The sequence below is a fragment of the Bubalus kerabau genome, chromosome 3 (assembly GCF_029407905.1).
Source record: "Bubalus kerabau isolate K-KA32 ecotype Philippines breed swamp buffalo chromosome 3, PCC_UOA_SB_1v2, whole genome shotgun sequence".
Taxonomy (NCBI): domain Eukaryota; kingdom Metazoa; phylum Chordata; class Mammalia; order Artiodactyla; family Bovidae; genus Bubalus; species Bubalus kerabau.
In genome coordinates, this window is record NC_073626.1 from 189808437 (window position 1) to 189863738 (window position 55302).

The window sequence follows — 55302 nt, forward strand, 5'->3', positions numbered from 1 at the left end:
TGATACGCGTGTCCTTAGACGCGGTTGCTCTCAGATTCCTGAATTCTTAGAGGCGCCTGAGCAGAGAAGCTCTCTTTGACCGCCGAAGATTGGGTGCACAGTTCAGAAATACCAGGAAGGGGGGCGTCAAGCTGCTCAGTGGGCGACTACTTCTTGAGTCTTTAGGCCATTTCAGCTGAGGCCTTCGGGCCAGTGTTGAGCTCGGCCCCAGAGGGCAGAGGGTAAGAGCGGGGCTCCGCGCAGGATCCCTCAAGGCTAGCCTCTGTTGCACAGGCTCTTGGAGGCGCTCAAACCTGCGAGGACCTGGGGGCGCCAGCGAGTCCTGAGGGCCCGGAGAGCCTCCCCGCCCGCACGGGGCGCCGGCCCGGCCCCTTCGGAGACACCGGGGGCGTGGCCCGTGACGTCACCGGGCATGAATGGACAGGGGCCGGTCCGCTCTCCGCCCGCATTAAGCTCTCGGGCGGGCGGGAGGAAGCTGCGGGCGGGAGGCGGACCGGGGCCGGCGGGCGTGCGTCCGGAGCGGGGTGCGGAGCCGGGCAGAGAGCAAGGAGAGCGGCATGGGGCGTCGGGCGCCGCCCGCCTGCCTCGCGCTGCTGTGGGGCTGCGCGCTGGCCGCGGCCTCCGCGGCGCAGGGCAAGGAAGGTAAGTGCGCTCGGCCCGACCCCGGCCCCTGCTCCGTCCCGACCCCGGCGCGCCGGGACGCGCGCCACTTCGGAAACTCCAGTCCTGGCGTGCTGAGGTCCGGAGGGCTCGCGGGCTGCGAGCCTGGAGAGTCTGGGGCCCCCGCCCCAGCCCACTCGGGGCTGTAGGCGCTCCTAGTACTAAGAGGCTGGGGCCCGGGCGCGCGGGGCTCAGAGGCCGCAGAGAAACGGACTCGGCGCCGGCCACGAGGCTTCAGGAACGCGTCCCGGCGGGGGCGCGAGGTCTCTTGGAGCAGGAGTGTCCGGGGGTCTTTCCGGAGACTCAACTTCGTGGTGACCTGAATTCGCTAACCCTCTTGCCCCGATTTTGCGGAGAAGGCGTTTCTTTGGAGGCCACTCACTTTGGGGAGGGGCTCTGTGGCCGGCAGGGACACCCTTGCAGAAGCCCCAGCTCCCTGAAGTTTTCTCCACGCCCCGTGATGCCTCCAGTCGGGGAGGAGAGCTCGCGGGGAGTTTCGGGCCAGTTTGCCCACGCACAGCCCTCCTTCCCGCCCCGCACTCCAGGATTCGGGGGGCAGGTCCCCGGGCCGCGAGTGCGGACAGGAAGTTCCAAAGTCAAGAGTTCTGAGCGAGGGGTGACTCAGAGCCAGGAAATGCAGCAGGTGGGGGCGCGGCCTGCCAAGGTGTGGAGCCGGCACCCCAGGGCCACCGCGGAGTCCGGGCACCCGGGGGTGGGGGACTGACTCACCCGCCCCTGCCGCCGCGCTGGGTGAGGGGCCGCGCGGACTTCGCCCAGGGCGGGGCCGTGGGTGAGTGGGGGCGTTACCGCCTCGGCTGGGGTCGCGGAGCGGACGGGGGCTCTTGCCCTTGGCCGAGGCGCTTCCTGTCCACCCGTCCACCCAGCCGAGGCCGGCTTCAGTTTCCGACTGAGAAGGTCTGCCCGCCCGCGGGGGCAGAGGAGGTTTCCGCAGGCTCCACCAGAGGGAAGTGCAGAGGAAACCCGGGCTCCGTGAGAAGTTTCCTTCAGCCTTGCCTTCCTTTTCCGCCTCCCGACCTGGGGTTGGCAGTTTTGCTGTTCCAAGTTGGGAGTAAAAGAGGCCCGAGCCGGAACTCTTTGGGGGTGAGGGTGAGGGCGGCATCTTGTCCCCGCCCCTAATCAGTCGGGGTTCCTGGTCCCAGCTTGCAGGCTGAGTGGGTGAGCTCTTCTGTGACCCTCAGTACCCCCCACCCCCCACCTTTTTGTCCTCCTTCTGGGGGATTGTGGTTGGAGGGAAGGGGGGAGACAGCCGCATTCGCTGCAGGCCTTTCCTGAAGGCCAGGGAGGTGGGGTAGGGGGACCAGGCAGGACTAGTGCCCCGGGTGCTGCAGCCTTGCCCTTGGGCGGCTGTCGAGCCCCCCCAGCCTAGATGACTAGCGCCCACAACACCCCGACCTGCGTGGCATGGGGGAGGAAAAGGACCAGGCAAAGTTTTTGCTCAGGCTCCCAGAGTGCCTGTGAGGGCCTCCCCAGGGAGCTGTGCCTGTGTTGGGGGGTGGGGGAGAGATGCCCCCGCTGGGATTCCACGGATGTGGAGCCTCTGCCTGGAGATGGGTTGGGGGTGCAGACACAAGCCCCTTCCACCTTCACCCAGTCTGCTGTCCTCTCCCTCCTCCTTCCCCGTGAGTGCAGGACCCGGCTACCTTTGGAGGCCCCATGGAGCCTGTTAAACTCTTGGCAGCTCCTGAGTCTGTCCTTTTACAAACGGGGAACCTGAGGGGGGCCTGAGCCCTTTGTCTCCAGAGGGTTAGCTCTGAACATCTGGCTTCTTGGGCTCCACAGCCCAGGGCCCCTGCATCCAGGTCCTGGGCTGGGTTTTCCTGAGACGTGAGAGTACCTGCAGGGCTTGCTGGCCTGAGCTGGGAGGTGGGCTGGAGAGCGCTCCCGAGGCCTGGGAGCCCTTGGCGTCTTGGCTCTCTCAGGGCCCAGTGTGCCCTCTGTCCCCGTCCCCTTTTCTCTTTGTTCCTCTCCCCGTCCTGCCCCCCAGTCCCAGTCCCCTGCCTCCCCGCTTCTTTAGGAACCAGCCTGTCTCCTTTGGAGGGATGGGGAGAGCAGGGAGGTGATGTCTTTGAGTAAAGAGCTCTCAAGCGATGTGGACCCACAGGGTTGATATTCGTGATGGAACTTCAGACGAGAAGGTTTTTCTTGGGGTGGGGTGAGGGCCGGGGCCCCTGGATGAGCCCAGCTTAGCCCAGGCCTTGGTGAAGCCTTCAGGGCCCGCGGAGGGGCTCCTGGGGCCGGTACCAGCTGGGTCCCTGGAAGCGGTTCAGGGAGAAGCCGCCCGTCAGGGTGGGGCCGGGCGCCAGTTCCTGGTGATCGGCTCTAGGGAATTTCCCCCGGGAGGGAGGGGGGGGCTCCTTCCTGTGTGAAGGCTTCTTTTCTTCTCCAGTGAGCCCTGTGATATTTTTAAAAGCAGGTCTCGGGCTGGAAGGGGAGCAAGCTCTGGCAGGGGTCGTGGGGGTCCCTCTGTGCCAGGTTAACCCTTCAACATCTGGGAGCCATGAGCCCTCTCCCCCAGGAGTGTAGACTGCAGCTTCCCACCCCTCTAGGGAAGGGGGGCGTCTGGATCTGAGGACCTCTCACCTTTGTCCTCCTACTTACCCAGGGTGGAGCCAGGAACCCCCAGATTCCTTCCTGTGCAGCCAGAACATTCCATTTGCCAGTGGGCTTAGTGAACTTCCCAAGCCTGCGCCTTGGGCATGTCCGAGCAGATCCCTGCCCCTGCCCACCCCCCAGCTGCCCTCCCCTGTCCCCTCAGCCTCGGGCCGTGCCACGTCGGGTTTCCTCTCCCTAGCCGCGCTGTGGGCTTTTCCTGGAGGGCCTGGCCGGGTCAGCAGCGGTCAGCTGGCAGTGCTCTGCTCCCAGGCCCGGGGGAGTGGGGTGGTCTGCCCTCAGCAAAGGGTTTCTCAGAGTCTGCCCAGGCTCCCCTCCCCATCCTCCGCATCTGTCTAAATCAGCTCCGTCTCCACCTGCCTGGGATTCCACCCTGAGCGGCATTCAGGTCCAGGCCTTGAGGAATGCTGCTTCTTGGGGCCATGTTCCTCATGTTTCAGAGTCCAGAAGAAGTCAGCATTAGGTGCCTCCCCGACCCCTCACCTCGGGGCTTTTCCTCTGAATCTGGGGACCTTACAGAGGGTACCTACTTGTTCTCCAGGCCTCGGATCCTCTGGTGAGGGTCACTTCTGTTGGTAGCTGCCTGGACATTACTTGGAAATGGAGCAGGAGGCTGCACCAGGGGTCTTGAGTGCAGTCGATGAGGCTGGCAAAGCCAGGGGTGGGCAGTGGGAGGTGCCTGAGGGCACGGCTGGATCTGGGGAAGCCCCTGGCAACATGTCCTTCCTGCGAATTCTGATGCCTCTCTGGGGACAGTGAGGTCCTGGCAGCTGTTTGCTCTGGGCCTGGACGCTCCCTTTAAAGGTTTCCATCTCAGTCCCTGGACGCCTCTGGCAGGTCAGTGGCCAGGGTGTCAGGGACGGAGACAGTGGAAATGGCTCTCCAGGGCCGGGCCTCGCCGGCTATGTGTGTCTGTGGGTCCCTTCTGGAGGCCCCGTGGGTTCAGGGCTTTGTCCTGCCTGCTCTGTGGCTTTTGTGGTGGGAAGATCAGTTTCCAGACACCCTCCCAGCAATCCCACTCCCCTTCCTGGAGTCGTTCCCACCTGTTAACAGCTCTCTCCTCTTGGAGGGCCAGGAGACACGCATGTACACACGTGTGCTGCATCTGTATGGCCTCTGTGGGGTTGAGGGTATTTCGTGCCATGTGTGTGGGGTGGGGGATGTGGCTGGAGCAGATAAGGGTGCCCCCAAGACCTGCGTGCGTGTGAACTGCTGTGGGGGGCCCCTTCAGGAAGCAGGCAGAGAGGCCTGGCCGCTGCCCCCTGCTGGGCTGAGCTCTGCCCTCTTTGCCCAGCTGGGGCGGCGTGGCTGGAGGGAGAGGCCTCGTCCTCCCCCGTCCTGCGCTGTGACTGTGACGAGGTCCCCTCCCTCCCCGGGGGCCCTGGGTCCCCCCCATCTTCTGGAGAGATGGGTCTTCTTGGCCGTGCTGACCCTGAGTGGCGGGGTCTCTCTGGGGGCTGGGGAAGCCTTTAAGGCCACTTGGGATTCCCGGGGGCTCCTGCCTTTCCCACATGGCCTGCGCCCTGAAGATACCTCCAAGCTGACCCAGCTTCCCCTCGTCTCTTCCAGTTATCCTGTTGGATTTCGCTGCGGCTAAAGGGGAACTCGGCTGGCTCACACACCCATATGGCAAAGGGGTAAGCTGTCTGGGGTGGGTGGGGGCCTAGGGATGGGGAAGCTGAGCCCCGGGGAGGATAGGGCCTGGCCCAGAGCCGATGGCTCAGCCAGGGTTTAAATCCAGGTTTCTCACCAATTACGCAGGCTGGGGTGAGAGGGCAGGGAAGGGCCTTGAGAGGCAGGGAAAGCTGGGAGACAGCCGGAGGCCCAGCAGAGCAGGACTCCAAGATGCCCCAGAAGGCTGACGCCCAGAGGAACCCCCTCTGGCTCCCTCCATTCCCCTCTTGGCAGGGAAAGAGTTCGAGGCTCCCCCTGTGTTTGAGGTCCCGGCTCAGGAGATGAGGGATGAGCTAGAGACAGGGAACGTGTTCTCAGGTCCCCACAGCCCTGGAAGCCAGATCAGGTTCCTTCTGGCCAGGCTCCTCTCCTTGCTTCTCCAGCTGTTGCTTCCCTTTCCTGCTTGAGGCTGAGTTTGTTTTGTCTCTTTCCCACCAAGTTCACCCCTCCCCTGCCCTCCCCTCCCCTCCCCTCCCTCTCCCCTCCCCTCCCTCTCCCCTTCCCTCCCCTCCTCTCCCCTCCCCTCGCCCTTCCCTGCTGTGTCCTGGATGGGTGGGCAAGACCCCAGGGTCCTCTCCCCAGCTTTGCATGTGACTACTGTGTGGGCTTGGGGAGGATACTGATGCTCTGGGCCTCGGTTTCCCGCTTATTGAATTTGTTCTGGAGCCTGAGCTGTCTCCAGGGGGTACTCGAGACCATTTCTATTGCTGGCCAGATCTGTGAATGAGCTGGGCGCCGGCCCCTGGTCACCTTAGCTCCGTAGGCCTGGAGTTTAACATCAGCAGGTTTCTAGGATCCTGGACTGTCATCCAACCACGTCATGACACAGAGTAGGAAACTGAGGCCCAGGGGCATCTGAGGCCAAGGTCGCACAGTGCAGCCCAAGCCTGTCTCCTTGGCCCATTCTGCTTTTTTCATACTTATGTTCATTCATTCAACAAATACTTTCCAAGTACCTACTGTATTTGAGGTAGACCCTGGGGATGCAGAAATGCCCAAGGAGCTCAGGCTCTGCCGTGGCAGCAAGACGTAGCTGTCACCGCGTGGGCGCTAAGACGGCGGAGGCCACGGGAGTCCAGGGGAAGCCCTCACCCCAGCCGTGGTCCAAGCTGGGAAGCCTTCCTGGGGGAGGCTGAGCAGTCATCTGAGCAGTGATGCGGAGTTAGCTGCTGCTGCTGACCCGCCCCTCCCCTGCCACGCGCGTGCGTCTGCACAGCGCGTGATGATGGTGATGATGCCAGGGGTGCTGTGTGCCCGCCACCCACGCCAGGCAGCACGCTCAGCATTCGGTAGACGTTCTGCCCTTCATCTTCGCAGCAAGTTTGTGAAGTGGCTCTGGCCCCCATGGCAGGATGGGGACTGTGAGGCTTAGAGAGCTAAAGCCATCTGCCTGAGGTCACACGGGACCCCCAGCCTCTGCCCTCTGCTCACTGTCTAATAGAGGGGTTTAGCACCCCGGCACTGGCGTCAGGGACGACACCAAGGGGTCAGATCCAGTTCAGCCACTGGTAACGTGTGAGGGAGACCCGAGAGTGAGGGCGGGAACCGGAGAGCCTGGCGCCGGCCCGCCTCCTGGCTGACGCCGCTGGGCCCCCACCTCCCTGCCCACACTCTCCTTTCGGCCCCGCGCAGTGGGACCTCCTGCAGAACATCATGAATGACATGCCCATCTACATGTACTCCGTGTGCAACGTGGTGGCCGGCGACCAGGACAACTGGCTCCGCACCAACTGGGTCTACCGCGGGGAGGCCGAGCGCATCTTCATCGAGCTCAAGTTCACCGTGCGAGACTGCAACAGCTTCCCCGGGGGCGCCAGCTCCTGCAAGGAGACCTTCAACCTCTATTACGCCGAGTCGGACGTGGACTACGGCACCAACTTCCAGAAGCGCCAGTTCACCAAGATCGACACCATCGCGCCCGACGAGATCACGGGCAGCAGTGACTTCGAGGCGCGCCACGTGAAGCTGAACGTGGAGGAGCGGTCCGTGGGGCCGCTCACACGCAAGGGCTTCTACCTGGCCTTCCAGGACGTGGGCGCCTGCGTGGCACTGCTTTCCGTCCGTGTCTACTACAAGAAGTGCCCCGAGCTGCTCAAGGGCCTGGCCCACTTCCCCGAGACCATCGCCGGCTCCGACGCGCCCGCCCTGGCCACCGTCGCGGGCACCTGCGTGGAGCACGCTGTGGTGCCCCCTGGGGGCGAGGAGCCCCGCATGCACTGCGCCGTGGATGGCGAGTGGCTGGTGCCCATCGGCCAGTGCCTGTGCCAGGCGGGCTACGAGAAGGTGGAGGACGCCTGCCAGGGTGAGTGAGGGCGCTGCGGCAGAGGCCGTGTTCCCGGGCTCTGGTCTCCACTCCTGCAGGCAGGGACCTTGGTGAGGTGGTTCTGTTAGTGGAAATGTCTGAGGCTTCCTAGGCTGGATTCACTTGTTCATGAGAACAAATCCATTGAGAAAAGGTCAGGGTGGAGGATGTGAGTGAAGACTCTCAGACAGGAATGGAGGTGAGAGTGTTAGTCGCTCTGTTGTGTCTGACTCTTTGCGGCCCCGTGGACTGTAGCCCAGCAGGCTCCTGGGTCTGTGGGATTCTCCAGGCAAGGGTACTGGAGTGGTTTGCCCTTTCCTCCTCCAGGGGATCTTCCCAACCCAGGAATCGAACCGAGGTCTCTCGCATTGTAGGCGGACTCTTTACTGTTTGAGCCACCAGGGAAGACCCCAGACAGGAATACTGGAGTTCACGTCTCAGTTGTGCATATAGCGGTGTGACTTTCACCAAGTTCTCCACCCTCTCTGCGTCTGGGTTTCCTCATCTGCACGGTGGATGGGAACACAGCGCCCATCTCATAGGGTTGTTATGGCAGTCAGGTGACTTAATGCTCATGAAATGCTTAGGTCAGTGTCGGACACAGAAGTGTTTTTAAGTGTGATTGTTATTTTTGGTTCATCACAGAAGTTTATGTTGAGTATCTGTTATGAAACGGCACGGTGGGTACAGTGTCTTAAGTCCCAGGAGCCAGTTTCTTCTCTGTTAACTCACTGTGTGACCCTGGGCAAGTCACTGAATCTCTCTGGGGGCTCAGGCCCCTCTTTGGTTCTTGGAGGTGAGTGAAGTGGACCCACGATTTGCCTCCCCTGGCCGCCCGTGACAATCCCCCGAGGAGCTGTTTGAAAAAGGCCTGCTTGGGAGGGTGCTCCGGTCTGGCTTCACTGCCTGCCCCACCCTGGGCCATGGACCCGGATCTGCTCACTGGGGCTTCTGCTGATGACGAGGGGGCCGGCATCATCAGACTCTCTGGGGACAGGGCCTGAGCTCTCATCCAGAGGCCATGGCTTGGCACAGCCAGGCCTGTGATAGCGGAACGCGCTAAAGTGACGTGGATTCTTTCAGTGATGACTTTTCTGGAAATGGCTGTGGGGCAGGGCATTTGTGGAATGTGTGCCGACCTTTGGCAGGCTCTGGGAGCTTCTTTGCTGAGATAAGCGGGGTGTTGAGAAATCGGGGGTTCGGGGCCTGCACTTACACATACCGACCTCTGGTGAATGTCTCTTCACCTCTGGCCTCAGGCTTCCTGATCAAAGGACGAGAAGTTCAACTGTTCTAGCAGATTGTATTCTTACCTAGCAACCGTGGGTCCTGCGGGGTTTCAGGCGCTGGAGGACTCTGAAGCCCTTTCTCACGGGCTGCACTTGCCTCTCAGAGCCAGTCCTCAGAACCTTGCTTAACACAGCCCCGAATGAGAAGTCTGCTCAGAGCCGCTCTGCCTGTGGTGTGGTCTCTGCCCCGGCCCTCCCACCGCCCTCTGGCCTCCGCACTGCCCTCTGCTCCTCAGCTGGCCCTGCCTGCGGTAACCTCAGGTGCATGCCCCCGGGTCAGACAGTGACCGCCGGGGGTTGGGGGGAGGCCGCCCTGGGTGAGCAGACTCCTCCCCATGACATCCTCACACAGGAATGCAGGCGGGGGGTGGGGGGCAGCTGAAAACTTTCCACAGGCTGGTGATTCAGGCCCGGCCGCGATAAGTGGACAGTTGAAGTGGGGGGTGTCTCTGCAGGAAGGGGGGTCGGGCTTCCTTCCCCGGGAGTGGGGCATCAGGCCTCTCAGGCTTTGTTTGTGAAGAGTTGAGCTGTCCCAGGAGGGAGGCCTGGTTTCCAGGACCGGAATCTTTGACTTTGTTCGGGGGACCCTCTGCACCACCAGCCACCTGTTGCCCTGGTTTTTCCCCCTTGGAGTCCCTCTCCCTAAATCTCTTCCATGTGGCTTGGGGGCCCTCTGTGTGGTTGGGAACCCCCAGCCTGGCAACTCTGTGCCTGCAGACCTTCCCCAGCCCCCCAGGACCCTGATGGTGGGGGAGACCCAGTTACAGAGCTCGGTGCTGCCCCAGGCAGGCGTTCCATCTACCTGCTCCTGCAAGTCTGTGCCACCGCTCTGAGAGGCAGGGACTGCTGCCCGTCCCATCTCACAGACAGGGAACTGAGGCTCAGAGAGGTGAAGAAACCTGCCTGGCATCACACAGCTGAGACTAGTCACCCCAGGACTGGATCTAGCTGATGCAGTGGCATCCAGGCCAGAGGATGGCTCAGGAGGCGGGGCGGGAAGTGACCGGTTCCTCTGGAATCCCTGAGTCAGCGCCCGGCCCGGATGGACGCTCAGGGCAGCAGGGTGGCAGGTCCTGGCACAGGCGGCGAGGGGGCTGAGGGTGGGGGCTGTTCCTGAGCACGTTACGGAGGAAACAGGGATCTGTCAGGTCTGTCCCCTGCCTGCCCTCCGCAGAGCTGTGGGCCGAGAGGCCCCACTGGGGCTTTACTGGTGGCAAGCCAAGCCCGGAGCGGGGCTGGGCAGCCCCAGGTCACCAGCACCCGGCCCAGGTGATTGCCAGTTCCTCCCCAGGCCCCCTCCCCAGGAAGCTCAGGAAAGAGTTAAATGGACAGTGGAAGGGAGCCACCTCCCAGGTGCTGTGTGGACAGGTGGGCACGCAGCCGCACTCTGCTGAGCTATGTCAGGAATGAGCCCGCTTCCCTCCGGCGCCCCCGCCCCCAGCCCTGCCTAGGGGACGCTGGAGCCGCTCAGGCTGACCGCCATGTCCCTCGGGGCGGCTCTGTCTCCCTGTTTGTCTCGGCTTCCTGTCCTGGCACAGCAGCTGGTGCCTCGGCCCGGGGACTGTGGGCCAGGTGAGCAGGTGGCCAGCAGCTTGGGCAAGAGGCTCAGTCCAGCAGCTGGGGTGGGGGCTTGGGGGTCAGGAGGTCCCTCCTTGGGGGCTCCTGCTCCCTCGAGGGGCCCAGCCCCTCCCCGCTCCAGTCTCTGTCCCCCAGTTCATGGACACCTCATCCCATGCCGAGCATTTCCCAAGCGAAGTTTCCTCTGTCTTCACAAACAACCCAGAGCCCGAGCAACTTACTCCCGTTTACAGATGAGGAGACTGAGGCCCCGGGAGAGGAAGTGAGTGAGGGAGCTGGGGCCTGGCACGGGGAGGGCAATGCGCTGTCTTCAAATGCCCCTGGTGTGTAGCTTTCTACCCGCAAGCTGTGTGACCTTGGTGAATCCCTTCTGGGCTTCATTCTCCCCACCTGTAAAATGAGTGGGTTGGAGCCTTAGCACTCAGCCTACCTCCTGTGACTTTCTGCTGTGGCTCCTCCTGAGGACCTGGGTTGTTCTGGCAATCTGCAGGCGGGCTGACCTCTGCATGGGTGGCACCTGAGTGGCCCAGACCTCGCCCAGGGTCCAGAGCTGAACGGGAGGCACCCCATAGGCAGGCAGTGGCTCTGGGTGAGGGGCAGGGTGTCCCTGAGCACGGCAGGGGCTGATCGCCAGGCTGAGCGGGTGGTGGTCTGTGATCTGTGACTCGTGGGTTTGTCCCCTTCCAGGGGACTGCCCCTGGCCTTACTTTCGTGGTTTCTTCTGGCCTGAATGGGGGTTGGAGCCATGGCAGCCCCCCCTTCCCGCCCCCACCCAGCCCTCAGCTCACGCGGAGCGCAAAACCTTCATGGGGGCCCTCCCTTCCTCCCGCACTGAGGCGCACTGAGGTGAGCAGGCCCCGGAACGGAAGGAAGGAGGCAGGGAAAGCGAACAGCAGATGAAAGGCTGGTGCCGGCGAGGCGGAGTCTGGCTTATCGCAGCCTGGTGGAGGAATGTGCCCAGAGTGTCCCCGGGGTGTGTGGGAACAGGGCCGCTGAGGCTGTCAGTGCCCCGCGTTTGCAGGGTTGCCGACTGCTGCCTGTCAGGTGCGGGGCAAAGTCCAGGCTCTGTGCCTGCGGGCTGGAGTGGCCAGCTGGCCTGGGCTGGGGCAGGTGACTGACCACAGGTGGATCTCCACCGCTGGCCGGGGGAGGGGCTGGGCCTGGAGGAGGGGCTCTGCCGCTGGATCTGCGTCACGTCACGCCAGAGGGCATATGTCCCTGAGTCATCCCACGCTGCCACCTGAGGGGCGGGCATCGGGAACTGGAAAAACCAGGGTACACCCCTGGGTGCAGCCACCCTGCCCCCGTTCCCCTGCTTTGAGAGGCCTGGGCCTGCCAGGCGACAGGGCCAGGGAAGTTCTCCATGGGTGTATCAGAGCCGGGATCTGGATCTGGGCAGGTGGCATCTCAGGCACCATCCCCAGCTCTCCTGGGCACTGAGACGCTTGTTTCTGTGGCCCTGGAGCCCGTTTGTGGTGGGCACACAGGTTCTGTCTTTACTCACATTCATTCATCCGTCCAGTCGGCAGATGTTAGCCGAGCATCTGCTGTGTGCCAGACCCTCTGCCAGGCCAGGGGACACAGAGAGCGGATTCCACTCCTGCGCCCCACCAGCTGCCTGTCTCACAGAAGACCCAAAATCGTTTCAGAAGGAGTCCGAAAGCCAGGGCTGTGAATTCCCCTGGAGCAGAAGCAGTGTTTGTTTTTCTTGCCACGGTCTCCCAGCAGCTAGCATCATGCCAGACACGTAGGAAGTGCTCAGTTTCTGTTTGGTAAACACAAGATTGAGTAAGAGATGCCCTGATGGTCAGAAGGGGGCCAGAGATTGGCGAGTCCGGGAGGGCTGTGTAGAGGAGCTCAAGCTGGGTATTGAAGGATGCATAGGAGTTTGCTGATGGGTGAAGGGACAGTGGGTATTTTGTGTGAGTTATGTTTGGGAATGTGTGACCACCCAGTGTGTGACTCCTGTCCTCCCCACTTGTCTGCCCAGAATGCCCGGAAATGCAACCCTGCAAGATCAGGAAGACCCGGGGGCCTAGCAGTGGACTCTGGGGCCCCTGAGCATGGGCATGGGCACACTCTGCCGGGGCCCAGGGAAGGCCCCGTGGAGCTCTGTGGCTGGAGGAGGGGGCAGCACATTCCCTTCAGGCCAGCACATGCCCTGCTGGGGCTGCCTCTCCGCTATTCTCTGGCACATGCCCAGCGGAAATCTCTCCAAATTCCCTCTTTCCTGCCGGCAGCAGGCAGGCCACCCCCGGCTCAGAGACCAAAGAACGGAGCCCGCCTCTGCTCCCGCTTCCTCCTTTGGCCCGGCGCTGGGGGGCTGGGGGCCTGGGGGCCTGGGGAGCAGCCACTGGGGGGCGAGGGGCCCTGTGGGGTTTACAGGTGCTGAAAGCCTTGTGGGGGCTTGGGTCCCTCCCCAGCCTGTGTGCTTGAGCTGGGGGGTGTGATTATGTTCTTGAGGGCCCCTGAGCACCCCGCCTCCGTGGGCCGGGACCACCTGCAGCCAGCACTTACCCAGGGTGTAAGCCCCTCTGGCAGACAAGTCAGGGCATTCGGGGGAATTGAGAGCCCAGCTTTCTGAAGTCTCACTTTTACTTGTAGGTTTGGGGGAGGAGAGAGCTATTTTTGTATTGTAACAGATAAGTAATGAGAAAGAATGCAAAATACACAGGGATTCCTTAAATGCAACTGGAGACTTCAAAGCCCTTTGGGCCTTGAAGTAGGAGGTCACGCTGCTGGGCCCGAGCAGCCCCTCCCAAGTGGCCTGGGTGTGATGCCACTGTCTTCTCCCCAAGGACACAGAAACGCCCTGTGTTAGGAGATGTCACCCACTCCCCCTCCACTAGCTGCTCTGCAATCAGTCTTGGGATTTTCTGGCTGTTGAAGCGGTTGGGCCTCCTCTCTTCTCTCTTCGGGGTTGTTTAAGAACTTTGATTTCTCTTTGCTCCAAACTGACATGTTTGTGGGGAGAGGAGGGGGCTTTGAGGTCTGGCATCCGGGGCTTTGGTTTTGTGTCTTAGGAGCTTGTTGACCTTGAGCAGGGTGTCTCACCTCTCTGGGCAGCAGTTTCCTCACCTCCAAAGTGGAATGAAGCATAACAGCGCCTAGTATGATAACAGACTTACTGTGACGACTAAATGAATGTCAAGTGCTTGGTCCAGAAACTGCACAGAGCAGCCGCCTAATCAGTGGTCGCTGCACGTGACGGGCTCCAGGCTACGCTGTCCTGGACAAGCCCCCTCCCCTGTGGTGTGTGCCCGAGCTCTCTCAGGGCCTGTGTGGACATTCTGCCGTGGTAGGACAGGCAGGAGAAGGGGGAGAAGCTTCCAGGATAGTCCCCTCGGGCCTCGGCGAGCAAAGTCATTAACGGGAGTCACCACTGAAGACCTTAGAAACTGGGCGTCCTTTAATTCCTTTCCCCTGACTCTCCACCTCTGCTCACATAGGGAACTAGACAAGGAAGGAGACTGTCCCCAGCCTTTTTCAACAGCATAGATCTGACCGTACCATTATTCTCTACATCAAACCTTCAGTGGCTCTCACTGCCCCTAGGATAAAGTCCCAGTTCCTTGATCTGACATTAAGGGCCTTTCTCAAGCTTGTCCCCTGAGGCAGCTCAGACACACTCCCGGCTACTCTCCAGCGTTGTGTCCACAAAGCCATGCATACTTCCCGTCAGTCTTGCTCTTTCTCACCGCTAACTCCGCCTCCCAACATTTCTGCCCTGCTGAACTCCTACTCAGCTCCTAAGCCCCGGCTGAAACATCCCATATTTGACTCCACAAGCCTCTGGCCAAGGTTGTTTCTACCCCTGTAGGACTTTGCCCACGCCTTTCTGGTGGACATCGTCCTGTGCGCCTACTCCCTGAGGTCAGGGGCTTTGTCTCAGGGCTTCACTGGTGGCTCAGATGGTAAAGAATATGCCTGTAATACAGGAAGCCTGCGTTATCCTGGGTAATCCCTGGGTCTAGAAGGTCCCCTGGGGAAGGGAATGGCTACCCACTGCAGTATTCGTACCCGGAGAATCCCATAGACAGAGGAGACTGGTGGGTCACAGTCCACGGGGTTGCAAAGAGTCTGACAAGACTGAGAAGACTCACACTTTCACGGGGTCTGTGCACAGGGCTGGACGTAGAGTCAAGGATCAATGTTTGATGAATATGATACTGAAGCTGCTGCTAAGGTGCTTCAGTCGTGTCTGACTCTGTGCGACCCCATAGACGGCAGCCCACCAGGCTCCCCCGTCCCTGGGATTCTCCAGGCAAGAACACTGGAGTGGGTTGCCATTTCCTTCTCCAATGCATGAAAGTGAAAAGTGAAAGTGAAGTCGCTCAGTCGTGTCTGACTCTTAGCGACCCCATGGACTGCAGCCTACCAGGCTCCTCCATCCATGGGACTTTCCAGGCAAGAGTACTGGAGTGGGGTGCCATCGCCTTCTCCGGATACTGAAGCTAGAGGTATCTTATTCCATGTCTTCCCACCGAACAAGCTGAGGGTGGGGGACAGTAATTGTAGGCTTGGGGAAGAGGACCCTGGCGGCCCCCACCCCATTCTGGCCGCTTCAGCAGCTGCCCAGCCCCGGGGCAGCCCTGGTCAGTGTCTGGGTAGTTTCCTGCTGTGGGGCCAGGAAGGGGACTGGGGCCTGGGCAGGATAGGGCGACGGGAGGAAGAAGCCTCTGGAATGAGGTTTCTGAGGCCCTCCCCGGCCTGGCTGGGACCGTACCTGCCACCAGAGAATGAAGAGCTGCTTCCTGGCGGCCCTTGTGAGCAGAGGAAGTGACTCGGTCCCTGAAAGCAGATCCAGAGAAAATGCTGGGGGCCAGCCCTGGGACAGGAAGGCAGTCCGGCCTTGGGGTGGCGGGAGCCCCCACAGAGCTGGCACCCTGATGCTCCTGGCTGATAGGCTGGGGGGCCGGGCTGGGGGTGGTGATCAGTCAACAAACTCAGATGGGGAAGAAGACAGTCACTGCCCAGGCAGCTTGTAGTCCAGGTGGGACCTGCCAGGCTGGCCTGCACAGACTCAAGGAGGGAAAGCAGACAGGCAGCTTCTTGGGGAGCTGGAAGCTGAGATGCGGGCCTTGAATGCCCGGCACAGGGGTGGGGCGCTTCTTGCAAGAGCCCGCTGCGGGTGGGTTTGCAAAGCTTTCGAGTGGGCTGGCCAGGCGCTTCCTGGGCCCCTGCCTGAGCTGGGCGCTTACCACAGAATATGTCGTCACTCTTGCCGATGAGCAGACTGGCCCGTAGAGGCTCAGTGACTTGCCTGGGGACCCAGGGCGAGGGAGAGGAAGAGTCGCTAGGGCTGGGAGCAGGCTGAGCTGACTCTGTCCCCGCTCCCCCAGCCTGCTCGCCGGGGTTCTTCAAGCCCGAGGCGTCCGAGAGCCCGTGTCTGGAGTGCCCCGCACACACCCTGCCGTCCTCTGAGGGCGCCACCGCCTGCGAGTGTGAAGACGGCTACTTCCGGGCCCCACAGGACCCGCTGTCCCTGCCCTGCACGCGTGAGTCTCCCGGTGGTCAGGGCGGGCTGGCTCAGGGGGGTGGCTGATGCTGACCTGTCCGCACCCCGCCCCGCCCCGTGCAGGCCCCCCGTCCGCCCCGCACTACCTCACGGCCGTGGGCATGGGCGCCAAGGTGGAGCTGCGCTGGACGCCCCCCCAGGACAGCGGGGGCCGCGAGGACCTCACCTACAGTGTCTCCTGTGAGCAGTGCTGGCCCGAGTCGGGCGAGTGCGGGCCCTGCGAGGCCAGCGTGCGCTACTCGGAGCCGCCGCTGGGGCTGACCCGCACCAGCGTGACCGTCAGTGACCTGGAGCCCCACATGAACTACACCTTCACCGTGGAGGCCCGCAACGGCGTCTCGGGCCTGGTGAGCACCCGCAGCTTCCGCACCGCCAGCGTCAGCATCAACCAGACCGGTGAGGGCCCCGGGGTGGGGCCGTGCCCGTGCGACCCGCCCAGGCGGGGGCACTTCCCTAGGATGGTCACACAGAGCTCCGCCGGGCTCAGAGGGAGGCAGCACAGAGTGGTCCGAGGCGCGGCCCCTGGAACCTCTTCTGAGCTCTGTGACTGCGGGCGAGTTACTTAATCTCTCTCAGCCTCAGTGTCCTCACCTGTAAAGTGTCAGTCGCTCAGTCGTGTCCAACTCTGTGACCCCAGGGACTGTAGCCCGCCAGGCTCCTCTGTCCATGGGATTCTCCAGGCAAGAATACTGGAGTGGGTTGCCATTCCTTTTTCCAGGGGATCTTCCCAACCCAGGGATCGAACCCTGGTCTCCTGTATTGCGGGCAGATTCTTTACCATCTGAGCCACCAGGAAGCACCTGTAAAATGGGGTTATTTAAGGGCTGTTGAGAGAATTTAAGAAATCCTTATATGTAGGCTGGTCCGTAGAGAGGTTATTGCTTTCCTTTTAGTATTTATGCACTCATAAATACTCATGGGGCACCCCTGATGTGCCAGCCTGTGTTGGGGCCCCAGCCTGGGGCTTTGTGCTCTGGGGCTGGAAGTTGAGAACCCCAGGTCAGGCTGTGGATGGAACTGGGTCTGGGTGCTCCCTCAGGGCCCCCCTGCCCCTGGGTGGCTTCTCACACCCCTTCCCGCCACCATTGTCCCGCCCAGAGCCCCCCAAGGTGAAGCTGGAGAGCCGCAGCACCACCTCGCTGAGCGTCTCCTGGATCATTCCTCCGCTGCAGCAGAGCCGCGTGTGGAAGTATGAGGTCACCTACCGCAAGAAGGTAACGCGTGCAGGGCCGGGGCTGGGCACAGGGATGCTCCCCACACGACGCAGCCGTCTGGAGAAGCTCTGCTCTGCAGATGCAGAAATGGGGGTCTGGGGTATTCCTGAGAGTTGCCTCTCCGAGGCCAGCCAGCAGGGATTTATGGGAGAGAAGACGCAGTGTTCTGGAATCCCTGGAAGAGGTGGGGGTGCAGGAGAGCCCGGTCCTGGGGATCAGGCAGACCTGGGTTTGAGTCCTGGGTCCTCCACTTGCTGGCTGTGACCTAGAGCGAGTCACTTCACTTCACTGAGCCTCAGTTGCAGCCTCTGTAAGAAGGGCACTGACCCCGCTAACACAGCGACTAAGCCTGCTAAGCTGGAGTCGCTTTCCAGCAGGCTGAGCTGACAGCCCTCCCCTGTCCTCACGGTCTGTCTCTCCACTCGCTGAACACCCGCAGGGCGACTCCAACAGCTACAACGTGCGGCGCACGGAAGGCTTCTCGGTGACGCTGGACGACCTGGCCCCAGACACCGTCTACCTGGTGCAGGTGCAGGCGCTGACGCAGGAGGGCCAGGGCGCGGGCAGCAAGGTGCACGAGTTCCAGACGCTGTGTGAGTCGGGGCCCGGGGTGCGGGCCGGACCAGCGTCCGGACACTGCCGGGACATCCTGGGCGGAGGGAGTAGATCAAAGGACTTAGAAGTGCCCCCTTCCTGGTCAGCCCCAAGCCTGGGAAGGGGGCAGGACAGAGGGCAGAGGGAACCAGGGCTGTGCTGTGAGAAGAGAAGGATGTGGGCTCTGGCAGTGACAGGCCCAGTGCAAACCCTGCAGTGTGGAGAGGCTCCCCCACGCCTGCCCTGCTCCCTGGGGGGGCCTCTCACTTGCCGTCTGTGAAACGGGGATAAGGACCTCATGGACCCTCAGTAGTAGAGGCACCCAGCAAGTGTCTAAGGCTCTAAGCACAGCCGGGGGATCACCATGGTTTGAAGCGTGGGGGCTCCTTTGTCATGCTCTGGTCTCCCCCCGACAGCCACAGGAGGGTCTGGCAACATGGCAGTGGTCGGCGGTGTGGCTGTCGGCGTGGTCTTGCTCCTGGTGCTGGCAGGAATCGGCTTCTTCATCCACCGCAGGTTCGTGGGAACCCATGGCCGGGCTCCCCAAGGACTTAGGCGGGACACGGGGATGCGAACCTCGGTTTCCTGAGGGACAATGAGGTTGATAGGAATCTAGTCCCTGCCTCCCGGGGTGTGTGTGTGAAGATGCAGCGACTTGTGAAGGGCTCTGCACAGGGCCTGGGGGGCCGTTGTGTGTGTGTGTGTGTGTGTGAAGATGCAGTGATTTGTGAAGGGCTCCGCACAGGGCCTGGGGGGCTGTTGTGTGTGTGTGTGAAGATGCAGTGATTTGTGAAGGGCTCTGCACAGGGCCTGGAGAGCTGTGTGTGTGTGTGTGTGTGAGGATGGCAGCGACTTGTGAAGGGCTCCGAACGAGGCCTGGGGGGCCCCGGGGGCTCCGGGCAGAGTGGTCATCAGGATGGCGTGTCGATACTTCTTCAGGACACACGGGCAGGAAGCTCCGGGCGCTCTAATTAAGGAAGCCTGCATTACAGCCACTTAAAGGCCACGACGGGGTGTAGGTGCCAAGGAGGGAGTCGGCTTGCTCACTTCCTCTGCCTGAGGACACCAGGCCCCCACTCGGGGCCCGGGTAGGGTCAGGAGGCTCTGACACAGGGGTCACTGAGCTCCCTATGTGTCTGGTCTCCCACGGGATCTCACAGGAGGAAGAGCCTGCGGACACGCCAGTCCTCGGAGGACGTTTACTTCTCCAAGTCAGGTGAGCTGTGGCCCTTGCTGCCCGCCTGCCGTCCTCATGCCCCCTGTCTGTGATGGAGCCGGGCCTCCCCGGGGGTCCCTGGCCCGTCTCCTCCTCCTCCTCCTGCTCTAGGGGCCCCTCCCCTCCCCAAGCTGTCTGTGACCCCGCCTCTCCTTTGCCTCCCAGAACAACTGAAACCCCTGAAGACCTATGTGGACCCCCACACCTACGAGGACCCCAACCAGGCTGTGCTCAAGTTCACCACAGAGATCCATCCGTCATGCGTCACGCGGCAGAAGGTGATCGGAGCCGGTGAGGTTGCGCGCCGCGGAGGGGCCCGGGGTGGGTTGGAAGCACCCGATACCCGGGCTGACGGTGCTTCTCCAACCTCGCCTGCCTGCAGGAGAGTTTGGGGAGGTGTACAAGGGCACCCTGAAGGTGTCGGGGAAGAAGGAGGTACCTGTGGCCATCAAGACGCTGAAAGCCGGCTACACGGAGAAGCAGCGAGTGGACTTTCTCAGCGAGGCCAGCATCATGGGCCAGTTCAGCCACCACAACATTATCCGCCTGGAGGGCGTCGTCTCCAAGTGTGAGTCCTGGCTCCGGAGTGGGGGTGGGGGACCCGTACGGGACGGGAGGGAGGCCCGCTGGGGCCCCCAGTAGGGCCTCTGCTGAGAGCCGCGCCCCTGCCCTGACACCTGTGCGCACCTCCACAGACAAACCCCTGATGATCATCACCGAATACATGGAGAACGGGGCCCTGGACAAGTTCCTGCGGGTGAGGATGTGGGCCCAGGTCGGCTGGGATCCTGGCTGGAGGCTGGGGGCCCCTGGTGGGCGTGGCCTGTCTGGGGTACCCGGTGGGCGTGGCCTGGGTCACAGTGGGCGTGGCCTGGCTGGGGGCTGGGTCTCGGTGGGCGTGGCCTGGCTGGCGCGCGGGGGTGGCTGGCGGCTGAGGCCTGGTGCCTCCGCAGGAGAAGGACGGCGAGTTCAGCGTGCTGCAGCTGGTGGGCATGCTGCGGGGCGTCGCGGCCGGCATGAAGTACCTGGCCAACATGAGCTACGTCCACCGCGACCTGGCCGCCCGCAACATCCTCGTCAACAGCAACCTGGTCTGCAAGGTGTCTGACTTCGGCCTGTCCCGTGTGCTGGAGGACGACCCCGAGGCCACCTACACCACCAGCGTGAGTGCCGGGCGGCCTCGGGTGGCGCCGCCTTTGCCCTCTCACACCTGGGGTCTGGGTCTCCGGGGAGCGTGGCCCTGACTGGGATTGCCCCAGGGGTGCCCAGGGGACAGTCGTGACTGGCCTGGTCCCTGCAGGGTGGCAAGATCCCAATCCGCTGGACGGCTCCGGAGGCCATTTCCTACCGGAAGTTCACCTCGGCCAGCGATGTGTGGAGCTATGGCATCGTCATGTGGGAGGTGATGACGTATGGGGAGCGGCCCTACTGGGAGCTGTCGAACCATGAGGTAGGCCTCCTCGCCCTGCCCAGCCCGGTCTGGACCTGGGCTTAACCCTTTACTCATTCCCGACCCCCAGGGGTTGGGCAGAGAGGAGTTTGGGGGGCTGGTCTTCATGTACGGCCCTTCATTGGTTCAGTGAATGTCTGTTGAGGGCCTACTGTGTGTTAGGCTGAGTGCTAGGCTCAGGCCCAGTCCCTGCTGACACTCAGCAAAAGACCAAAGAAAGGAGTAGTGGGGTGGGGGAAGCGTGTGCCTGCGTGTGTGTATATGTGTGCGTTTGTGTGTCTGTGTGTACAAGTACCTGGCACCTTGTGCAACCAGGAGGCCTGGAAGGCTTCCCAGAGGAGGTGACATCTCGGCTTAGACTGAGGCATAGTAAGGCAGCAGCCAGGTGAAGGCGCAGAGGGGAAGAGTGTGCAGGCTAAAGGGGGCAGGGTGTAGGCACCCAGAAACTGCCAAGAGTCTGGCTACAGGGCCCATGTCATGGCTGTCGGCCCGGTGCCCTGCGAGGAGGCACGGCCAGGGGACAGCCTCCTCTGGAGACAGCCTCTTAGCACTGAAGGTGGTGTGTCAGGCTCAAGAAAGGAGGCCCATCCCCTCTGTTTCGGGCTCCCCTTCCTTCTGCCAACCACTGTGTGGGAGTCTGGGGGCTGTGAAGGCACCCTGACCAGCCCGCCCGCCCCCAGGTGATGAAGGCCATCAATGACGGCTTCCGGCTGCCCACGCCCATGGACTGCCCCTCCGCCATCTACCAGCTCATGATGCAGTGCTGGCAGCAGGAACGCACCCGCCGCCCCAAGTTCGCCGACATCGTCAGCATCCTGGACAAGCTCATCCGTGCCCCCGACTCCCTCAAGACCCTGGCTGATTTTGACCCCCGGTGAGTTCTGTACTTTCGGTCCAGGGCGGCCCCCCAGGCGTCCTCCTGAGCCGCTTCAGCGTGGCGGGCAGCAAAGGATTGGGGCGAGGGCTCAGAAGTGACACGTGGGTGTTACTTAGCCCGGACCAGGGTGGCTCAGGCGATACTAACGGAAGCAATCAGCATGTGTGGTAAATGGGCCGGCCCGGCGCTTAGCATGTTTTAACTCATTTAGACAGCTTAGGAGATGGTCCTGTAATTATCCCCCTTTTGTAGATGAGGAAACAGACACGGGGCAATTAAGTGTCTTACGTGCTGGCAAGTGGTCAGGCTGGGACCGCGGCTCTGAAGACCTGACTCTCTTACATTTGGTTCTTTTGTGGAAACTGGTGGTGCTGCTGGCAGTGGAAGCAGGAGGCGGCAGGAGCCGGAGACGCTGAGTGCCCCCGACCTGCCCGGGCGCTGTCTCCTGGAGTATCTCTTGACCTGGTTTCCCCATCGCCCAGACGAGGAAACCAAGGCGGGGCGGGTGGGGGGCTCACCCGCAGCCTGGTGTCTGCTGTTGCAGGGTGTCCATCCGGCTGCCCAGCACCAGCGGCTCAGAGGGCGTGCCCTTCCGCACGGTGTCCGAGTGGCTGGAGTCCATCAAGATGCAGCAGTACACGGAGCACTTCCTGGTGGCCGGCTACAGCACCATCGAGAAGGTGGTGCAGATGACCAACGAGTGAGTGTGCCTGGCCCTGCCCCGCCTGTCCTCGCCGCGACCCCAGGCTGCCTCTGGGCCTCCCACCCGCCGATGCGTCTCTCTAGCTGCCCTGCTCTCCCCCTCGTCTCTTTCTCTCTCCTCTCTCCGGGAGAGTGGCTTTGCAGGAAGGGCAGAACCAGGCCGGCAGCCAGCAGTCCTGGGCACTTACCCGTGGCTCCGGTGAGAAATAATAGTAATTGTAATCGTAACAGCGACATCTGCTGAAGGCTGACCATGTGCCAGCTCTGCTTGAGCACTTGGTTTGTTTTTACAAATGCTTTTTGCTATAACTTAGCTACTACGGAGGGCACGTAGCCTCACTGTGCAGATCAAAGTTGGGTTTTGTGGCTGCACCCTGGGGGATCTCAGTTGCCCGACCGGGGATTGAGTCTATTCCCTCTGTGTTGGGAGCATGAAGTCCTGACCACGGGACCACCAGGGGAGGCCCATGCGCTTGCGTACTTTGACTCAGCCCCACGGGGCAGGTGAGAAACAGTGCCACCCAGGGTTCCATGGCCCTTAGCGGTACTCCAGCCCGGGGCAGTCAGGCTCAAGAGGCCAGAAACCATGGAGGCCGTTAGTGCAGAAGTGGAGGCTAAGAGGTTACGTGGCTTACTCCAGGTCACACAGTTTGTAGCTGAGAAAAGAAAGACTGTTTGGCAGCCATCACCTGGTTGAATTCCCTATTTGACTCGTGAGTAGAGGCTATTATTACCGCCCCCCCCCCGCCACTTAACAAGTAGGGAAACTGAGGCTGAGGTGATGCAGGTGGCCCGAGGTCACACAGCCAGTGAGGTGCACCGTTCTTCTCCAGGACGCCGAGCAGACTGAGCAGAGCCCTTGCACTTTCCTGGCTGACGTGAAAAGGGGAGGGCACTGCCCACCCTCCCCTGGCACCGCTCCCTGTGTGGTTGCCTCGCAGCCCTGCGGTCCAGCGTAGCAAGTGGTGCCAGCCCCTTCGGCCCCGCCCTGGCTTCTGCCCTGCAGGAGGTCTCGTCTCCTCCCGGCTGCAGCATCAGGGACCCTTCCCGACACGGCCTTGGCGCAGACACCTCTTCCCATCCTGGGAGGGAGAGGACACTGTCCTCTTGGCCTTTTGTGCTTCTAAAAATAGTGGTAGTTCCCAGCTGTGTCAGGTCCAAGGTCGTGAAGGAAACGAGCCTTGGGGCTGAGAGGTTTTGGGAATTGCCTGGGAAGGGCTGACTCAGGCCCCCTGCAGTTCTGGGTCACAGTTCTGGGGCTAGGGCCTCTGTCTGAACATTCTCCAAGGCCTCTAAAAACTGCTCAGCTGGACTTCTGACCTGCTGGTCAAGGCCTGTCAGAGCAAGCCCTGGCCTGTCCCAGGGGACAGCCTGGATGAGAGTCAGGCAGAGACGGCTGACCGGAGGGAGGCATGGAAAAGTAGAGAAAAGAGACAGATGTCTTTCTTTTTTTACATAGAAGTTTAGTTGATGTACAACGCTGGGCCAATCTCTGCTGTACAGCAAAGTGACTCAGTAATGTACGTGTATACATTCTTTTTCTATATTCTTTTCCATTGTGGTTTTGAATACAGCGGGTATTGAATACAGTTCCTTGTGCTATACATTAGGGCCTTGTGAGATGGGTATCTTATGTTGCCAGCCAGTTGCAGGGTCCAGACCCTGGGCTCTGCAGTCACACCTGGGTTCGAGTCCCACACTGGCCACTTCCTAGCAGGTGGTTTTTGTCAGGTTAGGTTCCATCTTTGACCTTTGGTTTCCATTTCCCTGTTTGGGTGCAATGCAGATGATCCACCTGGTACACAGTAGGGGCTTAATCCATGTCATGCTCCCCTTTTCCTCCATTCTCTTGCTTCCCACCCCAGCCTGTGGGCAAGTACCAGGGTTTCTCAGCTGCTTCCTGTAACCTGGGAGCCTGGAGTGGCCGCTTGGCCCTCCCGGGGGCCCCACCGAGGACAGTAGAGCCTCTTTGCTGGGTGAGCAGAGCTGAGGTCAGGGAGACATGCTTACAGGAGACTCAGCTCCTGGAAGCTTCCTGAAATAGCCCTGGGGGCTCCTCGGCCAGTTCTTTCCCATGAGCAGGAGCAGGGCTGTCTCGGACTGATGGGGGTGTGTGTGTTGAGATCTGAGCAGGCCTGGATAAAGGCACGAAGTCCTTGCATGCTCCCCCCGCCTGCTCTCAGCCTCACTGGTGCTCCAGCCCGGGGCCTGTGTGACTCACGCTGCTGCCTCCGTCTTTATCTCCAATTAGACGAGGGAAAGGGGGACCTCAGAGTACTTTTTAACCCTGGGGGCTGTGTCTACACATGCTGTGGGTCCCAGTGGGAGGCTCTGCGCTGCTTTCAGAAGTCAGCCCTCCTGGGATGGGGTGTGGACTTCGGCTCCACTGTCTCACCCCTGCCCTGAGTCCACATCCGTCACCCATCCCAAGGGGCAGGCTTCTCAGTCACCTGGGGCCCCACTGCGTGCACAGTCAGTCGTGTCCGACTCTCTGCGATCCCAGGGACTGTAGCCCACCAGGCTCCTCCGTCCATGGGATTCTCCAGGCAAGAATACTGGAGCCAGTTGTCATTGCCTTCTCCAGGGCATCTTCCCGACCCAGGGATTGAGTCCAGGCCTTCTGCTTGGCAGGCAGACTCTACCACCAAGCCACCTGGGACGCCCCTGTGGCTGCCCCGCAGCAGCTGTCTTTTCTCAGCTTGAGCATTCACCGTGTTATTTCGGAGTCACTTGAGATTCTAGCTAGGCTAGTGAGTGCTTCTGAATGATTCTCGAGGAGCTAGTGGAGGTCATAGGAGTTGCACCCCAGAAAAATACCCAGTCCAACAAAGGGCCTCTGCAGTGTTGGGGCTGTGGCCCACCGCATCTGGGGCCTGGGGGCACTGGCTGATGGGTCTTCTGGCCTCCACGTGCCCTCAGCACAGCTTGATGCTGAGGGGACCTTTGCTGAGAGGATGAAAGGTCAGGCTGCTTTCCCTCCGCCCTCCTGTCTCCTGGCTCCCGTGGCCAGTGCCCAGCGGGTGCTCACTGGGGAGGCTGTGGCCTCTGAACTCCCTCGGCGGGGAGGGGGCTGGCATTGCCAGGGCTCAGGAAAATGGTGGCCTCAGTCGTGTGCGTCCCCACGCCTGTGATGGCAGTTGATCCCGGGGGTGCCTGCCCAAGGGTCTCCCAAGGCAGAATCGAAGGTTGGGGCGGGAACGAAGCTGGATGGTCTGCCAGAGGCCACGGGTGTCGGCCGCTCTGCGGGGACAGCAGTAATGCTGTTCCAGCGCCTCCGCCGTGCTGGTTAGCAGTGGCGCTGCCACGGTGGGTGAGGAAGTTCTCCCAGGTGTCTGACTTCGGGCCTTCCTGCTGCAGTCCCGGGGCTGCCCTCCCACACCTCCGCCTTCCCGAGCTCAGCACTTCTCCAGGGGCTCCCAGAGCCTGTGGGAAAGTCGTGTCTCCAGAGTTGCTTGCACCATATAATTAGCTCCCTTTACAGCCAGGAGAGGGCCCATAAAAACCTGGGTGTTTTCATGGGTTGGGGCTGATGGGTGAGGATGGCGGAGGGGGGAACTCCCAGCCTGAGCAGTAAGGGTCTGCTCCAGGGTTCCTGGGAGTGTAGGTGGTTTATGAGGGGATGGAGGGTCATGTGGGAGGCGGGGGGGGGGCCCTGGGCACGTCTTTCCGCCAGTGCCGATGCCGCCTTCCCCTCTGCCACCAGTTTGCAGGATCTCCCACCCTCCAGTTAGGCACAGTTGCCTCATTTTACAGGTGAGGAGATCGGGGTTCCTAGAGGGAAAGCCCCTGCCTCGGGAAGCTGGTCACCGGATCTGGTCACCGGAAGCCCCTCCTGTTAGAGACCCACAGAACTTTAACCTCTGATAGCCCCTCAGGGGGCTTCCTGCCTATGCAGGAGATGCAAGAGATGCAGGTTTGATCCCTGGGTCAGGAAGAGCCCCTGGAGCGGGGCATGGCAACCCACTCCAGTGTTCTTGCCTGGAGAATCCCAGGGACAGAGGAGTCTGGAGGGCTGTAGTCCATGGGGTCGCGAAGAGTCAGACACGACTGAAACGATTTAGCACCTAGCACCCACGGCCCCTCAGTAAGGATTTCCTGAGTCCTTCCTCTGTTATGAGACTTTGGAGGGAGTAGGGGTGAAACAAGGCGGTGGCTGTGAAGAGAGCCTTCAGAGTCCCCCCGAGGGTCCCTGGCATCCGCCGATGGCATCCGTGCTGCCTGGGGAGGAGACTTAGCTGGGCCTTTAGGACAGACCCAGCTAGGGGGGACGGCCTTCCTTCACAGCTGGCTTGTTCAGCTCCTCCACCTCTCAGCTGTGCCCCTCTGGGCAAGTCCGTTCACCTTGCTGAGCCTCAGTTTTTTAATCTGCAAAATGGGATCAAAAACAGCATCTACTATACGGATTTTGTGCCAATTTGATTAAAAAAAAAAAGCCTCTTGCACTCAGTGCTCTGTCATTTCTGAACTTGTTGATGTCCGCAGGCTTGCAGGCCCTGGGCCCTCCTTATGAATTCCCCACCCCCAGGTGCCACGCCCCCCTCTCCCCACGCTGCCCCCTTCTCCCCGCACCCCCCCCGCCATCGACCTGCACCCCTCTCCCCACCCTTGTCTGCCCGCGTCGCCCCCTCCCCCACGCCCCCTCTCCCCACCCCCGTCCCTCCCACGGCTGCCCCCACTCCCCAGAGTAGCCCCTCACTGTCTCCCCCTCTGCCTCGCCCCGCACAGCGACATCAAGAGGATTGGGGTGCGGCTGCCCGGCCACCAGAAGCGCATCGCCTACAGCCTGCTGGGCCTCAAGGACCAGGTGAACACGGTGGGGGTCCCCATCTGAGCCCCGACAGCCCTCGCGAACCATCTGCTGAGAATACTTGAAGAAACGGACTGGCTTCCTTCTGCGCTGGGCCTCCAGGGACTGTATTTATTTCCAGTTTTTCTTTGTTGACACCATCCTGAGGCCTCTGCTGCGGGGAGATCTTCGACGATACCTTGGCCTGAGCTGAGGAGATGCTCAGGGATCCTGGGCGGGACCGCCTCTTCGCTGACAAAGGACTGACCAGGCCTCCACGCATGCGGCGGCTCCGTCGTGTTCCCAGCATCCCCGCCAAGGCCGCAGACCCACACGCGGGCCATCGCCTCGCTGACCATCTCCATGCGGACCATCGCCACGCGGGCCATCGCCACGGTGACCATCGCCACAGTGACCATCACCTTGCTGACCATCTCCATGCAGACCATCGCCACGCAGGCCACTGCCACGGTGACCATCGCCTCGCTGACCCCCGCCTTCCAGAGGAGGAGCAGGGACCTCATGCCGAGACGAGGAGGAGCCACACTCGGCGGGCAAGACCCAGCGCGGTCCTCCCACCCCCAGCCTCGTCCCAGCCCCGTCCTCAGCCCCCACAGGCCAAACTCTTGCTCCCCCGGGACCCCTGCAGGATGCTTGGTTGTGTGGAGATTTTTAAAAATATATATATATTTTGTACCTTGTGGAGAGGATGTGTGTACAGCGGGGGGCCTGGCCGGGGCTCGGGTCAGACAGCGCCTGCTTCGGACATTCCCAGACCCGCTCAGACACCATTTACTACTCTGTCAGTGTTAATGATTTTGTTCTGTTGGGGTTTTTTTTTTTTTTTGGAACCTTAATTTATTATTTTTTTATATTTATTGTTAGGAAACGACTTATTTCTGCTCTGGAATAAAGTTGCAGATTGTTCAAACTGAGTTTGTTTTTCAGCCTTCAGAGGAGCAGTGGGGCTGAGAGACTGCATCTGAGGCGGGGCGGGCGCGGCCCTGGGTCCGGGGGTGAGGAGCTCTCCCCTCCGATGCGCGCTGTGGGTTGGATCCCTGGTCCAGAAACTTAAGATCCCATATGCCATGTGGTCGAAAACTGTTTTGCAGATAAATAAATAAAATAAAATTGGGTCTTTAAAAACATGAAATGGGGTGGGGAGGGCTCACCCCCACCCTGGAAAGTAAACAGAGCTTCATATGCAGTGCACACGTCATGTAGCCCTGGGAGTGCGGTGGGCGGGAGGTGGGCAGGGGACCAGGAGGCAGGCCTCCATGCCAACAGGCCTTCATCACCTTTGATCCCAAGGCTTCTGGAGGGCGGGGGCAGGGGGCGATGGGGGAGGGGGCGGGGGGGCGATAGGGGAGGGCGGGGGCAGGGGGCGATGGGGGAGGGTGGGGGCGGCAGGGGGGCATGATGCGGCAGGGCGGGGGGTGCGGCGGGGAGGGCACTTAGCCCAGCCATCAGCTTCCCTCCCACACATCTCCGCAGAGCTGTTGAAATAAGTTCTTCATCCATGTCGGGCTCTGAGGTTTACAAAAGCTTTTCACAAGTTTGGGCTTGTTGGAGCCTTAGCACTCCCGAGTTTCGAGTTTCGTGGGCAGCCCCGTTTTACAGAAGAAGAAAACTGAGGCTGGGCCCAGTGAAGGGGCTTGCCCAAGGCCACGGCGAGTTAAGAGGCAGAGGCCAGACTTGAAAGCAAGGCCTTGCATCCAATTAGGTGCTTTTCCCACAGAGGGGAGACTCAGGCTCAGAGATGTGCTGTGACTTGCCCTAAGTCACGCAGCAGGGAGGAGAAGGGGCCTTGAAGTCAGAGCCCTGGTCACACCCCAAGCCTTCTGCACTATACCAGGCCACTGCCCAGGACACCAGAGGCCATTCTTGGTGGGCCTTAGGAAGGTGTCATGCCCCGGGCATCAGAGGCAAGATCAGATGGGCAGAAGTGATCCAGGGCACAGGAGGAAGTCTTCCTGGAGGAGGTCATCCAGAGCTAAGAGCTCAGGCACAAGTAGGGATTAACCAGTGAAGCAGTGGGAAAGGGTGATGCGGGCAGGGTAAATTGTGGAGGTGTGAAACTGGGATTGTGCAAGCAGGAACCACAAGCGATTTGGAGTTATTAGGGCGTGACGCAGAGTGCCGAAGAGATCTCCAGGGAAGAGGTCCAGCAGTGGGGATTTTAAGTTGAGGGCAACGGGGAGCCAGGGAAGATGTTAAGCAGGGTGAGACGTAATTACTGTGCCCCAAACAGAAGTCAGCGCTAGAGAGGCCCAGGCCTCTTGACTCCCAGCCTAGAACTAGGGGGAGACAGGAGACATTCTGGCAAATGTGGGAGGCCACTCAGCTTGCCTTGGGGCCTCAAGCTGCCCACTCGGCCCTGCCTCCCTGCCTCCGTGGGGAGCCGGTTCTGGGCCCTGGCCCACTGAGCGCCAGTGTCTCCTGCACGGCTGGGCTGAACTGGGCGTGGGAAGGGTGAGGGAGCACAGGGGCCAGTGCCCCAGGCCTCGCACTCCTGAGCACCGGCCGCCTGGGTGTGCTGGGACAGGCGGCGGATCAAGCCTTCCGGGGAGCTGACCCTTGCCTGGCCTGCCTCGGCTTGCCCCCAGGGCTCTGTTACTGGGTTATGGCTACTGCCGCCACCACTGACAAAGCTGTTGGTCTGCAGGGAGCAGGCCTGCCGCAGTGGAGGCCGGGCTGAGTCCAATCTCCAGAGCCACTCAGCCCCCAGTGGCCCTGCCGGGGAGCAAGACTGGCTCAGCCTGGGGGGAGACTGGCTGCATGTGTTCCCTGCTCTCTCTCTCAGAGCCCCTGTGGGCATAAGGCCCTCCAAGGGCGCATGAGACTGCGCGCAGCCTGACTGTGGGCTGCAGGGTGGAGTCTGGGCTCAAAGGCCAGGGGCCAGCTGTCTGGAGCCTCCAACAGGCCCCACAATGGGCAAGAGGGGAAACTTCATTTTGTTTTGTTTTTTTTTCCACACCATGTGACACGCGACACGTGGGATCTTAGTTCTCCAACCAGGGATCAAACCCACTCCTCCTGCAGTAGAAGTCTAGAGTCTTAACCACTGGACCACCAGGGAAGCCCTGGAAACTTAATTTTTTATATTAAAGCAAATCTAGTTCTCCCCCCTAGAGAGCCTGGAAGTAGTGACACCCTGGCAGCGATAAGCACATTCGCCTTCTAGGTCTTGGTTCCTACACACCACTCTCTAATAATATGAACAAGAACTCCCTAGGGAAATGATTGATTCCGGGGCTGAGGCAGGGAAAACAATAGACGAGCCTGGAGCATCTTGGAGTGCTAGAGAGTAAGGAAATGCTAAACAAACAAACAAACAGATGGGGTATCAGTACAGGAGCCAACCTGAAAGAGATCCCAGTGGCCAAACCTAGGCCAGGATGAGCAACAGAACAAATAACAGAATTGGATTATAATCCAACACATAAAAAATATCCATGAGTCCACACTGATGTAATGATTGAAGAAATAAATAAATGGGGCAGACTAGACAAATCTTCGTTACAGAAGAATTCTGAATAATTCATGTAGGTTTCCCCCCTCTGGGAGGTGGAGCTTAATTCCCCACTGCTTTGACTGTAGACTGAATGAACCTAGTGAAATCTTCCAAAGAAAGGAAGTATAAAAAAGGTTTAAAAATAAAGAAAAAGAAAACAATTTTACAGTAGAGAAACCTGACAAATACTACCATAATCAGGTTAGAGTCACCAATGGAACCAACAAACTCAGAGCAACAGGGATGCGTTTCTTGATTCTGATCCGGTGTCAGCAAACACAGAGAAGTTACCAGGTGCCACCCTCTGCTCCAAGGCTTTTGCCCATCAGCTCAGTTCAGTTGTTCAGTCGTGTCCGACTCTTTGCGACCCCATGGACTGCAGCACGCCAGGCCTCCCTGTCCATTACCAACTCCTGGAGTTTACTCAAACTCATGTCCATTGAGTTGGTGATGCCATCCAACCATCTCATCCTCTGTCGACCTCTTCTCCATCCTTCAATCTTTCCCAGCATCAGGGTCTTTTCCAGTGAGTCGGTTCTTCACATCAGGTGGACAAAGTATTGGAGTCTCAGCTTCAGTATCAGTTCTTCCAGTGACTATTCAGGACTGATTTGCTTCAGGATGGACTAGTTTGATCTCACTGTAGCCCAAAGGACTCTCAAGAGTCTTCTCCAACACCACAGTTCAACAGCATCAATTCTTCGGCGCTCAGCTTTCTTTACAGCCCAACTCTCACATCCATACATGACCACTGGAAAAACTATAGCTTTGACTAGACAGACCTTTGTTGGCGAAGTAATGTCTCTGCTTTTTAATGTGCTGTCTAGGTTGATCATAGCTTTTCTTCCAAGGAGCAAGCATCTTTTAATATCATGGCTGCAGTCACTATCTGCAGTGATTTTGGAGCCCCCCCAAATAAAGTCTGTCACTGTTTCCATTCTTTTCCCATCTATCTGCCATGAAGTGATGGGACCAGATGCCATGATCTTAGTTTTCTGAATGTTGAATTTTAAGCCAACTTTTTCACTCCCCTCTTTCACTTTCATCAAGAGGCTCTTTAGTTCTTCTTCACTTTCTGCCAGCCATAAGGGTGGTATCATCTGTGTATCTGAGATTATTGATATTTCTCCTGGCAATCTTGATTCCAGCTTGTGCTTCTTCCAGCCCAGCGTTTCACATGATGTACTCTGCATATAAGTCAAATAAGCAGGGTGACAATATACAGCCTTGATGTACTCCTTTCCCGATTTGGAACCAGTCTGTTGTTCCATGTCCAGTTCTAACTGTTGCTTCCTGACCTGCATACACATTTCTCAGGAGGCGGGTCAGCTGGTCTGGTATTCCCATCTCTTGAAGAATTTTCCACACTTTGTTGTGATCCACACAGTCAAAGGCTTTGGCATAGTTAATAAAGCAGAAATAGATGTTTTTCTGGAACTCTCTTGCTTTTTCGATGATCCGACAGATGGTAATTTGATCTCTGGTTCTTCTGCTTTTTCTAAAACCAGCTTGAACATCTGGAAGTTCATGGTTCACGTATTGTTGAAGCCTGGCTTGGAGAATTTTGAGCATTGCTTTGCTAGCATGTGAGATGAGTGCAATTGTGCAGTAGTTTGAGCATTCTTTGGCATTGCCTTTCTTTGGGATGGGAATGAAAACTGCTCTTTTCCAGTCCTGTGGCCACTGCTGAGTTTTCCAAATTGGCTGGCCTATTGAGTGTAGCACTTTCACAGCATCATCTTTCAGGATTTGAAATAGCTCCACTGGAATTCCATCACCTTCACTAGCTTTGTTTGTAGTGATTCTTCATAAGGCCCACCTGACTTCACATTCCAGGATGTCTGGCTCTAGGTGAGTGATCACATCATCATGATTATCTGGGTCGTGAAGATCTATTTTGTACAGTTCTTCTGTGTGTTCTTGCCACCTCTTCTTAATATCTTCTGCTTCTGTTAGGTCCATACCATTTCTGTCCTTTATTGAGCCCATCTTTGCATGAAATATTCCCTTGGTATCTCTAATTTTCTTGAAGAGATCTCTAGTCCTTCCCATTCTGTTGTTTTCCTCTATTTCTTTGCATTGATCACTGAGGAAGGCTTTCTTATCTCTCCTTGCTATTCTTTGGAATTCTGCATTCGGATGCTTATATCTTTCCTTTTCTCCTTTGCTTTTCTCTTCTCTTCCTTTCACAGCTATTTGTAAGGCCTCCCCAGAGAGCCATTTTGCTTTTTGCATTTCTTTTTCTTGGGGATGGTCTTGATCACTGCCTCCTGTACAATGTCACGAACCTCCGTCCATAGTTCTTCAGGCACTGGGTCTATCAGATCTAATCCCTTGAATCTATTTCTCACTTCCACTGTATAATCATAAGGGATTTGATTTAGTTCATACCTGAATGATCTAATGGTTTTCCCTACTTTCTTCCATTTAAGTCTGAATTTGGCAATAAGGAGCTCATGATCTGAGCCACAGTCAGCTCCCGGTCTTGTTTTTGGTGACTGTATAGAGCTTCTCCATCTTTGGCTACAAAAATATAATCAGTCTGGTTTTGGTATTGACCATCTGGTGATGGCCATGTGTAGAGTCTTCTCTTGTGTTGTTGGAAGAGGATGTTTGCTATGACCAGTGTGTTCTCTTGGCAAAGCTCTATTAGCCTTTGCCCTGCTTCATTCCATATTCCAAGTCCAAATGTGCCTGTTACTCCAGGTGTCTCTTGACTTCCTACTTTTACATTCCAGTCCCCTATGATGAAAAGGACATCTTTTTTAGGTGTTAGTTCTAGAAGATCTTGTAGGTCTTCATAGAACCGTTCAACTTACAGATTGAACAATGAGACAGAGGGAAGTTAAGGAACTCATCAGAGCCATCAGCTCAAGCATAGAAAGAGCAGGACTCAAGCCCAGGTAGTTGGGGCCTTGATGAAATGGTTTTCCATTCGCTACCTTCAACAGCCAAGACAGGACATTCTCCTCTCTCTGCCATGATGGTCATCTCCCTAGAGATGCTTGAGAACACTGGATCTGGGGCAACGAGGCCACAGAACCTGCCCAAGGTCTCCAAATGCCATAGCATTCCACACTCCAGGCACCCACACTGGAGGGAGGAAGGGAAGGATGGGGATGGTTTGCAGTTTCCTCCTGCTCTGGGCGAGGCTGGGCACTGGGGTCATAGGGATGAATCAGGTCCTTCTCTGCCCTCATAGAGCTCTGAGTCAGGCTGAGGCAACAGCGGCAACACAGGGATCCTGGCCTAGAAGTAGAGGAGCTGGGTGTCATGGGAGCCTGAACGGGGCACCTGACCCAGCCTGGAAGACTCAGGCAGGCTTCTTGGAGGAAGAGGAGCCATCCAAGTTGAAGCCAAGGTCCTGTGGGAGTCTACCAGATGAAGGGCAGAGAGGGGTCCCCAGAAGGGCCTGCCCTTGCCCTCCACACTGCAGGCCTCTGAGACTGAGGCGTGCATCTCCCCTGTTTGACCAGGACAAGCCCTACCCTGGCTCCAATGCCATCCCAGCCTCTGGTTATCATGCCATCAGCAGCCCTGTGATGCCAGCCCTGCTCTCATTCCCAGAGAGAACCTTCGTCTCTGGCCTCAGTCGTCTCAGCTGGGAAGTGGGCCTGCAGCCCGCTGCCCTCCCTGGGCTCTGAGCTGCAGGGGCCTTGGCACCCTTTGATGCACCCAGCAAAGCCCTGAAGGAGGCCAAGGCAGCAATTATGAGGGTGCTGGGTGGGAAGCTGCCCTCTTTCCCTGCTGCTCTCGGTCTGAGTGGCAAGTCAAAACAGTCTCACCAGGCACTGGGCTTGCGTTTTCTAGTTAATTAGTAAACCATGGAGGAATGCCCCACCACTCCCGACCTCTTGCTGTGGCCCCAGGACTGAGGATGGGGCTTGGTGCACTGTGGATGCTGCAAGAACAGAGGCTGGGCGCTTGCGGCGTGTAAAGCGCTTGCATTCTCAGCTCTGGCCTTCTCTGCCTTTGTCCATGATCAACATGCCTCCATCTCCCCCTCCTCAGAGCAGTGGCCAGCACAGTAGACCCTCAAGAAACATCTGCTCAATAAACAAAGAATGAAGAAGTGAGCGGCCAGGCTTCGGGGACCTGGGGGCCCAGTGGGTCCACATGTGTTTGTCGCTCAGGCCTGTCTGACTCTATGATACCATGGACTGCTCAGTCCATGGAATTCTCCAGGCAAGAATGCTGGAGTGGGCTGCCATTCCCTTCTCCAGGGGCTCTTCCCAACCTTGGGATCAAACCTGGGTCTTCTGCATTTCAGGCAGATTTTTTACCCTTTGAGCCACCAGGGAAGCTAGGGGAGTCATATGGAGCCAGATTATTCAAGATTCCTCAACGTGGGTTGTGTCTGGGAGACGTGCTATGCAGATGGCCCCAGCTCCTGCAGGCTGCCCAGAACCATGCTGTCAGGAAAGGAAAAGGGATCGAGCATTTCTGAGCACCTACTATGTGCCAGTCAGCATGCCAAGCCCGAGACCCATGTTGTCTTACTGAAGGATCACAGTGACCCTGCGAAGTATGGATTATCCCCATTTTCCAGATGGGGACACTGAGGCTCAGTGAGGTTATGGTATCAGACCAAGAGCCCACAGCCAGGAGGTGACAGAGAGAATATAAGATAAGGGCTATCTCATCCCACTGCCTGCTGCTGAGTGACATCTGGGGAGGTTGTGGGGGGGTCCTAGGAAGCAGGAAGACCCTTGACTGGGAGAGGAAGAGGGGCTCTGGTGGGTCATCTCTTGATGACCTTGCTGTAGGAACCGGGCGTGTCCTTCGAGGGCACTGGCTCTTGGTCTGTCCACTTGTCATGGGGAGGGCCTGGGGAAATCCTGGGGGCTCCTGCCACCCACCACAGGTTGCCCCCCACTCCTGGTACCCGCTCCCATGCAGCTCCAGGCGGCGGGCCCCACTCCAGCCCCCCAGAGTCTGGCTTGCCAATGCAAACCTTGTCAGCTCTTCTCTGTCGGCAGAGCTGGGGTTTCTGGGAAGCCGCAGCCGCGTCCCCTGCCGGGGGCCCCGTTTCAGCAGCCTCATCACATTCCCCGGCGGCCTCGGGAGTCTGGACGGTCGGATGCAGTTTCCACTCTGGTCTGGCAGCCAGGCAGCTGCGTGACCAGGTCCCCTGCTGGGCGGAGGGTCCCTCCGCCCGGGACCAGGCCTCTGGGGCCAGGTAGCCCGGTAGACCCCAGGTGGTTACACGCCAAATCCGCACAAGAGATCCACTGGGCCTCTCCCCAGACCCCCAGCCTGTCCTCAGGGCTCACCCGAGCCCTCCCTATCGCTGCACGGACCTCCCCTTGTTTATGCTTGCAGAAACGGCACTCACTGCTCCAGGCCAACTCGAGCTCTCCAGCCTCTCAGGGACCTCCAGAACCAACGGATTTGGCAAAACTCAGCCCCACTCTCCATGTGGTTTCGGCACACAGACCACAGCGGGGCTGGAATGGCATTCAGAGGCGAGGCCCTGCAGCCCTGACTGCTGCTCCCAACAGCCACAGGCCCTTCATTTCTTCCAGAACCCCGTGAACTGGCACAGCTTCCATCTACCCCGTGGCGGGCCTGCGTACCCTGTTTGTCCAGGTTTGTCCGGTTTAGCTCACGTGTCCTGTGTGATTAGCAAAGTGCCCCTTTCACTCTCAGCACCCCTCCGGATGACCACTCAGTCAGTCACCCTACCACGAGGTTCATAGAAGAGAAGTGTGTGCTCAGTCATGTTCGACTCTTTGCGACCCCCTGGACCATATTCCGCCAGGCTCCTCTGTCCATGGGATCTTCCAGGCAAGAAGACTGGAGTGGGTTGCCACCCTCCTCCAGGGGATCTTCCCAACCGAGACTGAGCCCACGTCTCTTACATCTCCTGTGTTAGCAGCGGATTCTTTGCCACTAAGCCACTTGGGAAGGGAAAGCTTTGCCCAAAGCCCCAGGGTCAGAAGGTGCAGAGTTAGAATGGGAATCCGGCATCTTGCCCCGAGCCCTGCAGCCCACGGCCGGGGGTCTGAGTGACCGAGGCTAGGCTTCCTCCGGGGCCCACTCTGTGCCACCTGCTGCCTGGAACTTTCCCCAAGACCCTAGGCACTAGCCACCAGCTTCCTCTGAGCTTTTAGCTCACCCACCACCCGCCCCCCGCCCCCACCATCTCTCCTTCATGCACTTTTGACTCTTTGCAGTCACAGGCTCACATGTGATGATTATCTGTCACCGACACGCCTTCCTGCCTGGCAGCCAGTCCCACGAGGCCTGACACCTGGAGGTGGCTCACCACGTCGGGATCAATGACTGGATCTTGGTGCCAGGGAAAGCGTGGGTGGAGAGAGGATCCAGGTGGTCCCCTCACAGACCCCACGCATCGTAGCTCATGGCAAAAAGAATACTCAGAAGTCCAACCTGCTATGACCCAGAGAAGGAGCAACATGTTCATTCTGGAGTGGGTCGGGGAAGGCTTCCTGGAGGAGGCAGTTTCTAAGCTGACTCAAAGGCTGAAGTGACAGGGGAAGAATGCGGACGTTAACTCAGAAGCCGGAGGAAGGCCAGTGTGGCAGTGTCTGACCGAGACCGCTGCTGCTGTTCTCAGGGTGGCATTTTGATCCCGAGCCTGGCTACCAAGGAGCAGCTCAGAGGCTCTGAACTTGGGGGTTGGGGGATGGGCAAGAAAAAATGTCAACTTTAATTTTTTTCAGGGTTCTGCTACCCTCTTGTGAAAACAAAAAAATCAGCTAAGCATCGACTCTTAAAAAGAGAAAATTCAATTTTTTTTTTTTTTTTGCCTGCCATTTGTGAGACCAGAGCCGCGGCCTGCCTGGCCCTGCAGGGCCAGCTCTCAGAACAGGACTGAGTGGCAGGTGCCCCAGCCCCCGCATCCCCGGCCATCTGTCTGGGAAGGCCCGTTGTGGGGGCTCGGACATCACAGCGGGGGGCAGCGTGATGTCACAGGCCCCATTGTGGAGGCTGAGGCGCCCCCTCCAGAGGCCGCCGCCCAATCCTATTAAGTACGGCTGTGGACAAAGGCAGGCGCTTTGTGTTCTAGCCCCGTCTGAGGCGAGTCCCGGTGCGGAGGGCGGGCAGAGAGGGGCTGTGCATTCCAGAGGCCGCCTCCCCCCGCAGGCCTCGGGTCAGGCCGGAGGCCCCACTGCCCCCGGGGCTGGTTGCTGTCCCCCAGGCCCAGCTGTGCTCATTGGACTCCCAGCAAGTGGGACAGCAGAGATAAAGAGACCCAAGGTCCTACACCTCCTGCCCCAGATCCAAGGCCACCACCTATGATAAGAGGCCAGAGACAGAAGCTCCTGGACCCCTCATGGGACAGGCAGCCTTGAGACAGGGGGAGAGGCCCTGGGGCGGGGAGAGGGGGCAGGGGTGGCTGGAGTCAGAAGGGAAAGCGCCCGGAACACAGACCGGGGAAGCCACCTCGGCCACAGGTAGGGGACCGGGCCGAGAGAGGGCAGGACTGGCCACCCAGCAGAGTCAGTGAGCAGCTCTGAGCACCCACTGAGCGCACCCTGGCCTGGGCCGTGGACTGCTCATCTGATCCCTGAAACCCTGGGCCGTGGTGCCCAGCGCCAACCGCAGGCCTGGCCACTTCCTACAGGGACTCAGGGGTACCTGAGGGAGGGGGGCGGGCCTCCTGAGGCTCAAGCTTTGGGTTTGCAGTTCCTCCTCTGCCGCTGATGTACAGGCTCTCCCCTCACTGAGCCTCCGTTTACATAGCCATAAAGTGGAATATTTACTGGAAGGGCTACTGCTGAAGCTGAAGCTCCAATATTTGGCCACCTGATACAAAGACCTGACTCATTGGAAAAGACCCTGATGTCGGGAAAGATTGAGGGCAGAGAATGAGATGGTTGGATGGCATCATCGACTAGATGGACATGAATTTGAGTACACTCCTGGAGATAGTGAAGGACAGGGAAGCCTGGCGTGCTGCAGTCCATGGGGTCGCAGAGAGTCGGACACGACTGAGCAACTCAGCAGCAACCGTGAACTGGACTCAGTGTCCCCTCACAGGGCTGTCCTGATGGCTGGACGAGACAGTGTGAGCGCCCAGGATGCTGCCCCAGATGGGGAGGGGGCAGGGACTCCTCCGATCCTGGCCCCACAGCCCCACGGCCATCTCTCCTGGGGTTTCAATCCTCCCCAGCTGGCATCTGCATCCTTTGAAGGACCTGTCTGGGGACACCTAGGTGGGGGGGGGACAGCCCCTCCAGGAGAGGTCTGCACTCTGCCCTGCTGCCCCCCAGTGGGTCTCTCCATCCTTGGCAGAGTGCCCGGGTGTGCAAGGAGGCCAGGGGTAGCTTGGTTTCGGACAACAAAGTCCTCTTTCTCCCCGGCCTGAGGAATGCCTGGCACCCCTCCCGCCCCTGCCCTGTCCATATCTGTTACCCAGACCCAGTGCTCACTCCGTGGGGCCCAGGCTGGGCATGGGCTCTGCTCTGAGCCTCTGGGGCAGCAAGGACCCTCTGTGCTATGGACATGCCATCCCTGCCCCTGAGCAGCCTCCCCTACCTGCCATCTCTCTCTCACACACACACACGCCCCCCAGAACAGCCTAGCCCTGGGCTAGCAGGCCTGAGCCCTGTTCAGAACCTATGGCCGGTCCAGCCTGGGCCGTGGATGCCTGCAGTAGCCTGGGAAGGAAGACGGGCTCCAGAGGATGAGTGCCGCCTCACCCCCTCGTTCCTGTGACTTTGTACTTGATGATGTTTTTAAAAATACCCTAACTTGGCAAAGCAGGAAGTCACAGCCCCACCCACGCCTGCCTGCCCCCCCCTTTCTCTGAATCTGTCGGCATGTGAGGTCCCAGGGTCTGAGCTCCTGACTTTGTCCAAGCCTCTCATGTCTACCAAGGAGGACGCAAAGGCCCAGAATGCGCAAGAGGTTCCGAGGCCTCGGAGCCTGGTCGGGCTGGGCCTGCAGGGAGGATGGGCCGGTGAGGCCATGCAAGCTCTGATGGGAGCTCAGTCTGAGCCCAGCCAAGGGCAGGAGGAGGGCTGACTCCCCTCTGTCCAGGTGGGGACACTGAGGCGCGGCAAGGAGCCTCCCGAGGCTCCCAGTGGGGAGCAGTGAGAGTGTGCACTCTGGTCCTGGTCCCGCGGTGGGAGGGACGGTCAGAGATGCCGAGCCCTGGGTGCCCTCCCTGCCCACCGCAGCGCCTAGGACGGCCCGAGGACTCAGCGAGGGCAGGCCTGACTGGGTAGCGGAGGGGGGGCCTTCAGGTCCAGGCTGCTGCCCTGGTCTTGACCCCCGCGGTGGGGTCTGCCCTCTTGCCATAGCCCTGGGCAGATTCTGCCCAGACACCTCAGGAATGTGTGGGGAGCAGGGCTTGGGGAAGAAGAGGCCTGGGGACCGGGGGAGGGGAGTGGAGAACACAGAAGCCGCGTGTCTGGACGCTCCCTGTGCCCTGGGGCTGGACCGCAGCCGGCAGAGGGGGCCCCAAGGGCACGCAGTCATCCCTGAGTGCTGTGTGACCCTTGGGGTGTGGCTACTCATCTCTGGTTTCCCGGGCTGCAAAGCGGAGCCCAGCAGCAGGGCATTAAGGCCTCGGAGCTTGCTGACAGCCTGAGGTTGGGACTTCTGGCAGGAGAGGAGACAGAGGTGGGGGCAGCCCCGCGTGGGCTCTGCTCCCTGCCTCCTGCCACAGCCTCAGGAATCGCCTTAATTACAGCGTCAGCCTCCTTGCGCTTCCTGCCATAAACCCAGGAATCTAAATTAGAAGGCAGCAGGCCTGCTCTCCCTTCTCTCCGACCCCCCAAGTCTGCCGGGAAGTTCTCCTGGAGACAGGCCGCCAGCGGGGGGCTGCCGACAGAGGTGCCCAGGGCTTAGACTGGGGTGGGGGCCCGTGGGAGGGAGGCTGTCCCCAGAATCCCCGTGCCTGTCCCTGCAAGTGCCCACTGTGTGCCAGGCACGGGGCTGAATGAGCACGTTTCTTCCTCCCAGTAGTCGTGTTAGGCGGACACCAAGGTCCTTTGTACAGAGGGAGAAACTGAGGCACTCATTCAAGGCCACCTGAGGTGTTGGAGGCTCAGCCGGCTGCACTCAGAGCCCCAGCTCCCAGGCCGGGGCTGGCCCTTCTGCAGAAGGCAGCGTCCGTCCTGGGCCGAGCCTACCCGGAGCCTGCTCCCTGGCAGCCCCAGTGGGAGGGTGCTGGGTGGGGGTCGGGGAGGCTCTAGGCAGCTACCAGGCAGGGCCGGAGTGATGCCTCCAGCCAGACCAGGTCACCCAACGCTGGGGCTGGGCCCTCAGATTAGGGGTGAAACCCAGCCAGAGACCAGGGTGAGTACGTGTGTGTGTGTGTGGGGGGGGGGTTGTGTCTGTGTGTGACAGTGAGTGTGTGTGCACGCGTGTGCTGGGGAAGTGAGGTCATCTGGGCAGAAGGGAGCTGAGCCTGTCCAAACCACTGGAGCCACTGGGGAGGAAAGACAGACGTTTGAGGGGAGGTGGAGGGTAGGGGGGTGCTGAGGGGGGGAAGGAGACCAAGGCAGGAAGGGAGAGAGAGAAGGATGGACGGAGCCAGAGGGCTAGGGTGGGAGGCGGACAGAAGGACAGGACGCTGGAAGGGTCGGGATGGTGCAGGGGAGACGAGTCATGCCCAGGGAGAGGGCGAATCTGAGAAAGAAGGAGCTGAGACTGGAGGCGGGAGGGGGGCACCCCAGAGGGAAGGGGGCCACCGTCCAGGCAGCTTCTGCCCGTGCCCCCCTGAGTAGGGGCTCAGCGAGGATCCCTTACGTCTGCTTTCGGTTGGGGGTCTGAGATCACTCCTCACCTGCACATTGCATGGTGTGGCCCACCTAAAGGGGTGAGACCAGAGGCCAGGTGGTCAGGGCGTGGCCCCAGGGTGACCCTGAGAGCACGGGGACAAGCAGGGGAAGCGGGAGGGCAGGAGGGGCCGCTTAGAAGCAGGAGCGGCACAGAGGCTGCTCGGGAGGTGGGTGCAGAGCTGGGTCCATCCCAGACCCTGGCAGGGCGAAGCAGGGACCAGGCAGCCGCTTCTCAGCAGCCACAGCTTCGTCCCGCTCTGACCTCTCATCACCCAGCTCTTAAAGCGGCTTACTGGGTGCCACGGGCCTCGGGCCTGCTCACTGCGCTCGCCCTAACCCCACGGCTCTCAGGCATGATGATTCTCCCCTACGGGACACCTGACGATGTCTGAAGATATGTTTGGTTGTACAGCTGGGGTGTGTGTGTGTTGCTGGTGTCTAGTGGTAAAGGCCAGAGATGCTCAACATCCTACAGGACACCCCATGTGATTGAGAAGAAGCTGAACGGTTCTATGAAGACCTGCAAGACCTTCTAGAACTAACACCTAACTAACTAACTAACTAACTAACTAACCCTAACACCCAAAAGATGTCCTTTTCATCACGGGACTGGAATGCAAAAGTAGGAAGTCAAGAAACACCTGGAGTAACAGACAAATTTGGCCTTGGAGTACAGAATGAAGCAGGGCAAAGGCTAATAGAGTTTTGCCAAGACAATGCACTGGTCATAGCAAACACCCTCTTCCAGCAACACAAGAGAAGACTCTACACATGGACATCACCAGATGGTCAACACCACAATCAGACTGATTATATTCTTTGCAGCCAAAGATGGAGAAGCTCTATACAATCAGCAAAAACAAGACCGGGAGCTGACTGTGGCTCAGATCATGAGCTCCTTATTGCCAAATTCAGACTTAAATTGAAGAAAGTAGGGAAAACCAGTAGACCATTCAGATATAACCTAAATCGAATCCCTTACGATTATACAATGGAAGTGACAAATAGATCCAAAGGATTAGATCTGATAGAGCGTCTGAGGAACTATGGACAGAGGTTCGTGACATCATACAGGAAGCAGTGATCAAGACCATCCCCAAGAAAGAGAAATGCAAAAAGGCAAAATGGCTGTCTGAGGAGGCCTTACAAATAGCTGAGAAAAGAAGAGAAGTGAAAGGCAAAGGAGAAAAGGAAAGAAAGATACACCCATCTGAATGCAGAGTTTCAAAGAATAGCAAGGAGAGATAAGAAAGCCTTCCTCAGTGATCAATGCAAAGAAATAGAGGAAAACAACAGAATGGGAAGGACTAGAGATCTCTTCAAGAATATTAGCGATACCAAGGGAACATATCATGCAAAGATGGGCTCAATAAAGGACAGAAATGGTATGGACCTAACAGAAGCAGAAGATATTAAGAAGAGGTGGCAAGAATACACAGAAGAACTGTACAAAAAAGATCTTCACGACCCAGATAATCATGATGATGTGATCACTGACCTAGAGCCAGACATCCTGGAATGTGAAGTCAGGTGGGCCTTAGGAAGCATCACTACAAACAAAGCTAGTGGACGTGATGGAATTCCAGTGGAGCTATTTCAAATCCTGAAAGATGATGCTGTGAAAGTGCTACACTCAATATGCCAGCCAATTTGGAAAACTCAGCAGTGGCCACAGGACTGGAAAAGAGCAGTTTTCATTCCCATCCCAAAGAAAGGCAATGCCAAAGAATGCTCAAACTACTGCACAATTGCACTCATCTCACATGCTAGCAAAGCAATGCTCAAAATTCTCCAAGCCAGGCTTTAGTAATACATGAACCGTGAACTTCCAGATGTTCAAGCTGGATTTAGAAAAGGCAGAGTAACCAGAGACCAAATTGTCAACATCCATTGGATCATCGAAAAAGAAACAATTCCAGAAAAACATCTATTTCTGCTTTACTGACTATGCCAAAGCCTTTGACTGTGTGGATCACAATAAACTGTGGAAAATTCTGAAAGAGATGAGAATACCAGACCACCTGACCTGCCTCCTAAGAAATCTGTATGCAGGTCAGGAAGCAACAGTTAGAACTGGACATGGAACAACAGACTGGTTCCAAATCGGGAAAGGAGTACATCAAGGCTGTATATTGTCACCCTGCTTATTTGACTTATATGCAGAGTACATCATGTGAAACTCTGGGCTGGAAGAAGCACAAGCTGGAATCAAGATAGCAGGGAGAAATATCAATAACCTCAGATACGCAGATGATACCACCCTTTTGGCTGGCAGAAAGTGAAGAACTAAAGAGCCTCTTGATGAAAGTGAAAGAGGGGAGTGAAAAAGTTGGCTTAAAACTCAACATTCAGAAAACTAAGATCATGGCATCTGGTCCCATCACTTAATGGCAAATAGATGGGGAAACAGTGGAAACAGTGTCAGACTTTATTTTTTTGGGCTCCAAAATCACTGCAGATGGTGATTGCAGCCATGAAATTAAAAGACGCTTACTCCTTGGAAGGAAAGTTATGACCAAGCTAGATAGCATATTAAAAAGCAGACATATTACTTTGCCAACAAAGATCCATCTAGTCAAAGCTATGGTTTTTCCAGTGGTCATGTATGGAGGTGAGAGTTGGACTATAAAGAAAGCTGAGCGCTGAAGAATTGATGCTTTTGAACTGTGGTGTTGGAGAAGACTCTTGAGAGCCCCTTGGACTGCAAGGAGATACAACCAGTCCATCCTGAAGGAAATCAGTCCTGAATAATGATTGGAAGGACTGATGCTGAAGCTGAGTTTGGCCACCTGATGTGAAGAACTGACCTATTTGAAAAGACCCTGATGTTGGGAAAGATTGAAGGCAGGAGGAGAAGGGGGCAACAGAGCATGAGATGGTTGGATGGCATCACCAACTCAATGGGCATGAGTTTGAGCAATTCTCGGAGTTGGTGGTGGACAGGGAGGCCTGGGGTGCTGCAGTCCATGGGTTTGCAGAGAGTCGGGCCTGCCTGAGCGACTGACCTGCACTAGAGTACCCACCCCCTCATGTTTTCAGCTGTGCCATCTTAGTGCCCACCTCAGGGCCTTTGCAGCTGCCTTGCACTCGACCCTACTTGGAATTCACTCTCCCCAGATCATCACAAAGTTGCTTGCATTCTTATCCTTCCAGAACCGGCTTGTTCATGCTCTTCTTAGAGTGGTTGACATCCCACACCCTCCTGCACTCTCCACTGTAAACCTCTTGAGTATTTCCCTACCAGCATTTACCCCAAATCGTGAAGATCTTGTTTATTTATTCAAGTCCTTATTTATAGTTTGTTTACCCTCTACTTGGCTGTGAGCTCCATGAAGGCTGGGAACTTTGGCTCCTAGTGGAACCCAGGCTCTGAGCACTGGGTGATAAGATTCAGAACTCAACTAGAACAACAGGGGCTGTTTTGACAACTTTGCATAACTCAGTCCTATGTCGTAGGCAGCACTGCAGTGCCCAGTTCACAGAAGAGGAAGCAGAGGCTCAGGGATATCCAGTGACTTGGCCAAAGGAACACAGCTAGCTGGTGCCTGAGCTGGGATGGGAACCCGGCAGGCTGGCTTCCGAGTCCAGCCCGAGCGGCACTGTGCTGAGGCCTCTCTGCAGCCTCAGCGGCTGTGTGACCTGCTCACCAGGACGCACGCCTGTCTCTGCCTGAGAGAGCCTCCCCCGCCGTCCGCTTGCCCCCCACGTTTGGGAAGCTGCTACCAGTGGAGCGGAGGTTTTGACAAGGAGGCAGTCAGGGCGCCTTTATCTCCCAGTCAGCAGGGAGAAACAGCTCCTCTGGGCAGCTCCTGACAGTGGGGAGACTTGGGGACCCACAGCGGAGGGCTCCACCCCGGGGGCTCCCCCGCCGCAGTCACCACACTGGGGGCACGGGCACTGGCCTGGGTGCCCGGCGACTCTGCCAGGCGCTCCTGGGCCTGGAGAGGAGGGGTCCCCCTGTCTCCCTGGCAGGGCAGGGGGCTGAGCACGGGGTGAGTCCAGGCGTCGTGCACAAGCCCCCCACGGGGACCTCCCTGCCCAGTTGGCAGTCTCTAAGGAAGAGCTGTAACCACGAGGGGCCACCGTGGCACGGGAGGAGGAAGCCCTCTGCAGCAGGCTGGGGCGCCCGGTGTGTCGGGCGGGGTAGGGAGAGGAACTTGAAAGGCTGCCCAGAGCTGCTTGCCGCCCAGATTCCTGGCAGAAAGCCCTCCGGTCCTGAGCCCACCGCCCAGCCTTTCTCCGTACTTCTGGGCCCTGTGTGCCTGGCTCTGGTGCCTCCTGATTTCTCCAGCAGCCGTGCTGTCCTGCCCGTTTCCCCCACGCTGATTTCCCCGGTCCCGCCCCTCCGCCGGCATCCGCGGTGCCACCTGTCCCCTCCGCCGGCATCCATGGTGCCACCCATCCCTCCGCCGGCATCTGCGGTGCCAACCGAGCGACACCCTGGGCCTGCGCTCTGCCAGTGGTGCTGTGCTCGCTGCGTGCAAAACTTCGCGGCCCCGTGGGCTGCAGCCTGCCAGGCTCCTCTGTCCGTGGGATTTCCCAGGCAAGAATCCTGGAGTGGGCTGCTATGCCCTCCTCCAGGGGACCTTCCCAACCCAGGGATCGGACCCACGTCTCCTGTGTCTCCTGCATGGCAGGTGGGCTCTTTACCACTGCGCCCCCTGGGAAACTCATTCCTTCGTTCATGCGTTCTTTTCTTGTGGGCGGGTTAAATCATGGCTGCTAATTCCACAGGGCTGGTTAATACTGTGCTTCATCACTGACTGGCTGTGTGATCTTGGGAAAGTCTCAGCATCTTTCTGAGCCCCCAGTTTTGCAACAATAAGAAGAGGGACGATAAACAGGGGTTTGGAGGTTTCACTGGGGTGAGGCACACAGGGCTGAGTGTAACACCAGGCTTGTGGTAAGTGTTACAGCCTTGGGAGCTATTCTTTTTTTAATTCTTTGCAAAAAGTCTCCTGGGGCTTCCAGGGGCACATAGACTCCTAATAGCAACGCCTAACCCAGTAAGACATGATTCTAAAGGCTCCTGAAGGAAAGCAGGCAGCAGGCCCCGGGTTCTAGTCCTGACTCTGCATCGGGTTGCTGTGTGACCTGGGCATGTCCTCACCCTCTCTGGGCCCTGGGTTCCCGTCTGAGCCCAGTGACTTGGACGACCTTAAGCAACAGACCTTTCTCCATCTCAGTTGTTATCGGTAAAACGGAGGAGTAACAGTACCTACCTACAGGAGCGCTGGGAGGCACCAGTGAATTAATGTACGTAAAGTACTTAGAAGGGGTCTGACACGGCGGTTAGTGCATCACAGATGTTAGCTGTTATAAGCTAGCCTTGTCTTTGAGGCTTTTTTAAAAATCTGAGATATAATTTGCATACGATAAAGTTCACCATTTAAAAATATACGATTTGTCGTTTTTAGCACATTCACAGGGCTGTGCAGCCATCAAACTGTCAATCCCAGGACACGCTCATCGCCCCCACATGAGACTTTGTGCCTGTCAGTCTCACTCACCCTCCACCCCGGCAACCACTAATCCATCTTCTTTTTTATTGTTTAATTTTTTAATTGCAGTATAGTTGATATACAACATTATATAATATGGGTATACAATTTAATGGTTCACAATTTTTAAACTGCGTTTATAGTTACTATAAAACATTGGTTACATTCCCTGTGTTATACAATATATCTTTATAGTTTATTTTATACATAATAGTTTGTATCTTTTACTCCCCTATTCCTAAATTGCCCTCCCCCCAACTGGTACCGCTAGTTTTTTCTCTGCATCTGTGAGTCTTTCTTTTTTGTTATATTCAGTAGTTTTGTTTTTTTTTTTTAGGCTGAGCCACGCAGCATATGGAATCTTAGTTCCCCAACCAGGGGTCAAGCCCCTGCCAGCCGCATTGGGAGCATGGAATCCTAACCACTGGACGGCCAGGGAAGGCCCTGTGCATGTTTCAGACTCCATATGTGGGTGGTACCGTACGGTATTGTCCCTCTCTGTCTGACTCGTTTCATTTAGCATAATATCCTCCAGAGCGCGTCCCTGCTGGCTCAGGGTGGACAGACCACCTGCCAGTGCAGAAGGCCAGGGTTCAGTCCCTGGGTCGGGAAGAGCCCCTGGAGAAGGAAATGGCAGCCCACTCTGGAGTTCTGGCCTGAGAAATCCTATGGACAGAGGAGCCTCGCAGGCTACTGTCCATGGGGTCACAAGAGTCGGACACGACTTAGTGACTAAAGCACCACCGATGAACCTGCAAGTCCATCTATGTTGCTGCAAATGGCAAAGTCCCTTTCTTCTTTATGGCGAGCAGTATTCCACTGTGCATATGTATGTACACACGTCACATCTTCTTCAACACGTTCATCTGTTGATGGGCGTTTAGGTTGCTTCCCAGTCTTGGCAAGTGTACTGTGAATAATGCTATAATGAACACTGGGATGCACATATCTTTACAAATTAGTGGTTTAATTTTTTTCTTGATATATACCTAGGAGTCGAATTGCTGGATCATCTGATAATTCTATTTTTAGCATTTTGAGAAACCTCCCTACCATTCTCCACATTGGCTGCACCAATTTACATTCCAACCAACCGTATGTGAGGGTTCCCTTGTCTCCACATTCTCGCCAACATTTGCTTTTTGTGCTCTGTTTGATGACCATCATTCTGAAAGGAGTGAGGTGACATCTCATTGTGGTTTTGATGTTCATTTCCCCAATGATGAGCATCTTTTCACGTGCAGTTGGCCATCTGCACTTCCTCTTTGGAAGAACATCTATTTAGTTCTGTCTAAATCAGGCTTCTCTTTTTTTGATGTTGAGCTGTATGAGCTGTTTATATATTTTGGATATTAACTCCTTATCTGTCATATCATTTGCAAATATTTTCTCCCATTCAGTAAGTTGACATTTTCGTTTTGTTGATGTTCAACAAAACCTTGCTCTGCAAAAGCTTTTATGTTTTGTTGTTGTCCAGTCTCTCAGTCGTGTCTGACTCTATGTGACCTCGTGGACTGCATCACGTCAGGCTTCTCTGTCCCTCACTGTCTCCTGGAGTCAGCTCAAACTCATGTTCATTGAGTCAATGATGCCATGCAGCCATCTCATCCTCTGTCACTCCCTTCTCCTCCTGCCCTCAATCTTTCCCAGCGTCAGGGTCTTTTCCAAAGTCAGCTCTTCACATCAGGTGGCCAAACTACTGGAGCTTCAGCTTCAGTATCAGTCCTTCCAATGAATACTCAGGACTGATTTCCTTTAGGATGGACTGCTTGGATCTCCTTGCAGTCCAAGGGACTCTCAAGAGTCTTCTCTAACACCACAGTTCAAAAGCATCAATTCTTTGGCGCTCAGCTTTCTTTATAGTTCAACTCTCACATCCATACATGATTATTGGAAAAATCATAGCTTTGACCAGATGGACCTTTGTTGGCAAAGGAATGTCTCTGCTTTTTAATATGCTGTCTAGGTTTGTCATTGCTTTTCTTCCAGGGACCAAGAGTCTTTTAATTTCCTGGATGTCCACAGTGATTTTGGAGCCCAATAAAATAAAGTCTTCCACTGTTTCCGTTTTTTCCCTATCTGTCTCTTACAGGTTTAATTATGCCCATGTGGTTTTCCCAGGCGGCAGTAGTGGTGAAGAACCTGCCTGCCAACGCAGCTTAGACGTGAGAGACTCACGCTCCACCCCTGGGGGGAAGGTCCCCTGGAGGAGGGCATGGCAACCCACTCCAGTGTTCTCGCACGGAGAATCCCATGGACAGAGGAGCCTGGTGGGCTGTGGTTCATAGGGTCATAAAGAGTCGAACATGACTGAAGCGACTTAGCACGTAGGTCCCATTTGCTGTTATTTCCCTTGCTTTAGGGAAACAGAGCCAAAGGAAAATATTGCTGGGATTTATGTACCACTTTCCTGGTGGCTCAGACAGTGAAGAATCTGCCTGGATGTGGAAGACCTGGGTTCAATCCCTGGGTTGGGAAGATCCCCTGGAGGAGGGCATGGCAATCCACTCCAGTGTTCTTGCCTGAAGAATCCCATGGACAGAGGAGCCTGGCAGGCTACATACAGTCCATGGGGTCACAAAGAGTCGGACACAACTGAGCGACTAAGCACTGCATAAACTACTTTATATCTCTACGACTTTCCCTATTTGGGACATTTCATAAAAAATGGGAATGCACTGTTTTGCATTTGGCATCTTTCATTTAACATAATGTTTTCAAGGGTCATTCACAGTGGTATCAGTATTATGTTCCTTTTCATGGCTGAATAATATTCCATTGTATGACTATACCCTTTGGGTTGTTTCCACTTCTTGGATATTATGAATAATGCGGCTATAAACATTCATGTACAAGTTTCGTGTAAACATGTTTTTTATTCTCTTGGGTATCTCTGCTGGAATGGCACGGCTGGGTCACATTTAGCTTTCTGTGGAATTGCCAAACTCTTTTCCAAAGTGATTGCACCCGTTCATATTCTTACCAGCCATGTGTGAAGATTCCAGTTTCTCTAAAGGCTAGCAAGCCTTGTTAACGTCTGTCTTTTTTATTGTAACCATCTTACTGGGTGTAACTGGTGTCTCCTGATTTACGTTTTCCCAATGACTAATGATGTTGCGTATCGTGTACTTGTTGGCCATTCATATGTCTTTGGAGAAATACCCATTGACTTCCCTTGCTCGTTTTTTAAATGGGTTGTTTGTCGATTTTACTCTTGTGCTGTAAGAATTCTTTTTTTTTAAATTTATTTATTTTTAATTGAACGATAATTGCTTTATAGAATTTTGTTGTTTTCTGTCAAACATCAACAGGGAAGAATTCTTTATATATTCTAAATAGTAGGCCCTTATCAGATATCTGAATTGCAGATACTTTTTTTTCCATCCTGTGGGTTGTCTTTTCACCTTTTTAATGGTATCCTTTGAAGTATAAAGGTTTTAAATGTTGATGAAGTCCAGTTTCTCTATTTTCGCTTTGCTTGTGCTGAGTCGTCATTTCTAAGAAACCATTGTCGAATAGCCAAGGTCACACAGATTCACACTTGTTTTCTTCTTCTTCTTTGTGGCCACGTCACGCGGCTTGTGCGACGTTACTTCCCCAACCAGGGATCACACCCGGGCCCCCTGCTCTGAAAGCTCAAAGTCCCAACCAGCGGACGGCCAGGGAATTCCCTAGTCTTGTTTACTTCTAAGAGTTTTGTAATTCTAGCTCTTAGATTTAAAACTTTGGACCATTTTGAGGGAATGGTGTATGTGGAATGTGGGGTCAAACAGAAGTCCAACTCCATTCTTCTGCAGGGAAAATCCAGTCGTCCCACCTTTATTTGTTGAGAAAGCTATTTCCCCATTGCATCTTCTTGGCACCCTTGTCAAAAACCAATCGGCCATAGTGTATGGGTTTATTTCTGGGCTTTTAGCGCTATTCCATAGGTCTGAATGTCTGTCTTTATGCCAGTATTACACAGTCTGGATTACTGTGGCCTTGTAGTAAGTTTTGAGGTTAGGAAGTGTGAGTTTTCTAAATTTGTTATTTTTCAAGATTTTTTTTTTTTCCTAGTCTGGGTCCCTTGAATTTCCAAATGAATTCTAGAATGAGTTTGTGCATGAGGCTCTTTGAACCTATAATTCTGAAGCCATAATTTTTGAAAATTTCAATATCTGAAGTCATTGTGATCTGTGTCTGTCATAGTTTTAAGAATTTATTGAAATATAATTGACATATACCATTATGCAGGTTTAAGGTGTGCCAGATGCTGGTTGGATACATTTATATAGTGTGATGCACTTTCCGCCTAAGCTCCAGTTAGCGCCTCCAGCACCTTCCATGACGGTTATTTGCAGCGCCTTCTGTTGCTGCTCGTTTTGTCTTATTTCCTTATGTACCCAGTTATCCCTGACTGTGTTCAACTCACTGTATTTGAAAATTTGAAATAATTTGAAGTGACTAAGATTATAATTTGAAAATTATCTGTGAAAATGGCACAAGGCCTAAGACGATGGCGTCTCTGGCCAGATGAGCGCATCGTTAGTTTCTACCAGCACCTGGAGACGCTGCTAACCCACGGCCACCGCCACGCAGGTCTTGAGTTTCCTGAGTCATCCTGGTGACGGGGCTCAAGCCTGGGTTTTCTTCTGGTCCACCTTATTCTGAGGATGTTCTGCTTAAAGATGTGGGGTATCAGGCTCCCCGTCTTGGGCAAAAGCTAGGTTTCCCTCTTATTCTTCCTCTTTCCCTGCCTCCCTTGAGGCCATCACAAGAGCTCAGTTTCAAAGCTGATTCTTCCAGATTGGCAGTTACCTTCAGGGCAAACCGGACCTCCAGACTGGGCTTTCCCCTCTGGATTTTTGCCTTCTGCTAGATTCTTACTATGGAATTCTTTTTTCTTTCTTTCTTTTTAAAAATTTATTTATTTTTGGCTGCACCATGGGGCATGTGGGGTCTTCGTTTCCTGACCAGGGGTTGAACCCAGGCCCCCTGCATTGGGAGCATGGAGTCTTAACCACTCGACCACCAGGGAAGTCCCCTTCCTTTCTTTTTAAAACACTGGTTTATTTATGCACTTCTTGACTGTGCTGGGTCTTTGTTAATGTGCACAGGCTTTCTCCAGTTGTGGAGAGCAGGGGCTACTCTCCATAGTTGCAAACCCACGTCCCCTGCATTGGCAGGTGGGTTCTTAACCACTGGATCACCAGGGAAGTCCTTGGAATTCTTGTTAATTGTTCGATGGTCTTAAGAAGATGATCTTTTTGAACTGGATCTAGGATTCTGGTTGTCTTCAGAGAAGGGTTGTTCCAAATTACATCTCCCAGGAGCCCTGGTGTAGAAGTCTCTGCGCTTCTGCCCCCACTGGCATTTCTCTAGCCTTGCCCAGGCTGTGTTCTGGTGGCTCAGACGGCAAAGAGTCCGCCTGCAATGCGGGACACCTGGGCTTGATCCCTGAGTTGGGAAGATCCCCTGGAGGGGGGCCTGGCAACCCACTCCAGTATCCTTGCTTAGAGAATTCCATGGACAGAGGGGCCTGGCGGGCTACAGTCTGTGGGATTCCAAAGAGTGGGACACCACTGAGCGACTGAGCACAGCGGCAGGCTGTGTCCAGGTGACAACCCCTCCCGCCTCATCTCGGGTACGCCTACCCTCAACGCCCTACTCAGAATTTGGCCACTATAGGCTCTCCCAACTCACGGTCCCTTGCTCGCAGCCCTGGTCTCTAGAGTCCACATCTCCACGCCTGTGTTTATTTACCATCAAACATGTGTGTGGTACAGTCTGCCAGGCCCGTTCCAAGCCCCGGGGACTCAGCTGTGACCAACACAGAGGCTGCCCCTTACCCTCCAGGAGGGTAATGAGAAGTTGGTAGCAACACAGTGGGATCTGGGTTGGGAGGAGGAAGCAGGAGCCATGGAGTACATTGCAAGGAGATTCAAGCAGGGGAGGCTTCCAAGAGGAAGTGATATTTCAACTGAGGCCTGAAGGATGTGTAGCAATTATCCAGCAAACACGTCTGTGAAGGTGCTGAGCAGAGCCGGTGAATCAGCCTGGAGGTCGGGGTGGGGGTGGGGGTGCAGAGGGAAGCTGGGAGGTGGCCGCGGCACCCCGACTGCCTTTATGGGTCCCCTCTTCCCACCTCCCCCCAGAGATGGGCCTACAAAGATGAGAGGCCCCTTGCTTGAGGGAAAGCAAACACCCTTGACCATCAGTGCCACGCAGTCTCTTTCAGGAAAGGTCGCCGTCCTTGGCTCGCCTCAGTCCTGGACTCCAGCCTCCTCCTCTGCTCCTGCTGGGGGCGGAACGGGAGAAGCCGGATGCAAGGCTGAATGAAGCCACAGAGCCGGCTCCCTCAACCGCGGCTGCCAGGGCGCCCTCTGCTCAGCCCCGAGGCCCTTCCTGCGCCACCTCCGGCTCCGTCCTCCCATCTGTTTGCCTTGGACAGGATCCCTGTGCTCGGGAACCTGAGGGACGGGGTGATGGGGTGATAGGGTGCAGAGGAGACCTGAGCCTTCAGAGCAGGCTCCAGTGATGCTCTCTGTGCAGCCAGGGGTGCAGCGACTGGAGACATACGGGTCCCCCAGCCCCTTTCTTGCCCCTACGTCCCCCTTGATGTGGGCCCAAGCCTGGAAGGGAAGGTTGGTTAACCCTCAGGAACCAGGAGCTGAAGGGGCGAAGGGGAGGTCTGTCCTGACCGCTGAAGGCTTATTGCAGGGAGCTGGGAAAGTGACCCTACCTGAGGAGGGACTCCTTTATCCCACCCCATCCCATTGTCCAGATGGATAAACTGAGGCTCAGGTCACGTGCAAATGAGGGGCAGAGGCAAGAGCTGAACCCAGGTGCCCTGCTTCTTCTCCCATCCCCTTCTCAGACACCCCCGTGATGGGGGGGCCTCAAGGCTCACACTCGGGCTGCTCTGGACGGGACCGCAGGAGTTAACCGAGGAGTTAACCGTTCTCCAGCTCCAGAGCCTGAAACTCAGCCTCCTGGGAACAGATGGGGATGACAGGCCCCATCCCACCCCGTGACATTTCATCAGAGGCTGACACCTTCCTGGCCCACAGCTCCAGGGCCAACCACAAAATGCGCTGAACAAAACAGGTCCTGTGCAGTCTCTCTAGGCCTCTGTCAACGCCTCCCAGGCAAAGACCCTCAGAAACACAGCTGAACAACATTGGCTACTGCTTGCGGCAACGAGGGTGGATGCTGAGGGGCGGCTCTGTGAGAAGCAGTTGAGTAGGGCTTGGGGAGGGCTCCGGCTGCTGTTAGGAGCTCTGGGAAGGGCTCGAGGGAGTGGAGTTTCACTCTGGGCTGGATGCATCCGGAAGCGGGGGTGACTGTGTGGCGGGGTACCCTAATGGTTTTAATCTGGAAGTAAAGAGGGATGAATTGAAGCTCAAGCTGTGATCAGCAAAGAAACACTCATCACTCACTCAGCTGGGATGTCTGGTCATTTTTGTGGTTTGGATCACATTCATCTTTTGTCTGCATTCAGACTTGATTATCGAGTGGTCTTGATTTTTGTCTTGATCCCTCATGGTCCTCGAGGGGCCCTGTCTGATGCTGGTGATCTGTGAAACTGCTTCTGCTTAATGGGAGTGCACGGGGGCCCAGGTTGGGGGGTCGGGCCGCTCCCGGCTGTCTACAGGGGCTGCGTTTCTCTTTCTCAGCGTGAAACAAAATAGCGTGGAGCCTGGGAACGCCGGCCACCTCACACAGGAGATCTGTAACTAGATAAATGTCAGCTGTGCCTTGTCTGTGGGTCCCAAGGCCGCAGAGGAGGTTCAGCTGAGAGAGAAGCCAAGAGCCTCTGGAGTCAGGCCTGGGTTCAGAATCTGCCTCTGTTCAAGCTCTTAGACAGATCACCTTCCTCCTTCCAAATGCATCCACCCACGAATACTTAGCGAATGCCTACTGTATGCCAGGGAAGGGGAGCCTTGGGTGAGAGCCTTCACTCTCTGGACTCAGTCTCGGTTCAGTCCAGTCACTCAGTCATGGCCGACTCTCTGCGACCCCATGGACTGCAGCATGCTAGGCTTCCTTGTCTATCACCAACTCCTGGAGTTTGCTCAAACTCATGTCCATCGAGTCAGTGATGCCATCCAACCATTTCATCCTCTGTCACGCCCTTCTCTGCCTTCAATCTTTCCCAGCATCGGGGTCTTTTCTAATGGGTCTGCTTTTCACATCAGGGGGCCAAAGTGTTGGAGTTTCAGCTTCAGCATCAGTCCTTCCAATGAATATTCAGGACTGATTTCCTTTAGGATGGACTGGTTGGATCTCCTTGCTGTCCAAGGGACTCTCAAGAGTCTTCTCCAACACTGCAGTTCAAAAGCATCAATTCTTTGGTGCTCAGCTTTCTTTATAGTCCAACTCTCACATCCATACATGACCACTGGGAAAAAACCATAGCCTTGACTATACGGACCTTTGTTGGCAAAGTAATGTCTCTGCTTTTTAATACTCAGTTAATGACTGAGTTGGCCATAGCTTTTCTTCCAAGGACTCAGTTTGCTCCTCTAGAAACTGGGAAGAAGGTTGGTCCTTAAGATTAACTACTATCTCCCAGGGTTGCTGTGAGGTTCACTGAAAATCTGTGTGGAGTGTCTCAAGCACGGTCTGGTGCATGCCATCTATTCTTCCCAGGGGCCCCCGCCTCTCCTGATCACCCCAGCCTTGTGGGCCCTCAGTTGGTGGGAAAGAAGGAGAAGAGGCACGTTCCAGGTTTAGCCTGCCTGGGGGAGTGAGTCCCAGGGACCTGAGATGCCAGCTGGTTGCCGAGCAGGTCTGGGGCTCACCAAGCAGGAGGAGGGCCTGGCCCCTGCGGTCTGCGTGTTCAGCTGCTTCCTGGGGCTGGACCATGTGGTAAGCGGGGTGGGAGTGGTGACCCCATATCTCAGGGTTTCCCTGAAGAGAGCCCAGGTACCCCAGCTCTGCCCAGGTACCAGCTCCACCTGGCTGCACCATGGTCTGGATGCTGCCTGTTCTTGGGCCTAAATCTGTGCCCTATGGGGGCGCCTTCTCTGGCCTTCTGCAGAGCAGTGGTGCCAATTG

At 57.0% G+C, this 55302-nt stretch overlaps 1 protein-coding gene across 2 annotated transcripts; it reads left to right on the top strand.

The window, feature by feature from the left end:
• Positions 1–470: 470 nt before the first annotated feature.
• On the top strand, positions 471–27422 carry EPHA2 (EPH receptor A2). Of its 2 annotated transcripts, none has more exons than XM_055574361.1 (17): positions 471–642; positions 4861–4928; positions 6598–7267; positions 15477–15632; positions 15716–16048; positions 16751–16866; positions 17306–17459; positions 17877–17976; positions 18621–18676; positions 18842–18967; positions 19059–19244; positions 19372–19433; positions 19630–19839; positions 19977–20126; positions 20807–21000; positions 21548–21703; positions 26431–27422. In XM_055574361.1, the coding sequence occupies exons 1-17, from the start codon at positions 558–560 to the stop codon at positions 26534–26536; spliced, it is 2928 nt and encodes a 975-aa protein (XP_055430336.1). In that variant the 5' UTR covers positions 471–557; the 3' UTR covers positions 26537–27422. The 2 variants fall into 2 exon arrangements, with proteins under 2 accessions (XP_055430336.1, XP_055430337.1); XM_055574362.1 differs by lacking the exon at positions 471–642 and adding an exon at positions 705–1650.
• The last annotated feature ends 27880 nt before the right edge of the window (positions 27423–55302 follow it).

Coding starts and splice junctions, on each gene's coding strand:
- EPHA2 (XM_055574361.1), top strand. CDS start 558: ATGGGGCGTCGGGCGCCGCCCGCCTGCCTCGCGCTGCTGTGGGGCTGC. Junction 19,434..19,629: donor CCCTGGACAAGTTCCTGCGG/GTGAGGATGTGG, acceptor GTGCCTCCGCAG/GAGAAGGACGGCGAGTTCAG. Junction 21,704..26,430: donor GTGGTGCAGATGACCAACGA/GTGAGTGTGCCT, acceptor CGCCCCGCACAG/CGACATCAAGAGGATTGGGG.